The 70,144-nt window shown below is 52.9% G+C and overlaps 1 protein-coding gene across 1 annotated transcript; it reads left to right on the top strand.

Moving 5' to 3' along the window:
- Nucleotides 1-35,908: 35,908 nt before the first annotated feature.
- LOC106554809 (leucine-rich repeat and fibronectin type III domain-containing protein 1) lies at nt 35,909-69,203 on the top strand. Its single transcript, XM_087728368.1, has 2 exons — nt 35,909-36,017; nt 67,793-69,203. Exon 2 carries the CDS (start codon nt 67,824-67,826, stop codon nt 69,201-69,203), a length of 1,380 nt encoding a protein of 459 aa, XP_087584494.1. The 5' UTR covers nt 35,909-36,017; nt 67,793-67,823.
- Nucleotides 69,204-70,144: the final 941 nt, after the last annotated feature.

Raw genomic sequence — 70,144 nt, 5'->3', positions numbered from 1 at the left:
GTTACCTAGTTGGGTCACGAAACATCTGCAAGAAAACAACCTTTGCTTCAGATTTGCACTGGCTGAGGAGCAGAGACCCCTCCCCAAGCCCTCCTCCCCCTCCCTTCTATAAACAAAAGAATGCCCCAATTCTGAAGGTTTTATGCGGAACGCCTCCTCCCTTCTAGCACTGATGATGTTACCTAGTTGGGTCACGAAACATCTGCAAGAAAACAACCTTTGCTTCAGATTTGCACTGGCTGAGGAGCAGAGACCCCTCCCCAAGCCCTCCTCCCCCTCCCTTCTATAAACAAAAGAATGCCCAATTCTGAAGGTTTTATGCGGAACGCCTATGGACTCCCCTGTGCAAATAGATTTAATGAACACCTTTGGTTGCTGTCAGCATAAATACGTAACCCCCCTCCCTCCCCGCTTCCCCCCCACCAGTCATTTTCCCAGTAATGAATGGACCCCGGATGTCAGCCCTGCCCCCCCCCCACCGCTTGAGTGTTTAGGAAAGAAAGAGGCTCCAATTGTAGAGAAAAGGCATGCTTTTACTAAGGCCCAGTGGTTAGAGCGTAAGGAGAGCCAGATCTGAATGTTCCCGTGTAAATTAGGTGCATTTCCCTTCTCCCCCACACCCCCAACACCCATTGGTCATCTGGTCAGTGTCCAATCATATTCAGATTTGTTGTTTTGGTAACAGTTCTGGGTGCCTCTTCGGTAAACGTTTGCATTCCATTCTGACGGTTGTGTCCTTGCATCGCTCAAGCGTTACCTCCAATGGGCGCCTCTGGTCCCTGTCATTCCCTCCCCCCCCCCAGCATCCCCATGCCTGTTCCCCCTCCCCCTTTCATGGCAGGATGCCATCCATGCAAAGAGAAGCGGCAGGGATGGCAGATCTGACACCGTCGGCGTAGACCAGTGTTTCTCAACCTTGGCAACTTGAAGATGTCTGGACTTCAACTCCCAGAATTCCCCAGCCAGCGAATGCTGGCTGGGGAATTCTGGGAGTTGAAGTCCGGACATCTTCAAGTTGCCAAGGTTGAAAAAACACTGGCGTAGACAATATTGCAAAATCGGACAGCTGGTTCTCTTTTAGCACTTGTTAAGATCTTGGCCACCATTCGCCTCTAGGTGGGCGCATTCAGGAAAGGGGTTTGCTGTTTCCTCCCCCCCTCCCCCCCTTTTAAAATAAATAAACCACCCCGGCAAGTGAAATGCCTCGAAAATAGCCAAAACTGGGGCGAGGGTCCACGAACTCTGGGACAGACGACACAAACAGGGCAAATTGTGGGCTTGCGTAGCCCAGGTTGTGGGTTGTGTAAAAAAGGAGCGTGTGCGAGCTTGGTGTGGCGAGCAGCCGCGACCCTGCTCTTTAAACCCCTGCGCTCACAGCCCATTTCACCCGGCGGACTGCTGTCAAAATTACAGCTCAGCTTTCTCTTAACTGCCCAGAATGGAGGCAGACGGGAAATCAGAAGCCAGTTTGCGCCAATATATCAAGAACCTATCAGGTTAATGCAGGGAGAGGAAAATTGGTCTGGAGCCTTTACCATTTCTGGGGGTGATTATCCTGTTTTCCTTGGCAGCCTCTGCGGGCTCTGAGCCAGGGCTGGGGGTTTTCCTGATTCCCTCCTCTGATCCTGCCCTCCCAAATGCCCCCTGCCCCTTTTCTCTGGCTCTGAGAAAGGACAACGCCCCCCCTTGGAACGAACAGGCTCCCCCCTGCCCCCCCAAGAGAAAGGCCTGTCATGGAGACCAAGGAGGGGAGGATTCTCTGACCGAGCATCCGTCCAGGTCAGCCCCCAAACCTGTTGCAAATATCCCCAGCTCTCTGGAGAAGGGAGATGCACGGTTGCCTAGCAACTCCGAAAGCAGGAAGGCTGGACCGGGCTGAGGGCGAGCATCCCCGTCTTCCCTGGCCTGAGCCCCCAGGATGGGGTCATTGGCAGCGGCTGGGTGGGGGGAGAAGGCCTCGGTTGTTGCCTTCCCTGGTTGCACAAACCAGGATCGGATGGCACCAGGCATCGTGTGTGAACACAACGGCTCTGTTTTGTGCTGCTGGGAGAAACGTCCTTCTGGGTTCAGTCCCAAGTGGGGGGAAAGGACACTGGAAACAGAGGCTGCTTGGGAAGATGGTTTTAAGGTCCTGGGGGAAAAAGGTGATCACCCAGATGTTGGCTGAAGAAGAAAAGAGACAGAGATGCTAAGAATCCCTAGTTTTATGCCCTCTCTGGCCTTGGATCTTGATCTTGTATTCTGATTGGTTGTCAGACTCCCATGGGGTAATGCAGGGGCAACTCTCTAGGCCAGTGATTCCCAAAGTTGGCAACTTTTAAGACTTGTGGACTTCAACTCCCAGAATTCTCCAGCCAGCTCTGCTGGCTGGAGAATTCTGGGAGTTGAAGTCCACAAGTCTTAAAGTTGCCAAGTTTGGGAACCACTGCTCTAGGCTGTGAGTCCAAGTTTGGTTGATTCTTCCCAGGTGCCCTGTGGTGAGATGGGTAAAGGGCTAATACTATCATGCCTTAATCCCATCACCCTGGAGCTGAAGGGGGGAGACCTTTGTTATGTAGAACAGACTGGCTCAGGCCTTTTAATGGCCCAATTGACAAAGGTGGGGGGCTATGAAGAGCGAGTCTGCTTCCTGCCTAAAAACACGTCTCCCCATTTCCGATCCAGGGAAATATAATATTCTGCCTTTTCAATATTTCCCAGGATAGGAGAGGGGGTGGGTGGGTGCTCACTTCCTACAGTGCTGTCAGGGGTGGGCAGCTCTTTAGGGAAGCTGCCCCCCACCCCACCTGGGTCCCATACGACAGCCCATTCTTCCGTTCTCTCAGCAAGCCCTTTTGGAGAGATGGAGCCCTTTCACCAGGAACCGCAATTTCGCCAGTCCCAAAGAGGCCGGTTGCTGCATAACCCTCTGCCTTGCCTCTTGCTCCCCCAAAAGAGCCCCCCACCTCCCCACTTCGGCCCACGGAGACATCCTGAAGTGGTCGCCTTGGTGGCCAGCAGTAGATGTGGTGGAGAGCAGGCTGGAAGATGTCCCCAGCACCAAGTGCGACCTTGAGAGGGTCTCCGGGGTCAAGTCCAGATAGGAGACCCCTGAGGAGCAAATGGAGATGGGGAAGTAGCAAGAGTCGCTTGGCCCTGGAGATAGCAATAGCAATAGCAGTTAGACTTATATACCGCTTCATAGGCCTTTCAGCCCTCTCTAAGCGGTTTACAGAGTCAGCATATCGCCCCCAACAACAATCTGGGTCCTCATTTTACCCACCTCGGAAGGATGGAAGGCTGAGTCAACCCTGAGCCGGTGAGGTTTGAACAGCCGAACTGCAGTCAGCTGAAGTAGCCTGCAGTGCTGCATTTAACCACTGCGCCACCTCGGCTCTTATGGGAAATTGATGGGAAATTGCCTCTGGGGTCCTTGATGCCCGGTGAGCTTGGTGGTTTTCTTGCAGACGTTTCACGACCTGACTAGGTAACATCATCAGTGCTGGAAGGGCGGAGGGTTGCAGGGAAGAGGAGGAGGAGGAGGAGGAGGAGGAGGAGGAGGAGGAGGAGGAGGAGGAAGAGGAGGAGGAGGAAGAAGAAGAGGAGGACTGCTGGGTTCTTAGCATCCTCTAAGCTTCTTTTCTTGGAAACTTTTCATGAGCCGGCTAGGGAGGTCACTGCAAACCTTCTTTCTTCCAATACTGATGATGTTACCTAGTTGGGTCACGAAATGTCTGCAAGAAAACAGCCGAGCTCAGGGGGCACCAGGGAGCCCACAGTTCAACGCTGATTCTCTTCTACCAGATTTCTCTCCCTGCCCAGTTTTTGCCAGGATACAAACCGACCGCTTGTGGAAGGCCCCCCCCCCCCACAAATCCCACCTTCCCATTAGCCCAAGATCACTCCACATCCTCTTCTTCTCCCCCTCTTCTCCCCTTCTTCTTATTAAGACCAAAACCTCTTTAATTAGCTTTGAGATATTTAATCATTACAGGCAGCCAACGCAATATTTGTTTAGCTGCAGGCATTCTCTCCTCTACCCCCCCCCCCCCAACACCGGAAATGGAACTGAGCTACGGCTAAAACAATGACTCCAATCGGGGCTGGGGGTGGGGGGGCTGCCCAACACTGAACCCAGATTGTTTGCCAGGGAAGGAAGGGGAGGGGGAGGGGGGGTCCTGGTTGCAAATGGCTTTGGGTCCTGTTTGGGGGGGTCTCCTTTTTCTTTGCATTGTCCACGCCTCCTCTGTGCTTTTCCCTCAGCCCTTCGTTCCTGAAATGCAGGTAGTCCTCGACTTACGACCACAGCCGAGCCCAAAATTTCCGTTGCTAAGCAAAATGATCGTTGAGTTAGTTCTGCCCCATTGTTGAAGTTTCTAACTCGGTTGTTAAGTGAGTCCGCCTTGACTTGGGGGAAGGTTGCAAAAGGGGGTCACGGCAGAGGTGGGTTGCTACCGGCTCGCACTGGTTTGGGTGAACCGGGAGTGGAAATCGGGACTGGGAGGGAGGGCAGGCTGGCCATGCCCCCAAACCGCTTCCCCAGCCACCGCTGCCGTGGCCGGCTTGGTTTTTCATCATTTTTTTTTTTACACTCAACGGTATAAACGTGCGAAGCAAACCGGAAGCAACCCACCCCTGGATCACGGGTCCCCGGGGACACGGCAGCCGTCGTAAATCCGAACCACTTCTCAAGCATTTGAATTTGGACCCCGTGGCCGTGGGGATGCGGCAACCCCAAAAAAATGGCGTGAAAAAATGGTCCTGAGTTACTTTTTTCAGCGCTGTCGTAACTTTGAACTCATGGAAGGTTGTAAGCCGAGGTCTCTCTGTACGTGGAAGAGCTAAGAAGGACAAGGCCTCCAGACACCCCCAACCCCCCCAACCCCCTGGCAGAGGAATTATTTCCTCCCCATCGCAGGGATCCAGCACGTTCAGACCTGTGGATTTCAACTCCAGAATTCCCCAGCCAGCTTACGAAGGTTGTCCTTCACTTACAGCCGTTCGCTTAAGGACGGTTGTCCAATCTCCTCCCATCAGAGACAGAGGGGGTGGAGGGGGGCACTCGGGTTTTAGGGACGTTTTTTCTTTAAAAAATGAACAACACATCTTTATGGAAGCAGAGCGAGGGGCCCGTCGGGCGTCCATCCAGCTCTTAAGGTGGTCAGGAGAAGGAGGGCAGGTGTAGCCCCTGGACTGGGTGGGGTGGGTGTTCCTGGCACTGCCCTTGGCTTCCTCTCCTTCCCTCCCTCCCTCCCTCCCTGCCTGCCTGCATCCCCCTCCCCACTCTGTGGGCTGAGTCCCACCCGAGTCCATTTATCTCGCTTAGGTAGGAAGGGAGAAGGATTTCTCCGTCTCGCGAGGACTCCAGAGGCAGCCGAGTCGGAGGCAGATGGCTGAGCACGCACCATCGCTCTCCCCGCTAATGGGCCTTCCACCTCAAGCCCATCAGGTGACTATTATGGGATGGAGATGATGAGTCGGCTTGTCAGGTTGCCTGGCTTGGGAGGCTGCCTGGCTCTTACATCTGCTTCCCTGGCTCCTGGTGAGCAGCGTTGCCTCCCCTCCACCCGCCAAGCCACAAAGGGCCACCCTGGAATGTGGGACAGGAGCAGACCCGGAGGGACCCAACGGAGGAGCCCACCCTGGGCCTGGCTGTGAATAGGCTGTGCCCGGGTACCACAAGATCCAGAGGCTCTTAAACCACTGGTGAAATTCAGATTTTGTTTTTTTACTACCGGTTTACTACCGGTTTACTACCAGTTCTGTGGGCGTGGCAGGGGAAGGATACTGCAAAATCCCCATTCCTTCCCCACTCCTGGGGCCAGCCAGAGGTGGCATTTCCCGGTTCTCCGAACTACTCAAAATGTACGCGACCGGTTCTCCAGAACCTGTCAGAACCTACTGGATTCCACCCCAACTTAAACCTTGGCTTAAGGTCTGGAAAGGAGCCTCTGAGTCCAGGCTACCTGTTCACATGTTCCCAGACCCCAAATGTCTGCAATCCTCCCCAAAGAAGGGGTGCAACAGTCCAAGGCAAGCTGTGACCCCAGTTTGATGCCTCCGACATTCACCCTCCTGAACAGCCGGTCTCTGACCTTCAGCCTCCCTCCCTCCCTCCCTCTTTGGTCCCCCCCCCTCAGTTATTATTTCTTCTGCCCTCCCAGTGAGCTCCCAAGACTTTGTGCCGGAAAGGCCAAGAACGGCCCTTGAAATGTGATTTATGCCTACAAAAATATCATTCTCAGAGCTTGCCCAACACGGCTGCTTGGGCTGCAAGGAGGAATTGGCTGACTCCAGGAAGGGGGGGGGGGCAGCAGGATGCTGGCCACTAATTGTGGTGGTGGGGGGTGCCAAAAGAGAGAGGACTGAATGATGCCTCCCCTCCCCCTGGCAGCCCCTGGACTCCCTCCTCCCCTCCCCCAACCTTTGCCTCGAGAGAGGATGAACCGTGGAAAACTGACAGCCGAAAGAATGATGGAATGAGAAAAAGAGGTTTGCTCTACTAGATCATATAAGCCAAAAAAAAACCCTTGCATAATTGCAGAGGAATTTCCACAAGCATTTTTTGTAGAAGTGGGCGTGGTTTCACTGGGAGTTGCGTAACAGCCGATGCTCATTTTATAACGCAATTTCTCCCCCCTCCCCTTCTAAAGCCACGCCCTTCCCCGATTCCCATTGGCTCTCCGCGTAATCTAGCCAAATTTAATCAGCTTCCGCCTATTGTATTCTGCTTTAAAAATTGGGGAGGCATCGTTCCAGGCAGGCATCCTTACAACAAAGCAGGCTTAAGCTCATTAATCAATTAACTTCCCTGCCTTATGAAGAAGGGATCAGAGAGCCAAGATCTCACACCCGAAGTCGAGTTTTATAACATGATTTAAAATAAAAAAACCACCATTATTTCCCCCAGCTCTCGGACAGCTTAATGCTTTGGATGCCAGGAAAAGCAGAGAGTCTTGTTTTAAATGATAAATCTTGCTTCTCTGCAACTGGATCATGCAATTTTATCTCACTTTAGATTTAGACAACTTGGGGGGTGGGTGGGCTGGGAAGAGAAGGGGAATGCATCAAGCTCACCTATGACTCTAGATCGGCAAGAACAGCCAGCACTGCCCCCCTCCTTTCAGGAGACAAGCTGAGGATCCAGAAAGATCTTGACAGATTTGAAAAACGAGCCCTATCCAACCCCATGAAATTTCCTGTGGAGAACAGCAAGGTTTTTACGCCTAGGCAGGAAAAGCCAAAGACACGAGCACAGATTAGGTGGGAGCAGGCTCAGAAGCAGGAATCGAGAGAGGGATCCTGGAGTCCTAGCGGACGGTCATCTAAACAGGAGCCAGCCGTGTGCAGCAGGACAAGAAACAATGGATGGAAACTAATCCAGGAGAGAGAAGCAACGTGGAACTAAGGAGAAACTTCCTACCAGGGAGGAGAATTGAGCCGTGGAACAGCTTCCCTCCAGAAGTTGTGGGAGCTCCATCACGGGAGGGTTTCGAGAAGAGAGTGGACAGCCGCTTGTCTGGAATGGGAGAGAGACTCCTGCTGGAGCAGGGCTTGGACTATTATTAAATAATAATAATAATTATTATTATTATTATCCTCAGCTGCTGTAAAAAAATCTCGCAGACTGATTATAAATTGCGGCACAATTCAGTAGCACAAATGATCCACTGGAATTTGTGCAAAAATTATAATATTAAAACAGCCACAAACTGGTGGGAACATCAGCCTGAAAAAGTCACCGAAAATCAGATGGTCAAGATCTTGTGGGATTTCCGCATACAAACGGACAAAATACTGGCGCATAATACACCAGACATCACCCTGGTTGAGAAAAATAAGGTCACAATCATAGACATCGCAATACCAGGTGATAGCAGGGTCGCCGAGAAGGAACATGAAAAAATAGCAAAATACCAGGACTTAAAAATCGAAATTCAACGATTATGGGCACAAACCAGCAGTGGTAATTCCAGTGGTAATTGGCACACTGGGTGCTATTCCAAAAGCCCTGGGATTACATTTGAAACAGTTAAAAATTGACAAAATCACCATCAGTCAAATGCAAAAAGCCGCACTGCTTGGATCTGCACGCATATTACGAAAATACGTTACGACGTCCTAGGCCCCTGGGTGGGGCCCGACTAGTAACCAATGCCAAATCCGGCGAAACAACTGGCCGCTGTGATACAATTGCATAATAATAACAACAACAACAACAACAACAACAACAACAACAACAACAACAGGGATCCCCATCCTCCAGCTCAAAGCCCCATCGGTGGGAACTACGCCCCCTGCAGCCTGCGGAAAACCCCCTCCCCACGGAACTGGCCCCTGGTGCCCAAGGGTTTGGGGGCCACTGGACTAGAAGACCTCCAAGCCCCCTTCCAGCTCCCTTCTGGTTGATTGACAGAGGTGTTCCTCCAACACAAGGACACACTCAAGTACAGCCAGGGTGTGTTTGCACGCTCCCCTGATCTCTGATTAACTCGAACCACAGTTTCAAAGTTGGAATTAGCCGGATGAACCTTTGCAGAACTGTAAACTAACAATCCACTTTGGCAGCGTTTACACACAGCATCCCGAGTCATAAACCGAGCCCCCGATCGTTGCCTAACGCGTTGTGTGATCTCAGCCGTGGGAGCCATTGCGGAGGAGCCTTGGACGAGAGCTCAGGGCAGCCGTAGCTGGGTTATTGATGGGAGTGGACCTGGGGGCAGCCACCAATGCCTACAAAGTGATAACAGAGGCCACTTGGCAGCCACACGGCACAGCTTCCGAAATGGATGGCAGGCTGGCGCGCAGGAGGTGTGCGTGAGATGGAGGTGTGCCCAGGCCCATTAACCTGCCACAAAGATTGAGCAAAAGCAGCATTTGGCAAGAGAGGAGCATGGAAAGGAGGCTTGATCAGATCTATGGTCCACTTGGCGATGCAGTTTGGAGTGGAAGGCATGAAAAAGGGGGCTCTTTCTTGATCTGGGTTGGGGTCTTTCGTGGAACCAGGGCTCCTAGGAACCAAAATAACCCACCGTGCGTGGGGCAGGGAGGGGGGGCAGAGTTAGGGGAACCTCGCGATCAAGTTTTACATGATGGTGGGGTTTTGCAGCTGGCCTCTTCCTTTCTTCTTTCTCTCTTTATCCATCCCATTTCTTAAGCTGCCCATCTCGGTCAATGAGTCTGGGCAGCTTGCAATTCAAAAAACATATTGCAGTCAAAAACCTTTCAAAACAACTGGCACATCCAAAATAAATAGATGCGCGTGGCAGCTGAGAGATGTGGCCAGTTAGCAATGCAGCCGGAAAAACCTTCATCGCCCCAAGCTGGGGGGGGGAGGCAGAGCCAGGTTTTCTGGGCTGTGTGAAAGGCTAATTGAATTTGAATTTATTGCATTTATATGCCGCCCTTTTCCCCAAAGGGGACTCAGGGCGGCTCACAATCCAAGTCAGGGAAGGGGGTACAGATAATGGGGGGGTGGGTTTCTGCCAGCCTCCGAAGGGAGGGCGTTCCCTAAAGCAGGGGCTGCTGCAGAAAAGGCCCGTCTCCCCGCCCCTCCCAGCTGAAGGGATCTGCAGCCTTCCCACTCGGCTGGATCGGATTGGGAATGTGGAGACCCTCGGAAAAAGTCTCCCAGGGACCCCAGCCCCAAGCCACGTGGGGGGCTGGCCCAAAGTCACCCGGGCAGCTTTCATGCCTCAGGCAGGACTAGAACTCACCGTCTCCTGGTTAATTGGCCCAAAGTCCCCACTGGCACCTTGGACTGTGCCCGGAAACACACTGGCGACCTCTGCACTTATGGGGAGAACGAGGCTGGGCGTTCGCTCCCCTGCCTGAAAGAGCTCAGGGGTTTCATGGATGGAGTTGCTTCATTCCTCCTGACTCGGCTTCTCTACTGTTCAAGAGAGGTGTCAGAACCTCTTCATTGTGTAATTAGGAAAGAAGACCACGAGACTCCGTAGGTAGAAATCAAGTGTACTTTTACTAATTATAAATGATTAAAGGCATAGCGTAGCGAAGACTGATTATTTAGGCGCGAAAGCGATTGATATATAGAATAGCCCATTCCCCAACCCTTGCCATCCCATGTACAGTCCAATCATAATTCTCCCAAGTGTCAGGTGTGAGATAACTTCAAAAGGCATCACGAAGATGGAATGTCGGTGCCGTTAGTCCTGGCGGGAATCTCCTACGCATGCGTAGTCCGACAGGCAGCTGAGCTCCAGAACCTTCCTCCAGCACAATGAGTAACCCCTCCCAAATACCATGTCCTCCCTCCCCGTTTCATGGCAGCCGAAGCAGCAGCAAAGCAGAGGCTGACAAGAGGGTCCTCCAAGCGGTGCTAGAGGTGGTCTCGACTTACAACCACAAAGGAGCCCAGAATCTACATGGCTAAGCAAAGTTGTCGTTAAGCGAGTTGTCCCCCATTTTATGACCATTTCTGCCACAGTTGTTAAACTAATCACGGCAGTCGTTAAGCAAATTCCGCCCCTACCCCACCCCACCCCATTTCACTTTTCTTGTTGGAAGCCGGCTGGCATGGTCACAAGTGGTGATCACCTGACTCAGGGACAGGCACAAGTACATGCCAGTTGCCAAGCCTGCGGGTTTTGATCACGCGACCACGGGGATGCTGCAACGGGCCTCGAAAACAGCCGGGAGTCCCTTTTTGCAGTGCCACAACTTCGAATGGCCACTAAATGGGTGATTGTACATAACCGATAAGATCGCACAGGGAGGGCCTTCTCCGGGTGCCGTCGGCCAGACAAGGTCGGCTGGCAACTACCCGGGGGAGGGCCTTCTCTGTAGCCGCTCTGACCCTCTGGAATGAACTGCCCCCAGAGATCCCAGACCCTTCCCACTCTCATGGCCTTCCGTAAGGCTATTAAGACCTGGCTATTCCGGCAGGCACCAGGCTGTTGAACTCATGTTTGAGTTCCAGCCCCGATTAGACTGGGTGTATGTTGTGGTTTTTTTAACTAAGTTTTTTGTGTTTTTTAACTTCTATTTTAATTGTATTGTTGTAAGCCGCCCGGAGTCCTCTGCGATTGGGCGGCCTATAAATTTATTAAACATTCAAACATACATAAGAGCCATGAGTTTGTCCGCAGTGTATTTATGGGAGGGAGGGAGGGGAGGGGGAGCACCGCGGGTGACTCCCTTGTGCCTGCCAGGAGATTGGCCTGGGGGGGGCCTCCTGCACCCCACATTCCCCTCCTCTGGGGCGCTGGGAAGGCGGGAGGAGGACCTTGCTGGAGCTGCCTTCCTGGCCAGGCCCAGCCGAAGGACCGAGTGCCAGGTGCCATTTCAGGGGAGGGCAGAGCTCGTCCCGGCTCAGACCATCTGCGCCACTCGCTGCAGTGCCAGGCACAGGCTGCGCCGGACGGGGTGCCGCGCCTTTGTCTGCTCTTGGCACACACAGCCAACCGCACCTCGTGCGAGTGTGTCTGTGTGCAAGAAAAGAGGGGGCGGCAGGGGGCCAGGGCGGCAGATGGAGAAGGAGCAGCTGGCTTGAATTTTTTTCCCACCTGCTTCGCATCCTCCTCTCAGTGAGGCTGAAGCCCCCTCCCCAAGTCCTGGTGGATGGGGAGGAGGGCATCCCAGGGAAAGAGAGAGAGAGAGATACTGCTTGCATTGGAGGCCTGGGAGGGGGGAGCTCACGCATCACGGCTGGCAGTCAGCCCTGGCTTACAAACCAGCATTATTAAGCCACAAGGCAGCTAGTTTGGGTCCAGCCAAGCAACGATCATTGATTAAATCAACCGTGTTTCGGTAGCTTCGAGCCAGCAAAATTGCAACGGCTCCCGAACACGGTTTCTCCCCATCTTTGCACAGAGGGGCCGAGCAGGGTCAGTGCCGAGCAATGCAGCCACAGGAGGGCGCTCTCACGAGGGACACCCAGCAGCTGGAAAGGGCCCCCACCTCTCCCCCATGGCAGCAGCTGCCATCTTGATTTGGTTGGCCTTCTCCTTCTGGGTTCATCTCACGTTTATCTTTTTTTGGTAAATGACGCACAGCGGTGGCCTTACCCGGTTTTCCTTCCTCCTCCTATTTTCCCCACAACAACAACCCTGTGAGGTGGGCTGGGCTGAGAAAGGCTGGGTGGCCCAAAATAATTAAGCTGCTTTCATGCCTAAGGTGGGACTAGAACTCACCGATTCCTGGTGATTGGCCCAAAGTCACCCAGATGGCTTTCATACCTAAGTCAGAACTAGAACTCACCGATTCCTGGTGATTGGTTCAAAGTCACCCAGCCGCTTTTCATGCCTAAGGTGGGACTAGAACTCACCGTCCCCTGGTGATTGGCCAAAAGTCGCCCAGATGGCTTTCATACCTAAGTCAGAACTAGAACTCACCGATTCCTGGTTCAAAGTCACCCAGCCGCTTTTCATGCCTAAGGAGGGACTAGAACTCACCGTCCCCTGGTGATTGGCCAAAAGTCACCCTGATGGCTTTCATGCCTAAGTCAGAACTAGAACTCACCAATTCCTGGTGATTGGCCCAAAGTCACCCAGATGGCTTTCATGCCTATGGAGGGACTAGAACTCCTAGTCTCTCGCCGGGTGCCTTCACCCTGGTCCTGAGACTTTCTCTGTACCAAGGTAGAATACCCCAAGTGAGTGACCTCTTCCATGTGGGCTCCCCGTGGTCGCTTCTTCCTCCAGAACTGGACTCAAAAAGAAGAGACAGGCCGAGAGGCATCTCAGCATCCTTTCAAAAATCTTCTCCCTCCCTTGGGGGGCGGGGGGGGGATCCAGATGCAGTTCAGAGGTCAGGCCTTTTTGGAGCTCCTGGAATTCTGAGAACTTTGGATCCGTGATTTCAAACTTCTTGGCAAGAACCCGGGGCTCCTGGCCAGCCAGCCGTTCTCGCTTTTCAGCCCCCTGAAAAGGGGGTGGCCTTGAGATGGGGGTGCACCAAGGAAGGGGGGGGCTTGGTGGGGAAAGAGGCAGCTGTTGGTGTGCCTGGCAGCTGTTATTTTATGAATGGAGCCCCTTTCTGGAGATCTCCATAGCAACAGACCTGAGTTTTCTTCCACTATTTCTTAAGGACGAACAACCGACAAGAACTTGTAAAGTGTCCCCCCTCCCCCTTCCTCTTTTTTCTGGTCAGAGATGAATCCCCCTCCCCCACCCCAACTTCTCTTCCCCAGAGGTTTCTGCCGGGTTCTGTGCTTTTTGAATGTGGGAGATTTTAACAGGCGCTTCGTCAGCAGGTTTCCCATGGCAAAAAAAGCAGCTGTGCATTTTCAGATAATGATGAAGGCGTCTTCACACGAACACTGGATTCAGCAGAGAACTCCCGGGTTGGCAATCGGGGGTTTGCATAAGGATTTTCATTCTTATTCCTCCTTTTAGGGCCCCAATGATCTGAAGTCATTTTTAAAAGTTCTCATTGGCGTTTCTGCCTCTGGAATCTGTAGCCCCTTTTAGGTAGCCACGGATTCGTGCTTTGTGGTTCGGCTGTTGCATTAAACCAGGATTTTTTTAATCAGGGTTTGTTGAACACGCAGTTATGTCTTGGAGCTCCCAGGCAACCGATGTTGATGGCTCCAGCGGGTTATTCTTATCCCAGGATTCACCCAGCTTGTAACTGTTTTTTTTTTTTAAATAACGTTCACGTTTTAAAAGTGATTTTTACATCTTTCGTATTCTTTTCCTGCAGGTAATCCTCGACTTACGACCACGACGGAGCCAAAATTGTGCTGCCTCCTCTGGAGAGCCGGAGATCATGTGCTGAAGTTCGGAGGATCCGCGTGTGGGATGCGCTTCGCTTCTCTGTGAGAAACGGGGGAAAGGATCAATCCGGATTGGAAGCGCAAAAGAAGCGCAGCGCAGCGCAGCGCAGCGCAGCGCAGCGACCGCACCTGTCCGGAGCAAGACCTCCGCCCCGCCCCGCGTCCAATCGCCTTCCGCTCCGCCTGCCTCATTTGCATAGTCAAACCGACCTCATGAATATTACGCAGGCGAGCGGCTTGAGTCTCCCGCGGAACTTTACGCGGCACGTGGCGGGGCTGCTTGAAGCGCCGGCTGAAGAATTCGGGTCCTTAAGGCGGTGGGAGGAGAGGGCGGGGGGCGAGCGGGAGGAATCTTTGGGGGAAGGTCCCTGCATTTGGGGGGAAGAAGACGAGAAAGAGGGATTCGGTTGGGGGAAGCGGCCCGTGGATCCCCTGCGGTTAATTCTGGGACTCTTTCCCACCAAAACGGGACCGACGCGAAGCCACTTAAAGGCCAGGAGAGGGACGGAGAAGAAAGGGGAAAGGAGGAGGAGGAGGGAGATGGTAGGGCAGTGTTTCTCAACCTTGGCAACTTGAAGATGTCTGGACTTCAACTCCCAGAATTCCCCAGCCAGCGAATGCTGGCTGGGGAATTCTGGGAGTTGAAGTCCGGACATCTTCAAGTTGTCAAGGTTGAGAAACACTGTGGTAGGGAGTTTAACGAAAATTAATGGGATGCTTCTCCGGGCATTTCCCCAGGACTGCAACTCCCAGCATTCCTAGCCAACAGGACGCTACTAGATGGGGAATCCTGGGAGCAGAAAAGAAAGAGAAGAAAAGAATTCCTTTCTAGCTTTGGGGGCTCCGTTTGAAGCGGCTGAAAGAGGATTCCCCCAGAGTTTCACTCTTGCCCCTTGCACAAGATCGCAGGTCAAGGATTCTAGCCGGCTGCCCTTCCAAGCACTAACCGAGCTGGGGGAAACTCCGAGGGAAGAGGCTCACTCTCCCCCTAGCAAGGGGATGGAGGGAATGTTCTGTGGGAAGTTTATCACTCAGCCTTCTCCCAGAAAAATGAAATATCCTAGGAAATATTGAAAAGGCAGAATGTTTCTCTGGATGTGAAAAGGAAGAAACGTGTTTTAAAAGACAGAATAGTTGCCTGTAGCTTCCTGCCCCACTTTCTCAATGGGCCAAGTTAGTCCACTTTACATAATAAAGACTTCTCCACTGCAGCTGCAGGGGGAAGGGATATTGGAACTGACCGCATGGCATCTGAGAGCTCATCCATACCTGGATTCAAAACACAGCCTAGGGCAGTGTTTCTCAACTTTGTCAACTTGAAGATGTCTTCGGACTTCAACTCCCAGAATTCCCCAGCCAGCGGATGCTATGCTGGCTGGGGGATTCTGGGAGTTGAAGTCCACAGGACTTAAAGTCACCAAGGTTGAGAAACACTGGACTAATTGGTTCCACAGGCCTCAGCCCAGAGGAGTGATTGGGGACGGGCAGGAACTAACGCTGATTAAATCAGCAACACTGAAGCTGATCCACCTTTTAAAGCAGAATTTCTCAAAGTGGGTCACTTGAAGAGGGGTGGACTTCATCTCCCAGAATTCCCCAGCCACCCTGCTTTAAGACTGATGGTGTCGGTAAGGAAAGGACTAGGATGGGCTCATTTGTTGAGTTCAAGTATCTGGGGTTTACGATCACAGCCTGTACACAAGAATCTGGTCAGCTAGCCGTCAGAATTCAATTGGCTCTAGAAAAGGGTTGTTGGAGTTCAAGAGGGGTTGGGCTTTTGTGGAAATTTATTTTATTTTATTAATTAGACTTATATACCGCTTCATAGGGCTTTCAGCCCTCTCTAAGCAGTTTACAGAGTCAGCATATCACCCTCACAGTCTGGGTCCTCATTTCACCCACCTCGGAAGGATGGAAAGCTGAGTCAACCTTGAGCCTGGTGAGATTTGAACCGCTGAACTGCAGATCACAGTCAGCTGAAGTGGCCTGCAGTACTGCACCCTAACCACTGCGCCACCTCGGCTCTTGCAAGGATTCCAAACTGATAACTCATTTAACTTCACCCCTCTAGCTCTGCCTCCTCTTCTCCCACAGGAGGACTTCAATTCCCAGAATTCCCCAGCCAGCCTGCTATTCTCTTATATAAAATGTTTGCCATGCTGACAGTCTCACGGGTGTTACAAATACCCAGATTCTACCGTTTCAGTAGGGCATAAGTAACAAAATGATGTTCAAAATCCGCATCAACTTTCCTTTCTGGCAGCAGAAATATCCATGCCCTCCAAATGTCAAGTCACGTACTTCTAACCCCCCCCCAAAGTCTTTGGTTTCTCCGCGTCCTTCCTTTCCTCCGTACTAAACCACAAACTGCAAAGTATAATTTCAAATTGAGAAAATTCAATCCATTTTTTTTTCTCTTTCACATTTTGCAACACCATATATTTAACTCAGGCTTTTTCCCCCCCGCCACACAATTTCAATATATCTTTCTGCCATTGTTTAATTGGTACATGAGATGTCAAAACGGATATTGTCTGAAACGAAAAAAAAAATAACGTTCTAGGCAAAACATTTGTCTTAATCACGGAAATTCTCCCCAGCGATGACAATTGTGTTTGCTCCCATCTTAACGTATCTTTTTTTAATTTCATCCCAAGTCTTAACATAATTATTTTGAAATAAGAACAATTCATATTTGCATATTAATACCCAAGCATTGGATCTTCTTCTCAACTTTAAAACCCATTTTATTCATCAATTCTGTTTGATGTTGTATCTTTGAATTTTTTTTTGCCAACATCTTTGTCTTCTATTTGTTAAAACCTCTTAAAACCCGCTAATGCACCAAATTCTTTAAGTTTTCCCATTAATATTTAAATTCCGTTTAAAGAATCTTCTAAAACCAGCACCGAGTCATCTGCAAAAGCCTTTAGTTTACAAGTCTCTTTTTAAATCCTTATAGCCTTAGTCCTCTATTCTTATTATATCTCTATTTAATATTTCTAGAACAAAAATAAACAGAAGAATAGGCAATGGGCAACTTTCTCTTGTTCCTTTTTCTATCTCACATGGTTTAGTTAAATCTCTATTAACCCTAATCCAGTGTTTCTCAACCTTGGCAACTTGAAGATGTCCGGACTTCAACTCCCAGAATTCCCCAGCCAGCAGATGGGGAATTCTGGGAGTTGAAGTCCGGACATCTTCAAGTTGCCAAGGTTGAGAAACACTGCCCTAATCCTTCTGTGAAATGTATATTGATTTTATCCTTTTTATAACCTCTCCAAGTTTTATCTCTCCCAAATTTTTAAATAAAACAATCCAATTCAAATTCTCAAAAGCTTTTTCTGCATCTAAAAACTTAATACAACTTATTTTTATGTGGCTGTTTCCAATATTCTGGAATATCAGACACAATTTTAACATTATCTTTCAATCATATTTTAGTCAAAAACTTTCATGATCTTCTTAAATATATTTTTGTAAAATTCTTTTCCATCTATCAACTACCATCATTTTGAACAATTTATGATTGTTATTAAGAAGCGATGTTGGTTTATAACTTTTTCCTCTGTCCTTTTTTGAGCATTAATGCAAAATTTGTGTCTTTCAACGTCTCAGGCATCTTTCCTCCTTGTAAAATAAAGTTCTTCATGTTCTGCAAAGCTTATAAAAGTTCCTCTTTAAAGCGTAAAAGCCTGAAAATTGATTTGATCCAGGCACTTTCCCTCATCTCATCATTTTTATAGCTCCGGAAACCGTTCTTATTATTATAGATTTATTCATAATCTCATTTCTCTGTAATTTGTGGTAATTTTTGCTTTTTTTCAAATATGCATCTATTTTTTTCCATGTCCTTGATACAGATTGGAATAATAGTGATGAAATGCTTTTCGTGTTGCTGTATTGCCTGTTAATCCAGTCTCCCTCTTGTTCCCTATTGCGTTCCTCCCTTCTTCCTTTCTTCCTTTCTCTCTTTTGAGCCAAGGTGGCGCAGTGGTTAAATGCAGCACTGCAGGCTACTGCTAGATCAGCAGGTCAGTGGTTCAAATCTCACCGGCTCAGGGTTGACTCAGCCTTCCATCCTTCCGAGGTGGGTAAAATGAGGACCCAGATTGTTGGGGGCAATATGCTGACTCTCTGTAAACCGCTTAGAGAGGCCTGAAAGGCCTATGAAGCGGTATATAAGTCTACTGCTATTGCTATATTGCTTTCCTCTCTCCAACTCTGTCTCCCTCCTCCCTCTCTTTCTTTTTTCTCTTTCCTTCCTTTCCTCCTTCCCTCCATGTCTTTCTTTTCTTCCTTCCTTTCCTTCATCCCTCTCTCCTTCCTTCCTTCCTTCCTTCCTCCTCCCTCCCTCCCTCCCTCCCTCCCTGCCACTCTCTCTCCCCATGTCCGACTCCCTCGGGCCCCTGAGACCCTCTGCTGCTTGTGGCCCTGGGCAGATTTCCAAGGAAGGCCAGGCTTTGCTGCCCCTTCCTGCTTGGCCCACATTCTTAAAAGGACTGACAGTTCAGTTGCTGGAGGGGGGAAAACTCCCCCATGGTTCCTGCTAGTCAGCCCAGCCCCACCAGACCCCTTGGCCTCTGGATGCCAGGCCAGAAAGGGTCTGGGGGCTGCTTCCTGCCTTCCCTTCCACCCTGGTCTCTTTATCAGCAGGCAGCATCCATCCAGATGGAAGTAAACCCGTGGCTGCTCCTCCTCCCCCCTCTCCCAAACTCTCCTCCTGCCTTCTCTGGAGAGGCTGTGAAGAGCTGGGCGAGTCTATCACGGAATCTGGGTCAGGGACTGGCTCCATCTCTGCCGAGATGCTTCGGAAGAGCCGCACGTTGCTTGAGGGAGAATCGCTTGTGCTTGCTCAGCCTGGCATGAAAGGGAGAGCCACGGAGAGCAGGGGAAGAAAGGGGGCCTCTGAGCACAGGCAAAGGGCCTCTCTGGCAGCCGAGGAGAAGATGCCACTCTCAGACCTGCCCCAACGTAGAGATTTAGGAAGGAAAGAGCCTCGACTCCGTTCAGTTGAAGTGAAAGGTTCTTTTACTAAAGTTTACCGCAAAAGTAAAGCTTGATCTGAAGGTTCCCACGCAAAGGTTACACTCTGTTGTAATATAGTTCCTTGTGCAGGTGTGTGTCCCCCATGGCCTAGTTCATACCAGGGCATGCAGAGCCACGCTGAACCACACAGGAGAAAACAAACTCCTAGAACGCCATAACATCCTGATAGTGCATAACATAACATCCTGAGATGTGCCCTACCAATGACGCCCAGGATTTGACCATATATAGACAGAACTTCCCTGAGCTGTAGATTAGAAATTGTACTTTTACAGGCTGTTTTTAATCACATGCTGATTGCTCCTCCTGCCTTTGTCCTATCTCAATAAAAGGGGCTTCCAGACCCCCAATCTGGGTCGCTCCATCCCGAGAAAGATCGTGTCCTGTCTTTTCTCAACATTGGCCTCATGGACAAACCACGGGAACGTTACAACACTCCCCCCACCATTTACTGGCCCTCCCCGCGCTTGACCCTCGGTGTCCCATAGGATGCTGTTGTGACTTCTGTGAGTCTTTTCGGAATGCAAGATTAACGATGCAGCTGGGGCTCGTTAGTGGGGTTTTGGGGATAAAAGGACGGGTGGTGCCACGCCCTAGTTGCAGGAGTCAACGTTCCTTGGTTCGTACAACATTGCTTGATCGTGGTTCATGTAAGGTACACTTGGATAAGTGCTTTGTGTTTCCTGTAAGCCTGATTCAAGGCTACACTTGGAGAAGTGCATTACTTGTAAGAGTTTCTGCTTGGCATTTGGTTATCTCGTTAGAGACTTTATTTATGTTATTTTTGGGCTCGCAGCCAGTTTGAGCTGAGAACTGATAAAGAGAGTTCCTTTTAAGTTTGTCTGCTTGCCGTTTGTTAAGAGCTGTGAAGGGGGGACAGAACAGGATGCCTTAATGATGTTTTGGGCTCGGAACCTGCTGCCTTTCAATGCTGCATGTTACTTCCCCAAATTCCTTCCCCCTCCCTTGCGATTTATGGCAGGAGGGCAGCGAAGAGAAGGCGCTGGAGAGTGTAGCCACCTTCTGCCTCTGGCAGAGCTCCTGCGGGTAAAAATGGAAAGGAAAGGATACGTATCCACACCTGAACCTTGTCCGCATATCACACTAAGCCATCATTTGTTTAACTAAGGCAGTGTTTCTCAACCTTGGCAACTTGAAGATGTCCGGACTTCAACTCCCAGAATTCCCCAGCCAGCATTCGCTGGCTGGGGAATTCTGGGAGTTGAAGTCCGGACATCTTCAAGTTGCCAAGGTTGAGAAACACTGAACTAAGGTTTATGGAATACATTAAGATTTGCCTGGGCTCATCCCAGGTTCTCAAAATCGGACTGCACAGCAGCCTCAACCGAAGAGAAGGGACTCCGGGCTTCACAGCTACCAGTCAAACTGGAGGAGATGAGATTGACCGATTAGTTTTATAGATGGGGGGCGATGTGGGGCTCTGGTGCCCTCTCCCCTAGCCATCCAATCCAGATAGTTCAGCCTCCACTTCTGCTCGGCTCCCTGTAGACGGAGGGAGTTGCAAAGCACGGGGGCGGGGGGAGGCCAGATTGGCTGACCCTTTAACCTCTCTCCTACCCAACTGCCTTTTTTTTTTATGGCATCACAAACCATTGTGCGAATTCAGCTGCTCCCGCTGAGGACGGCACTGCGGTGATTTGATCCTCCAGCCCTTTCTTGCCTCTGCAAAAATACCCAAAAATTGCCACTTGGACGCTTTCAATCGCCAGAAGAGACAGGGTCTTTCTCTCCACCCCCCACCCGCTCTTCTTTCTGCCAGCCTAAAAGCAGAGGGCCCACCTGGAGGGGGGGAGAGTGGGGCTGTCTTTTCATGAATGGAAGTCTACCAGTGGCTCTATAAGAGGAGGGCTGGAATTCCTTCAGCCCCTCAAAAGCTCAGAGGGAGGGAGAGAGAGAGAGAGAGTTCTTTTTTCGTCAAAGATGTTCACATTTCCAGCTATTGATCAGTTTTATCGTCATGTTCCCAGCCCCAGAGCCAATCTTGGGGAGGGGGGGACGCATGCGAGTGAAAGAGGAGGGGGGGGGGACAAAATCCAGGCTGAGTGGAATAATTCTGCCGGAGCCGTTTCCAACCAAGAGCTTTAGAAATGCCGACGGGGATGTGATTAGTTTCCCACTTGAGCCTCAGTGGGGGAGGGACTGTCTGGCTTGAAGGCGGCTGTTTTGCATAAGTTGCCGGTAGTCCTTGACTTACAACGTTAGTGGCCAGAGTTACGACAGAACTGGAAAAAGTGACGAATGACTTCCATTCACACTTACGCCCGTTGCAGCATCCTCCGTGTGGTCAAAACTGGGGGGGGGGGGGCTTGATAACTGATTCATAATTATGACGGTCTCAGTGTCCCGGGGTCATGTGCCCCCCCGTCTCGAATGGTATGACTGTTGTGTGTTTTTAAATTATGTATTGTTATGTTTTGTCTTTTTATTTTCTGTCTGTATCCCCCTTCCCTGATTTGAATTGTGAGCCGCCCTGAGTCCCCTTTGGGGAAAAGTGCGGCATATAAATGAAATGAAATCAAATCAAATCAAATGTGGTCCCTTTTTGTGACCTTCAGACCAGCAAAGTCCACGGGGAAGCCAGATTCACTGAACAACCATGTTACTAGCTTAACAACCGCAGTGATTCACTTAACAACGGTGTCAAGAAAGATCCCTAAAATGGGAGGAAACTCACGTAGCAACCGTCTCGCTAAGTCAGGTAAATGGTGAGGTCAATTGTGGTTGTAAGTCGAGGAGTAAACGATTTGCCAGTCCAGCCTAGAGAGATGGTTTTCTGAGCCTGCTTTTTTCTTCAAAGCAGACAAAATGAGCCCAGTGCCAAAGCAGATCCCGCCTGCATCCTCTTAAGAAAACCGGAGTAATTGAGGGCAGGGAGCAAGGAAAACGTTTTCGAGGCGTTTAAACCCCCAGGAAGAGCTGTGCGCACAGGAGCGAGTGTGAAAGAGGAGGGAAATTTGCACCCTTGCAATCCTCTTTCCACGGTCAATTGAAATAAAGAGAGCTGATTGATCATCGCTTCCCCTTCTGTTTATCTCTGGATTATTTTGATTTGGTGTCAAACATGAAATCTCCTAAGTGGGCAAAACTGTCAGATGAAATTATTAGCTAACTAGAGTTGCATGCCAATTCTCCAATATTATTTGAGGCGTTGGAGACCAGGGGTGGGCTGGTTTCCCCCCCCCTTCCTTTGGTAAACATCCTGATTTTTGCCCTCCAGAAATCTACGTCAGCTCTCGAAGAGGCCTAACCAGCCAAGATAAATATTGACATCTAATACAGCTGGATGTTAGACACGCAGTGTCTGCCAAGGATTCCTATCTCTTGGACATCTGGCAAGACCTCCAGAGGAGAATTGGCAGGAGGAGAGGGGGCTTCATTTCAGCCTCCCCTTCAAGCCATTTTGAGGGCCAGTGCAGCCCCCAGACCCACGGAGGGGCATCCCTGGAGCTCTCAGAGTGACAGAGTGGGAAGGGGCCTTGGAGGCCTTCTAGACCAACCCCCTGCTCAGGCGGGATCTAAATTTTATTAAGCGGCACCCTTGCTATCCTATCCATCTGGAAAGGGTCGTGGTGGAAAATGGGAGGGGGTCCTCCACTCATTTGTACCTACCCAACCTGGAGCCTTCCCCACCCCCATCCCGTGTCCCCCCTCTTCCCACAAGAAGGATGAATCCATCCATTCTCCAGCCCTCCAGCAGGTGGCGCTGTCCTGCTTCCCTCCATCCCATGCTCTGCCCGAGGTTCCCTAATTCAGTGTTTCTCAACCTTGGCCACTTGAAGATGCCTGGACTTCAACTCCCAGAATTCCCCAGCCAGCATTCGCTGGCTGGGGAATTCTGGGAGTTGAAGTCCGGACATCTTCAAGTGGCCAAGGTTGAAAAACACTGCGCCTAATTAACCCATCTTGCAGGCGCAATGACTGGGGAAGTCTAGAACTGGGTGCAACCTGGTTTTTTGGGGAGTGGGGAGGAAGAGGCAAAAGAGGGCAAGAGGCAGCGGCTGGACTGGGGTTCTTCCTCTTTAAGGGAAGGAGTTGGCTTTACAACAACTGCCCAGGCTGCCCCCTCCCCTCAGTAGACCTGAGAGAGAGAGATGACCTTGATTGCTAATTGCAGCCCAGAGATTGGATGCTAATTGGCTCCACTGTCAGGGAAGCTGCAGGCAGCTACAGAGGCCCTCTGCTGTTCCTTCAAGGTCCCATCGGCGGATTCGCTCCCGTGCCTTTCCCACACCTTTCTCTGGCTTTGGGGAAGGGGCTCAGGTGGACCCTTTGGCTGCCTCCAGGGTAAAAAGGGTCATGTATTATGGTCCCCATTAAGGAGAATATTTCTCGCTCAGGGTTGAAATGAGGAGGGGGGCATCTTGGTGCTCTCTGAGCTTGGTGGTTTTCTTGCAGACATTTCATCACCCAACTAGGGAACACCATCAGTATTAGGAGGGAGTGGAGTAGGCAAGAAGAGAATTGTGAGGTTGTGGGTGCTGTCTGAACTTGGTGCTTTTCTTGCAAACGTTTCATCACACAACTAGGGAATGTCATCAGGGCTGGAAGGGAAAGGGTTCGTGGAGAGGAGGAGGATTGTGGGGTCCTCTGGATTTTGGTGGTTTTCTTGCAGACGTTTCATGACCCAACTAGGGAACACCATCAGTATTAGGAGGGAGTGGAGTAGGCAAGAAGAGAATTGTGAGGTTGTGGGTGCTGTCTGAACTTGGTGCTTTTCTTGCAAACGTTTCATCACACAACTAGGGAATGTCATCAGGGCTGGAAGGGAGAGGGTTCGTGGAGAGGAGGAGGATTGTGGGGTCCTCTGGATTTTGGTGGTTTTCTTGCAGACGTTTCATGACCCAACTAGGGAACGCCATCAGTGCTAGTGCGCTTTGTTCAGTGGGCAGCATCAAACTGGGCTTTCCAGGGATGAGGAAGAGACTCACGATGGCTCCCTCAACATTCTCCGCATTTGCCCACTGATGGGGAACCCAGAGGAAGGTGGCCATAGGAGGCTGGGGAGAAGCCCCCCCTTTCTCCCAGCTGAAGCGTGGCCAATTGTTGGGGAAATGAATGGCCAATCAAACCGGTTCACCTCCAGAGCCCCCATCTACGGAGGGGCCGCTCTGCGTAGCCGTGATTGCCGCCTGTCGGAACCGATACTGTCACATTTCCAAGCAGGCAGGGCAATGCGTCTTCCCAGGCCCCCAAGCTCCATTCGGGAGGGAGATAATGGTGGGAGCTTTAAGACTTTGATAAGGTTAGATAAGAAGCTTTATTGCGGCCAAGACAGAAGACTTCCGTGCTGCACTAGGCAGGAGCAGGGAGGGGGGAGAGGTGGGGGGGCGGAATGAGTGGATGTAGATGTGGGGCCATGTGCCATACTGTCATTCCCTCCTCCTGCTTTTCGATCCAGGGACTCTGGGGTCTCTTTGCTCCACCTCGGGAGGGAAAAGCCCCGCACCCTCTTTCTTTTTTTTATTTTTTTATTTTATTAAACAGGTTTTTTTAAACACAATTTTTATTATTTTTTTTGCAATTTCCTTCTGTACAACATTTCCACCTCGGTGTATATCCATTGTAAATACACTTCTCCCCCCCCCCCTTATTTCAGTTTCTCTTTGTCCATATACATAGGATACGGTTATATACATTCCTTAATTCAGTGTTTCTCAACCTTGGCAACTTGAAGATGTCTGGACTTCAACTCCCAGAATTCCCCAGCCAGCGGATGCTGGCTGGGGAATTCTGGGAGTTGAAGTCCAGACATCTTCAAGTTGCCAAGGTTGAGAAACACTGCCTTAATTTACAATCCTTCATGAAGTACCGTTTCTATTTATACATGTGTGTGTTCATCCCTACCTCTCCATTGCTAAGGCCTTTTCAATCTGGGGCGCAGGAGAGTGTGTGCACCCCAGATTCGGCCGTTGTTGAAAAAGTTTCAGGAAGGATGCAGCTCCGAATGGCAGCAGCAGAAAAATTGCTTTGCAGGGGGAGATGGAGGGGCACATAAATTTAATCAACAATTAAACTTACAATCACTCAAGGAAGCACACCGCCAACTGGAAAAGGTGCTTTAAAAAGCCCTCCCCCACCATCGCTTTTCCCTTCCCTGTGCATCAGAGACCCCGACTCAGAGCAGACCCCCCTGAGGGGTCCATTCCCCCCCCCCGCCACTCCAATCTGTTCTTCCCTTTGCAGGTTGTGTTAAGGGGGATTGTGTCAGTCTAACATTCGGGAGCTGGCAATCAAAACTGCCTGCCCAGATCTAAGTTTTGGGAGTTCCCCAAACTGGCCGTCAGGATTTTAGGTACATTGCTGGTTATCAAGAGACCCCTGAAAGGGAGAGTTGTGGGTCAGAAAGGAACCAATTCTCTGCTCCAGAGTTTTACACTCTAAGAGGCTGGGTCACTTGCTGTTTTTCTCTCCTTTATCTTTAGTCCTGCTTTCAGACAATACTCTAACACAGTGTTTCTCAACCTTGGCCACTTGAAGATGTCCGGACTTCAACTCCCAGAATTCCCCAGCCAGTGTTTCTCAACCTTGGCCACTTGAAGATGTCCGGACTTTAACTCCCAGAATTCCCCAGCCAGCGAATGCTGGCTGGGGAATTCTGGGAGTTGAAATCCGGACATCTTCAAGTGGCCAAGGTTGAGAAACACTGCTCTAACATCAAGGTCAGCTTTATTTGCAAAGATATTTTCAGTGCACCAGCAAAAGTTTTACATGGGCTTTTAAACCATGGTTTGTTTTTCCTGAATAAGCTCCAATGGACTGGATGGGGATTTTCTTTTTAAGCCAAGAATCATGGCCTAAAAGCTCAGGTTCACACATTTCACGGGCGACCCAGGCAACTGGCTTCCTAAAGAAAAGATTCCGGATGTCCTTTCCCGCTGATTGGAAAACATATTTTGCCTTTTTGCTTCTTAAGTTGTTTGGCAAAAAAGGACGAACATGAATATCTGTTTATGCGTGGGTGGGTTTGGTTACCTTTCAATTTGCTATTTTTAATAAAATATTTTCACTCGTCGGGTATTTATTAAGCACGAGGCATGTGTGCCTGCAAACTGTTTCTTTATGAGCTAATATTTTAAGTTAATAGCAAATCTGATTAACAATTATTACCAGTTGCTAGGCCTCCATAAATAGGCAGGGACCATACAGTGCAAAACAAATGTGTTTTTTTTCCTTTTATCCTTTCTTTCAAGTTTGGGAAATACGGTTTCTCATGAAAAATGTTTCTTCCACATGTCAAGAATAAAAGCTACTGAGGTGCCCCCCCTCCGGCATAGCTGACGCTGATGTTTTTCCTTTGTTTTTGCAACTTTTTTCTTTAAAAAATAACACTTTTCTTGCTAATATTTTTCCTTTATCCCAATAGCTGCAATTTCCCCCCCCCCCCCCCTCTTACATCATGTAAGTCCTACGCCTCACCTTCACATGTTTGATTTATGATGTCTACTCTCTTGGTTCAAGGCTCTTTGGGCTACCCTGTTTCTTGTCTGTGCTAATCCAGGCAGTCCTCGACTTACAACAATCCACTTAGTGACCATTCTAATAAACTTGAAACATTCAAAGTTAGAACAGTGTTGAAAAGTGACTTATGACCTTTTTTCACACCTACGACCGTTGCACCATCCCCGGGTCACATGTGTATATTTGGATGCTTGACAACTGATTCATATTTATGACAGCTGAAGGGTCCCGGGATATGTGTGTGTGTGTCTGTGTGTGTGTGACCTGATCCCCTTTTGTGACTTCTGAAAAGCAAAGTCAAGGGGGAAGCTGGATTCACTTAACAACCAGATTATTAACTTAACCCCTGCAGTGATTCACTTAACAAATCTGGCAGGAAAAAGTCATAAAATGGGGCAAAACTCACTTAACAGATTTCTCAGCAACGTAGGTTGTGGTCGTAGGCCGAGGGCTGCTGGGCTTGACAGCACTGAGGAGGGGGAAACAGGCGGGATAAATTTATTTATCTATTATTTATTAATTAGACTTATATACCGCTTCATAGGGCTTTCGGCCCTCTCTAAGCGGTTTACAAATTTTTTAGCAAATTGAGTCAGCAACTTGCCCCCAACAACAGTCTGGGTCCTCATTTCACCCACCTCGGAAGGATGGAAGGCTGAGTCGACCTTGAGCTGGTGAGATTTGAACCGCCGAACTTCAGATAGCAGTCAGCTGAAGTGGCCTGCAGTACTGCACTCCTAACCACTCACGCCACCTCGGCTCGGGAAACGGTCTGTTTCTCTTTTTTCCTGGTTTCCATTCCTGAAGACAGACCATAAATCTGCGAGTTTTTCATCCTCCGGAGCAAGACTGCCATTCCTCTGGGGGAGTTAATTGCGCAACCTTCTGCCGGTCGATACTTGATTGATCAGAGAAATTGCAGGGACGGCGTTGAAGAACAGAGGAATAAAATCGCAGTCCGGGTCTCGGGGGGAGGAGGAAGGGGGGAGTGTGTCCTATTAGCACAGTGGAAACCTCAGGAATTGCTGCGCCAATGAGGAGAGTCACAAGATGCCGTGGAGAGTTTGCAGAGTTAAGCAGGTTAGAATTGATGGGACGGAACAGCTGGATTCACACAACACGCCCGGCTGGGCCAAGGGGCGCTTGGGTTCTTTACTGCTCAGTGGGATGTGGGAACCCACCCAGGGATCGTCTGGGTATCACGGGTGAACCAGCTTCCAGGTGAAGCTAGCTAGACCGTGGATTCCTGGTTTAGAGGGAGCAAGTGATGGGGAGACAAGGATTCAGGGTTTTTTCCAAGCCAGGATGAGGGTTTCCTGAGTTGCGCGAACCCGATCTAGAAATATCAACCATTGCTTGTCTACTGTGTTCAATTAAGAATGGTGGTTTGCTGGCAACTTTTTGAAAAGTTGGGGAGAAATCAGTGGTAGCTTCTTTTTATTTCCTTTCAGGATGGCCAAATGGTTAAGTATTGCTGGCAACTTTAAGAGGGGTGGACTTTAACTCTCAGAATTAGCCCACCCTTCTTAAATTTACACAACGGCTGGGGAATTCTGGTAGTTGAAGGCCACCCATCTCAAATTTGCCAAGATTGGGAACCACTGGTTTAGGCAGAGGGATCAAGTTCAGGGATCTGCCATCCCCCCTGTTCCCCACCCCCAGTCCTATTGGATTTCCGTTGGCCAAGCTGGGTCCTATCCCAGGACTCTTGAGGCTCAAGACAGGGTAACCCCTTCCCCACTGCCTTAAGAGCCCCCAACCGGGCAATGCTTCACAGCTATCCCTTCCCCCCCCTGTTAGAAGTCTGTAAGAAGCCTGGGGTGCGTGTCTTTCCTTAGTCCATGGCCTCCAACCCAGAAATAAAGAGAAATTTCCTGACAGTGAGAGCAATTAATCAGTGGGACGGCTTCCCTCCAGAAGTTGTGGGTCCTTTAAAGAAGAGATTGGACAGCTGTTTGTCTGGAATAGTGGACTTGTGGACTTCAACTCCCAGAATTCCCCAGCCAACTGCGAATTCCGGGAATTGAAGTCCACAAGTCTTAAAGTTCCCAAGTTTGGACACCCCTGGTAGAGAGTCTCCTTCTTGAGCAGGGGGATGGACTAGAGCAGTGTTTTTCAACCTTGGCAACTTGAAGATGTCTGGACTTCAACTCCCAGAATTCCCCAGCCAGCATTCGCTGGCTGGGGAATTCTGGGAGTTGAAGTCCAGACATCTTCAAGTTGCCAAGGTTGAAAAACACTGGACTAGAGGACCTCCAAGGTCCCTTCCCACCGAGTGGAAGAGCACTCTTGTTATTCTGTTAATAGTTTGGGCTGAAAGGCAAGATGTGGGCTGCGAGGGCTCCAGCATCCCTGACCTACGGGGTATTCTTGCCTCCCATCTCTCCTCTCCACAGTTAGGAATCTCCCTTGCAGGTTCTGGGCCTGCTTTCAACCCCCCAGGGGGAAAAGAGTGGGTGGGAGATGGGGGTCTCCTTCCTGCCTGGGGGGGGGGTGTGTGTGATTCTACAGCTGCAGGGCTACAGAACGAGTTAGAAATGTTTGCATCCATCATTGGGCTTTAAGACAGCCTGTCTAGCCCCCTCTCCCACCAGAAATCTATGTAAATCGATGTTACTGCGAAATCAATATTATGGATAAGATGTAGGATGTTTTACAGAAGTGAAACAGCTTGCAAGCTGTTTGTGAAGGAGCCAGCAATATGGGCCCTTGACCACACCGTGTGTGTGTGTGTGTGTGTGTGTGTGTGCGTGTGTGTGTCAGAAAAGTCAAGGGGGTGGAATCCGAATGAAACCAAGGCTCTGCCTGTGTTTAGCTAACTCTGATGCAAGGAAGCATCGGAGCTCCCAGACCACCAAGGACCGGGAGACCCCATAACTCTGCTGGATGGGAGTTCAAGTCCACACGTCTTGGAGTTGCCAAGGCTGGGCCCTTGTGCCCTCTGTCATTCCGGACAAGCGGGCCGTCCATCCTCTCCTTCTTGAAAACTGCCAGGGACCGAGTTGTGGCGCTGAGATCTCGCTCTTGAGGAGCCGTAAAACCGATTTTCACGGGCACCTGAGGGGCTGCCGAAACAGCTTTTAAAACCAAAGTGCCAGCCACACAGCCTCACAAATCAGGCACTAATGGCTGGGCGAGGGAGGGGAGGGGAGAGTGGGGGGGGGAGAGAAACACTGCTTCCGACTGGCCTGTGTTGCAAACGCTGTTGCATCATTCATAAATCCTCCCGTATTTAATGAGTCCTCGGCTGGAGCTGCGTTTGCCTTTTTCAGCAGAAGCAGCAGCCTCAGAAATCGGGGTTGTGGGAGTGCATGTGGGTCTGGCAATCCAGCCACACACACCCCAGGGGCACCCACCAGACAGATTAAGAACCCCGCAGTCACGGCAGGAATGGTGCTGATGCAAGAGATTTTTGCCAGCAGGCTGGGCTGCCCAGGCATTGCGGGCATCTTTGAGGGGGGTAGGGGGACAGGCACCATCCTACTAGGAAGAATGTGGGGGAGAGGGCAGAGAGAGACAGAGGGGAGGGGCCTTGCAGGAGATGGGCAGCTTTCTGGGCTCAAGAGGTAGCTGGGCTGGGCCTGGGGGCCTGCTTTGCACACTGAAAAGATTCCAAAGTGACAGAACGACAGAGTTGGAAGGGACCTTGGAGGTCTTCTAGCTCAGCCCCCTATGCAAACTGGAGACCCCATCCCATTTCAGACGAATTCTTAAAAGCCTCTTCTTAAAAGCCTCCAGTGGTGGAGCACTCACAACCTCTGGAGGGGAACGGTCCCGCTGATTAATTAACAGAATAACAGAGTTGGAAAGGGACCTTGGAGGTCTTCTAGTCCAACCCCTCCTCAGGCAGGAGACTCTGCTGCACTAACAGAGTCACTCGATGGAGAGGCTTATAAATTTAATAAATAAATGAAATAATTAGAAAATAAAATAGCCGTCCCGTGAGTTCACGCTACAGGAAAGCAGGAGGGGATTCCCCCGTTCTCCTCTGCTGCCTTCTCGCTATTCACCATCTCTCTGTTCTGCCCTTCTCCACTGGGACCCCCAAGTTGCCATCCTAAGGAAGTTCAGGATCTCAGCCGGGTCTCTTCTATCCTCTCCTAATTTGGCCTGGGCTGGCCTGGTAATGCTGCACCAATAGAGGCCAGATGAGGGTGTGGGATTCCTCTCGCAGCTTTCCAGATGTGCTGGATGCCAGCTGCCAAAATTGCCTGGCCGGCCTGCAAGACCAAAACCCAGGCTGAGAAGACCCCACCGTGCCAGCAGCTGGGAAAAGCAGCAACGAAGCTGAAGGAGCAAAAGCTTTTATCAGGATCAGATCGTTTTATTTATTTGTAAAATTTATAGGCCGTCCCCCTTGCCTCAAGGGAACTCTCAGCAGCTTAAACTCACCAAAGGTAAAAACTTTCTTACAAAATTCAAAAACCACTGAAGGATCGAAGGGCTGGCTGTGAAATCTTTGGCAGGCAACTGCGAACAGATGCCTGGCCTCTAGCTTGAGCCCCTCCAGCCAAGGGGAGCGTGCCCACCACCCCAAAAAACCTGCCTGTGTTGGGGGAGGTCTGTATAAGATGCCCCCTCAACCCTTTCGAGTCCGGTCCGAAGGCCCAGACCGGCTTTGCTGCAGGAGAATTGGAGTCCCGAGGAGCTCGGAGGCAGAAGGAGGGAGGGGACTTCTCAGGCGACAGGAGCCCTCGCCCACCGTGGGAAATATTGCCGGCCATTATTCCAGGCCGCTGAGCACCATTACCAGATTTTAAGACAAAACGTTTGTGGAACGGTTCATTCTCGGGAGTCCGTCGCCAGAAACTAACAGCTTCCAGGAGAGGCAGGAGAGCTGCTGACTGCGGTTGAGACGGTTTTATCTCCTCAACTTGTCTGGAGAGGATCTTCTGTCCCCCCCCCCCCCGCACATCTTGGCCTCATTGGCCCAGCCCCTGTCATTCCGAGGTAGGCTGTGCTTGCCCCTGGAGGCTCCATTCCACGATTCTAAGTGGAGATCTATGAACCGTTGCGTTCAGCGGCATTTTGAGAGCCAGCAGCTTGAATGGAGGAGAGAGAGGGAGGGAGGGAGGGAGGGAAGGAGGGAAGGAGGGAAGGAGGGAAGGAGGGAAGGAGGGAAGGAGGGAAGGAGGGAAGGAGGGAAGGAGGGAGGGAGGGAGGGAGAGAGAGAGAGAGAGGTGTTGCCTTGATCCTTGTCTTCTCCTCTTCTTGCATTCAGCACAGCTGCCTCTCTCTCTCCCCACCGTGGCTTCCCTCTTAGATCCCCATCCCTCTTTCCCTCAAATTTCCACAGGAGCTCAGGAGGTGCTCAGTGCTAAAGCCGCGTCCTTCAAGGAGGCATCAAGGAGGGATAGGACCACATTACACCCTGCTTCTGAGAGCACATTTGGAACACGGCATCCAGTTCCAGCCACCACAATGCAAAAAGGATGTTGAGAGGCGGGAATGTTTGCAGAAAAGAACAATAAGGATGATGAGGGAGCTGGAGGCTAAAACGTACGGAGAACGGTCTGCCCAGCTTATCAAAGAGAAGAGCTAGGGGGTTGACATAGTAGCAGCGTTCAGTATTTGAGGGGCTGCCCCAAAGAAGAGGGGGGGCAACCTATTCTCCAAGGCACCTGAAGGCAGCAGAAGCAGCAAGAACTGCTTGGAAACCCACCTGGGAGAGACGCAACCTGGAATTAAGGAGGGATTTCCTGACAGTGAGGACAATTGAGTGCCTTGTCTTTGTGGTGGGGGCTCCATCGCTTGAGATTTTCAAGGGAAGATTGGACCAGCCATTTGACCAGAATGGTGTAGGGCAGTGTTTCTCAACCTTGGCCACTTGAAGATGTCCGGACTTCAACTCCCAGAATTCCCCAGCCAGCAAATGCTGGCTGGGGAATTCTGGGAGTTGAAGTCCGGACATCTTCAAGTGGCCAAGGTTGAGAAACACTGCTGTAGGGTCTCCTGTCTTGAGCAAGGGGGCTGGACTAGAAGACCTCCAAGGCCCCTTCCATCCCTATAATTCTACAAAGGGCCTCTCTTCTGGAGCGCCAGGTGCCCCTCACGCACATGGATGTCCACTGCCCACCATTGGGGCTTGGGTGATGACTCTCTCCCTTTGTCTCCTTTGAGTAGGGGGTCTCAGCACACCTGCAAGCCCCTCTTGCTCGTTTGCCTGAGGGCCGGCCTGGGGGGTGGCCAGGTGAGGCCTTCTGTCTTTGCCCCCATCCCCTGGGATGGGGATTTTCTGGGTGGGGTCCCCGGAGGACAGAGTGATTTCTAAGCATCGGCTTCCCCGTTGCTTCAGGACCAGGGACAGCTCAAGGTCGGCCCTTCCTGGCTCTCCCTCCATGCTTTGCTGGTTTCACTCTTGCCTTCCTCGTCTGGTCCAATCGAAAGAGGCTTCTCGGCCTCTTGGATGAGACCCTCCCCCCCACGACCCCTCCCCAGGCTTCTCTGCCCAGGTCTTTCGGACTCCAGATCCCAGCATTAACAGTCCAGAGAGCCTGGAACCTGTCCTGCCCCTCCTGTTCCCAACAGGACTCCAATCACATGACCAGCTGCTCTCGTGATTTCCCTTACTCCCCCCCCATGGACACCCCTATTAATGCCAGCCTTCTCTATCCCTACTAAGAGAGTTGTGAAGCTCAGTCATCTGGCACATCTCCAGATGTTGCAACCATGCCTCCTGGAGGATGCATCCAGAGGTGCAACAGGCAGACCACCACCCCCTTTCTGGCCACTCCGTGTTTCCTTCTCCTGGCTGGCCCAGGCAGCTTTCAGACGGGTCTTTGTGCCTTGAGACCCCCCCTCCATCAGTTTACAGTGACGCTCTGATTATAAACCTCACAGGCTCTTAACTGAAAGCTTTTGGAGTGAAACTGGCTGGAAACGGGCCTGCTTTTGATAAACGGCTCCCCGGGACCTCGAAATGCAAAGAATTGGATTAAAGTTAAGAATTGGATTTTTAAAAATGGATAAATAAAATCAATGAAGTAAACAAAGGCATTGTGGGAGATTTGCAAGCCTGACATCACGTAGGCCAGGGGTCTCCAACCTCGGCATCTTTAGGAATGTGTGGACTTCAACTCCCAGAATTCCCCAGCCGGCATGTTAAAATATAGTTTGAAAAAATGTCAAGATGCCTTCACTTTTTTTGTTTTTGTTTTAACCACGCAGAAGCTTTGAAGCTGCCCTCACGGCTACCATCTTGACTCTGAGCATCAGTTAAGGAAAAGGGTCCCTTCAGCAGTCGGAACTGGCCGTCTGAAGGTCTCCATGTGAGGTGCATGTTTGTTTAGGAGAATAAAAGAGTGAGGCCCAAGAATAAATGCAACCAAATCAATGGAAAAAGTTGCCACCCTTTGTGCTTCCTTGTGCAACAGGGAGGGAAATTCCCAGAGGTGGGGTTGCAATTTGCCACCCTGTGTAAAGCTACCCTCTCTGCCCCCCCCCTTAGACCCCCGGGCTGCTCTCCAGCTATTCAGAAGCTTCTTCTGGGAGACAGCAAGGACTGAGCACAGCGCCCCCTGGCGGCACACAGGAGAGGGCCCTGTGCCTTCACCTGTGCCCCTGTCCAAGCTGGCATGGCTCGGCGCTTTGACTGTGGCCAGAAACCTAAAGAGAGGCTGGGTGGCTGGTCAGAAGTGGAGCCGGGAGGAGGTCCGGGCTCTGGAGAGGAAGCTTCCCCCATGATGGAACCCCCCACCACCCCCGCCTGGGGAAGGTAGCCACCCCCAAATGCCAGCCAGGGAGCAGTGCTGATGGCCTAATTGCTTGCAACCACTTCCCCACCGCATCCCATTCTTCATTCCAATTATTTCTTCCAGTTTTATTTATTATGAAATTTATTTGCCGCCCATCTCTCATCCAACGACTCTGGGCGGCTTAAAACATTAAAAAAGAAAAAAGAAAATCCTCAATTATAAATCACCCCAGCGAATAAAATCATTTACACAAGAGGGCAGAGAAGTGGGGGGGGGGAGGAGGAAAGGTGGGATTAGATATTCCAACCACCTTCAGTGTGGAAACTCCCCCACTGGGTCCAAATGATTCCCTCGCTGTCCCGGTGGGTTTCTCCATGGGGCCGCCTGGCCTTTCTCTCTGGGGCTGGGGGGGGGGTCAAGAGGCCCAGGAGGCCTCAGCTGCTTTTCCAGGGGGTGCTACTGCCCCCCCTCCCCAACTCCCTGGGCAGATCAGAGGGGGAGAGGTTGCGTTCTGAAGGAGGGCCTCTCCTCGGGCGGAGCAGCTGCCCTGGGTGGGATTCCTCTTAATGTCGACTTCGAGTCCCTGTCTCCCCCCCTCCCCCTCCCCCCCCAACCGAGTCAGCAAGAGGGACTTCCACCAGCGGAGCCCCTCTGGGCCTGTCTTGGATTATGGCCCGTCCAGAATGGAAGCATTGATCTTTGTCAGCTGCGACACATCATTTGTAGCCTGCGTCCATATTTCTACCCAGTCAATACTTCCACCTCAGACATGTTGCAATCCCCCCCCCCCCCGGCTGGGCTACTCTGGGTGACTCTGGATCCTTTGGGGGGGGGGCTCCTGGCCTGGTCCTGGCTCCTGTCTTAACCTCCCCCATTGATCCGGAGAAGCGGGTCAGTCCTGCAGCCGGACACTCGAAGGGCTGCTCCACTCTTTGAAGCGGGTTTTGGGGCTGCAGGTTTGAAGGGGGGAGTTTGTGGGTGACTCTGGCAGAGGGAGCCTCTGGAGGGCCCTATTGGGCCCACAAGGAAGGGAGTCAGGCCTGCAGTGCTGAGCATCCTCCTGCCCCCCCCCCGAAGGTGGAGGGACACCCCCCCCCAGCCTGTGGCGCATCAAAGGCTCCCTGGGGACGGCGCCCCCCAGAGCAGCTGCTTGCCAGAGAAGCCCCAAGGCTTTGGGAAAAGAGACCCCTGCCTGGTCCAGCTGAAATGCTGGGGATGGGGTCTCCAGGGTAGCTGGGCTGCTGGAGCCCAGAGGGAAGCAAGCCAGGTTGAGGGTCTCCAGCCTCCCCTCCTCTTTTCACCTCCCCCCCCTTTGCCAGGCCTGGAAATGCTTCCTGGGGGGGTGGGTGTCTGCTCTCCCAACTTCCCTCCCTATTGGTTGCGGGATGGTTCCCAGGAACTGGGCTGGAGGGAGCCCCCCCCCCGGAATTTCAGCACCTGCCGCCCCCTCCGCCCTTCCCCCGGTTCCCTCGGCCCGTTCCCCGCTCGCTCCCCAGCCCGGTGCAGCAGAAGCATCGCCAAAGCTTTTCCAGGGTGAGCGACCCCTCGCCGCCCTCCCCCCGCCATCTGCAGAAAAGGGGCCAGGCCTCCCCCTCCCTCCGCCCATCGGCTGCCCCCCGCCCCCCTCCGAAAAGGAAGGGCTGGAGGCGAGGCGGGCGCGGCGATTCTGCAACCAGGCGCCCTCGCCGCTGCGCCCCTGCCCCGGCTCTGCATCCCACCCCTGGGCGGCGCTTCCGCCGCGCTCCGCCTCTACTCCCGCCGGCCCGGCCCGGCCCAGCCCAGCCCGGGTTCTGCAGGGCTGCGAGAAGGAGGCGAGGCGGAGCGGGCAGTGGCCCTTCCCGGAGCCTGAGCGACCCGAGGCGGCGGCGGCCCCGTTGCGCCCGCGGATGGCCGAGCCCAGCTGAGCGCTTCTTCGCCGCCGCCGGCTTCGCCTTTGTGTCCGTCCCCCCGCTCCATGGAGCCCGCGGGGGGCCGGGCCGGAGGGGAGCCCTGAGCCGCCCAGGGACCCGCCCGGACACCAGCCCGGGCCCCGCAGGATGCCGCCGCCGCCGCCGCCCCTCGGCTGAGAGGAGCCGCTCCAGGTGGGTCGCCGTCCGGCGTGGGAGGGAGACTGCGGGGGTGGCGGGGAGGGGGCGAGGGGGGGCGAGGGGCTCTGCGGAAACGGGGCGGGGGGGGGCGCTGGGCTGGCCAGGAGGGGGATGCGCAAAGGCGGCGGGGCTGGCCGGGCTCCCAGCATTGACCCGGCGCCGTCATCCCGCTTCTCCGCCGGCCCGGGGGGACGCCGCCGCCCCGCGCCCCGGCTTCGTGCGGCTGGGCAGGTGGAGAAGCGGCGCCGGCGCCCGGCTCCCTTCGGCCGCCCCCACCCAGATGCTGCTGGCACGGCTGAAGCGCTGGCAAAGGCTCCCCTCCTTCTGAAGGGGCCGAGGGAGGCAGCCCCCCCCCAGATGTTGCACGACCCCCGCCGCAGCCGACGGCGCCGGAAGACACTCGCCTCCCCCCTCCCCCCCCCGCCGCTGGGTGGGAGCAGCCCCGGGCTCGGCGTTGGGCGGGAGGGCGCGGTTTGCCTGGGCAAGGAGACCCCCGCTGGGGAAATGGCTGGCCAAAGGAGGGGTTGCCTCCCCCCATTGCGGCCCCCCCCCCGCGTTTAATCTCCCCCCCCCATGTCTGGCTCTGCAGCTTCTCGCGTCCCTGCGGCTCCCAAGCAGAATTGCAGCGGGAGGGGAGATGCTGGTCTTGCTCCCCCCCCTCCCCCGCCTGCGCTCGCTCCTTTTCTCCCTCTTTCTCCCTCTCTCTCTCTCTCTCTGCCCTCCGGGTGGATGCCCGGGGCTTTCGGAGAAGGGGGAGTCCTCTCCTCTGCCGAAGACCTGACCCCCCCCCTCCGGAAAGCCCCCTCCCCCGCGCCCTACTGACATTGGCACTGGCAAACGCCGGGCGGGCACAGCGCACAAGGAGGCACGTCTGCAGCGCCGCGTTTGCTTCCCCCCCAAACACACACACACACACACACACACACACAAACACGCAGCGGGGGTGGGGGGTGAGACACACACTCAGCCACACAACAAAATAGGCTGGTTCGGGAAGAGACCCGCAGGCGGTTAGGATGGTTCCGGAGAAACCTGGAATCGGATTTATGCTTGTGGGCTGTGCTGGAATGGGAAGGAAGGGGAAAGGAGGGGTCTCGCCAGCCCCCAGCCCAGATCACTGGAAGAGGGGAAAGGCCAGGGACACCCAGAGCCCCCCCCCTCTTGGTATGGCCAGACCCATCTCCCAGAATTCCCTGGGGTAGTCAAAGGAATTCTACCACATCTGGAAAGGCCAGGGCATCATAACTGCTGGTTGGTTTGGAGGTGGGGCGTTCTGTGCAGGCCCTGGCTCACCCAGATGCTGGCACCGTTACCCCTGGCTTCTCTCAGCTGAGGCACAACAGCCAGCTGTCCAGGGTGGTTCCCGCCTGAGGGGCTGCTGTTACCTGTCCCTTTGACCTGGCCCAAGCCCCCTGATGCTGCATGAGCCTTTCCCATCCCTCTCTGAATGAAGGGGTGATGGCTTCTCTCCCACCGACCCCGGCTGCAATCTTTTTCCACACAGGGACTCACAAGTAAACCCCACTAGAGGCCGATGGTTCGCTCTTCTTAAGCGTAGCTCTCCAGACCAGATGGTTTCGACCTCAGCAACTTTAAGATGGGTGGACTTCAACTCCCAGAATTCCCCAGCGGGCGCTCTTAAAGGTTAAAAGGAAAAGCTCGGATCCAGAGCAATTTTTCATCTGGAAGATTTGTGGGGAGGAATGGAATCCCACTCTCCTTTTGGAGGGGGGCCAAGCTACTGTAGCTATAATTCAGAGGTAATAATAATAATAATAAACCAGGATTTTAAACCATCCTCTATAGCAGTGTTCTCAACCTTGGCCACTTGAAGATGTCCGGACTGCAACTCCAGAATTCCCCAGCCAGCGAATGCTGGCTGGGGAATTCTGGGAGTTGCAGTCCGGACATCTTCAAGTGGCCAAGGTTGAGAAACACTGTCCTAACCACTGCTGGGGAATTCTGGGAGTTGAAATCCGGACATCTTCAAGTGGCCAAGGTTGAGAAACACTGTCCTAACCACTGCTGGGGAATTCTGGGAGTTGAAATCCGGACATCTTCAAGTGGCCAAGGTTGAGAAACACTGTCCTAACCACTGCTGGGGAATTCTGGGAGTTGAAATCCGGACATCTTCAAGTGGCCAAGGTTGAGAAACACTGTCCTAACCACTGCTGGGGAATTCTGGGAGTTGAAGTCCGGACATCTTCAAGTGGCCAAGGTTGAGAAACACTGCTCTATAGACAAAGCACAAGGGCCTACAAAACTCCATTCCCAAACAAGTTGCGATATGCATTTCACAGAAAAGACTTTTTCCTTTCTGTTTTCTTCTGGTTCCGCTTGTTATGCTCTTCACGGTGGCGAGTGACAATGGAAGCCACTAGAAAGCTCATATAATAATTGGAAGGAAAGTGTTTTCGTACCCCTGAGATAAAAAGAAAGTCGCCTCTTTTGCAAACACGGATGTAATGAAAGAAAGCAGCTATACTGCATTCATGGAATTTACATAAGGGGCCTCCCTAAAGGGCTCCAGGGGAGATGGGCAGCAGAGAAGGGGGGGAGGGAAGGGAGGGAGGAGGAGGAGGAGGAGGAGGAAGGAGAAGGGAAGGGAGGGAGCGGGGGAGGGAAGAAGAAAGGAAAGAGGAAGGAAAAGGGGAGAAGGAAGGAAAGGGCAGGAAGGAGGAAGGAAAAGGGAATGGAGGAGAAGAGGAAGGAAAAGGGGAGGGAGGAGAGGGGGAGGGAAGAAGGAAGGAAAGAGGAAGAAAAGGAAGGAAGGAGGAAGGAAAAGGGAATGGAGGAGGAAGAGGAAGGAAAAGGGGGGAGGGAGAGGGGGAGGGAAGAAAGGAAAGAGGAAGGAAAAGGGAAGGAAGGAGGAAGGAAAAGGAATGGAGGAGGAAGAGGAAGGAAAAGGGGGAGGGAGAGGGGAGGGAAGAAGAAAGGAAAGAGGAAGAAAAGGGAGGAAGGAAGGAAAAGGGCAGGAAGGAGGAAGGAAAAGGGAATGGAGGAGGAAGAGGAAGGAAAAGGGGGGAGGGAGAGGGGAGGGAAGAAAGGAAAGAGGAAGGAAAAGGGAAGGAAGGAGGAAGGAAAGGGGAGAAGGAAAAGGGCAGGAAGGAGGAAAGAAAAGGGAATGGAGGAGGAGGAGGAAGGAAAAGGGGAAGGAGGGAGAGGGGAAGGAAAGAGGAAGGAAAAGGGAAGGAAGGAGGAAAGAAAAGGGAGAGGAGGAGGAAGAGGAAGGAAAAGGGGAAGGAGGGAGGGGAAGGAAAGAAAGAAAGGAGAAGGAAGGAGAAGAAAAGGGACTGGAAGAGGAGGGAAAGGGGAGGGAGGGAGGAATGAGAGGGGAGGGAAAGGCGGAAGGAAGGAAAGAGGATTTTCCTTCTGGTAGCAAAAGACATCAGTCTGATTCCTGAGGCAGAGAGATCCATAGGCACTTCCAAGGCCTTTGCTTGTCTTGCCCCCCTGCCAGGCCAGCTAGTAAGACAAGGGCCGCTTCCTTGACCCCTGGCCTGGAGGTCCTCTTGAGTCCAGGGTCCGGTCCTGGGGAGAGGAAGGCGTGCCTCGTTTTCTTCACTGCTGTTCCTCCACACTCCGCAGATTGTGTTGCACACTTGAGCAACAAAACGGCGTGTGTGTTCAGTCTAGGCAGGGGCTGTTGTGCCCCCTTGTGGGTGCTGCCTGGTGCGAGGTGTGGTGAGTGTCCTCCACCAGCATCAGGTCAGGAACAGAAAACACAGACAGTCCCCAACTTACAACCGTTTATGTCCTGGCCATTCGAAGCTCCAACCTCACAGGAAAGCGACATGACCGGTTTTCACCTTTCCACCCAATGCAGCGTCCCCCCCCCCTCGGTCCCAGGGTCAGAATTGGGAGGCTCGGCATGGACTTCCGGGGGTCGCACAGTGTCCACTTAACAACGATATCAATCGTTCAACAGCTGTGGTGATTCTCTTAACAACTGTGCAAAAAGGTTGTAAAATGGGACAGAACTCACTTAAGAATGACCTTGTTGTTGTTTTTTGCACAGCCGTAGAAATTTTGGGCACAATTGTGGGCGATAAGTTGAGGACTTACAACTTGAGGGATGCCTGTTGCATTTCTTCCTGGGCTCCAATAAAAAGGAGGCAGCTCCTCATGGTCCATGGAGTCCTTGGTGCAATTTGGGTTGTTTCTTTGCAGATGTTTCATGACCCAACTAGGGAACGTCATCAGTGCTGGAAGGAAGGGGGTTTCCAGAGAGGAGGGAGGAGGAAGGCGACTGTGGGGTCCTTACTGCGCTCTGAGTGGCTCATTTTCTTGCAGATGTCCCATGACCCAACTAGGGATGTGGCTTCTGCTAGTGGCCTCACAGGTGGACTCTTTGCTTTCTCCAACCCTCCAGATGGGTCACGCGTGGGGTCTGTGTGGATCTCTGAGCCCTGGGGAGCAGGGGGAGGGCCCCGGGCTGCTTCTGAGCCTGTTTGGGAGTGCCGCCGTCCGTCTGGTCTGAAAAGGGATCCCCTGCAGCAAATACCTCCGTCCCCAATCAGCTTGGTCAGGAGCAACTGCTCTTCAAACCCAGGAGGAAGGGAGGCTGCCCCACAGAGAGCCGGCTGGTCTTCCTGCAGAGAGAGGGGGCAGAGGAGAGGGAGGGAGGTCAGGGGAAGGGGGGCTGCAACCCAGCTCCTTCCCACATCTGCTGGTCAAGGAGCAGCTGTTTGTGGCAGAAATGGGGCAGCCAGGCAGCTGCAGGAAGGCTCCTCCGTCCATTATCTCCTCCCCGTGCTTATGCTCTCCCCCTCTCTCCGCTGCTCCAGATGGCTCCGTAGGGAATTCTCTGCCAGCATTTGGACAGGCGGACCCGTCTTCCTTCCCACTTGAGCCCCCAATTCCCTGCCCTGTCGAGTACCGGGGAGCAACGGCAGCCAGGTGTGTCCAGGGCTGGAGCCCTGCGGGGTTTCCTCTTCCAACCTCTTGTCGGAGATGCTTTGTGGGGGGGGAGGAGGAAATGTGGGCGAGGACTGCGCTGGGCATGAGGGCAGGCAGGGCTCGCTTGGACTGGCGCTTCCTCTGGGGAGACCTAGAGAGCCCTGGGGTCAAACCAAGCCTCTAGGGACATTCCTCTCCAGCTTGGCTTCTTCCGTTGATTGACATGTTTCTCCGTATTTGATCTTTTTGGCTGGTTTTGGGGATCACCTCGGCTTACGGCCCCTGGGAGGCATGAGATCAAAACCGCAACGATGCCCTTTAGGATCGCCAGCCGCACAGCTTGGGCTCTGGAGATGCCCATCTGCCTTCGGCCTTCCGATCTGCAGGGAAATCCCTGCGTTGGGGGGTCGACCTCTCCCCCCCACAACCCACTTTCCCAGAATGGCCCCACAGCTGTGGGCTCTCCCCCCAAAATGCAACCAGCCTTCTCTCCTGGGACCAGAGGCAGAAGGCTCTGCGTGAACCCGGATTCTGGCAACCCTAAAACCTGGATTAATGCCCAGCCCTCAACTTACGGCCTTCACCTGAACCAACAAAATGCAGGCAGCCCTCGAACTTACGACCGCAATGAAACTGAATTAAAAGTGACTTACGGCCGTTTTCCACACTTACAACCTTTCAACATCTCCACAGTCTGGACACGCGGCCGCCGGCTCCTATTTTGAGAAGCGTTGCCCCGCACTGTGGTTGTAAGTTGAGGACTACCGCGTGTAGCTGCAGGGCCTGTGAGGGACGGGGGGGGGGGGGTTGCTGTCTTATGTGGCCGAGGTGTGCAATCTGCCAAGCCCTCCTTTCTCCGGATAAGACGGATCTCCTCGGCTGCAAAATCTGGAGCAGGCGGTTCCGAATCACGTGGCATTTTTTGGTGGTTTTTAATCAGGATTCTTTCCCTTTTTGAATTAACCTCCTGCAACGGCTGCCCAGAGTTTCTCTGAAATGAAACGGGTGGCAAAGAAATTTAATTAATAAAGATAATAACAATAACAACAACAACAACAACAACAATAATAATGTGGGAGATTCCAGAGGTCCAGGAAAGGGACTCCATTGTTCTTTCCAACCCACAGGGTGATTTCGGTCACAAACCTGAGATCCGTGGATGAGAATCGGGTCTTCGTCTTAACCATGAGAATAACGGAAGGGACCTTGGAGGTCTTCTAGTCCAGCCTCCTGCTCAAACAGGAGACCCTACGTCATTTGAGATAGTTGGCTGTCCAGGCTCTTCTAAAAAGCCTCCAGGGATGAACATATCCACAACTTGGTCCAGAATGCAGCCGCGCGAGCAATTGTGGGTGTACCTAGATACACCCATGTTACACCTATCCTCCTGCACTGGCTCCCTATTGGTCTCTGGACGCGCTTCAAGGTGTTAGTCGTTACTTTTAAAGCCCTACATGGTTTAGGACCTGGCTACCTGAGAGACCGTCTCCTGCCATTTACCTCCCATAAGATCTCACAGGTTGGGCCTCCTCCGGGTGCCGTCGACCGGATAATGCCGGCTGGCGGCCCCCCGAGGGAGGGCCTTCTCTGTAGCTGCACCGGCCCTGTGGAACGATCTCCCCGTAGAGATCCGGACCCTTCCCACTATCCCGGCCTTCCGTAAAGCCACCAAGACCTGGCTGTTCTGGCAGGCCTGGGGCTGTTGATCAATATCCAGCCCCACTTGGACAGAATGGATGGTGCATTATTTTAAAAATTGTATCTTTTCTTAAAATTTTTTAAGTACTTTTATCTTGCTTGTGAGCCGCCCAGAGTCCCAATGGGAGTGGGCGGCATACAAATTTTATTAAACTGAAACTGAAACAGTTTCTGGTGGCAAGCAGTTCCACTGGTTAATTGTCCTCCCTGTTAGGCAGCTGTCTCCTTCATTCCAGGTTGCTCCTCTCCTTGACTACTTTAGACTTATTTATTAATATAATTTATTAATATAATTTATAGGCCGCCCAATCCCGAAGGACTCCGGGACTTCAAGGACTGTCCGTCTGGGTGGAAAGCAGAGCCTGTAATAGCAATAGCAATAGCAGTAGACTTATATACCGCTTCATAGGCCTTTCAGCCCTCTCTAAGTGGTTTACAGAGTCAGCATATTGCCCCCAACAATCTGGGTCCTCATTTTACCCACCTCGGAAGGATGGAAGGCTGAGTCAACCCTGAGCCGGTGAGATTTGAACCGCTGACCTGCTGATCTAGCAGTAGCCTGCAGTGCTGCATTTAACCACTGCGCCACCTTGGCTCTAACTGGGGTGGCCGACCTCCCCCTGGACAGGTGGGGGCCGCCTCCTGTAACAATTCCGGCCAGAAGCAGGAAGGGCAGGTCGGGGGGGTGGAAGGGGGGGGGGCTGAGTGCATTTTGCTACCCCGCGTGTGGCTGTTTGGTGCATGTGTAAACTCTGTGCTTCCCTTCGGGGGAGGAAAACGCGTGGAGGAGATTAAAATAGAGAAGAGTTGCTATTCCTGATACCCCGATGGGGATTCTGACCCACACAATGCGGGGGGCATCTCTGGCGGTGCCAAAGGCAGCCACGCTCGGCATTTGGCTCATCTGGGCGGGAGGGTTGGTGCTGGCCCTGGGGAAGCCAGGCCTTTGCCAAGGGGCCAGGGGGGGAGCAGGGAGGAGGGCTGGACGCAAGGCCCCTTCCAGGATTGGCTGCTGCCCCCCCCTTCCTCTCCCCCTTCCCAAATTGGAGAGCAGGTGGGAAATCCACTTCCGAGGGGGAGTTTCTGCCAGGCTGTTTTGCATTCTGCCTCAGCAGCCATTACAGCCAGTCCTTGACTTACGACATGCTGGTTGTCATGCGCTCATTATCATGCCCAATTTCACAAGCTTCCCTGCTGTGGTCATTAATGGGAGCCATCTGTTGATGCAAAGGGGGGGGGCAAAAGTCAAGCTGGCCCCAATGGGGAGGGAGGGGTTGAAAGAACCTGGACTTCGAGGGCACCATCACAACGGGCATCTTCGTTGGACCACACCCCGGTCACAGGGCCTGCTTCCAGGGCGGAGGGTCCTGCCAGCCCAGGACGGTGGGGCTGGGAAGCATGGTCCAGGCAGTCCATCAGAGAAGCTGCAGGGTGTGGAGTGCCAGAGTGGGCAGGAGTGGGAGTGGGCTCCCCACAGCCCTCCCGCTGCCCTTTCTGGCCACTCTCCCCCACCCCCATCTGCAGAGTGGGGCTTCTGGGTGTGGACGGAGGATTGGAGGTGGACTTACCTGGCCCCTCCCCCCCCCCCGCTGCTTGTGTGGTTCTGCCCCGGAGGTGGGGAAAGCCCAGAAGCCGCGGTGAGGCCTCCAGGAGGGGCACCATCCAAGGGGGCACCCGGATGTCCAGGTTTGCCACTCTGGAGCTGGCAGAGGGGCTGCCCCTCTTTGGAGGGTGGGATTCTGCTTGGAGCTCTTGGGCTTCCCACACGTCCGGCCTTGGGGTCTCCCATCTCTTGGCCCCAAATGTCTCCTCTGGGCTTGAAGAGTAAAAAGTAGGTCACCCTCACTTCCCCCCCAGCTGCTAGGAAGAGGATCAGCTTCCTTTCTTTAGAGAACGAAATCTCTTCAGTGGCCACACAGAGGGCACATTTTCTGCTCTTAAAGGGATTTGATATCCCCTGGGCATGACGGAGCCCCAGTCCAGCCAGACTGACCTCCTGGGCAGAGGAATTCCTCCCTTCTTCCCTCCCTCCCTCCCCATCTTCCTTTCATTCTCTCCTTCCTTCCTTCCTTCCTTCCTTCCTTCCTTCCTTCCTTCCTTCCTTCCTTCCTTCCTTCCCTCCCTCATTATTCTCCTGCCTATTCCCTCCTTCCCTCCCTTCTTTTTCTATCTCCTTCCCTCCCTTCCTCTCCCCCTTCCTTTTCCCTCTGTTCTCCCTTCCGTCCCCTCCCTCCCTCCGTGAGCAGAGGCTTTGAAAAGTAGCTCTCTCCCTCCCTCCCCCACCTTCCTTTCATTCTCTTTTTCCTTCCTTCCTTCCTTCCTTCCTTCCTTCCTTCCTTCTTTCCTTCCTTCCCTCCCTCCCTCCCTCCCTCATTATTCTCCTGCCTATTCCCTCCTTCCCTCCCTTCCTCTCCCCCTTCCTTTTCCCTCTGTTCTCCCTTCCGTCCCCTCCCTCCCTCCCTCCCTGCCACCCTGGACCAACTGCCCGTCCTGCCATTGGCCTATGGTCCACGCTTGTTCTTGACCAGGCCGGAGCGAAGAGCAGCCAGCCTGGCACAGCTTTGCAGCCCCTCACCCAAGGAGGCCTTGCGAGGAACGCCATAAATACCAAGCGGAGCGGAGCCAACCCAAGCCCCCCCCCCACCCCCAGGCCTTTGCCTTGCAGGGGGGGGGTCTCTGCTCCCCTCCCGCCCCTTCCCATCTGGAGGCTTCTGGCTTTTAAGTAAGGGGAAGAAACGTGCCTCTGCCCCCTCCCTGCTCTCCCCCACCCTGTGGCTGAGTGGGGGGGGGGAGGCTTCTGTCTGGGATGCAGCCCTGATGAGGGAGGGGCTTCTTCTCAGACCCCTCCTCCAAAGACAGGGGTTCTGCAGCAGCTGTCCTTGGGTCTTGCCTTCCGGAGCCCTTCCTGTTTTTTTCATGCGCTGCGGTTGTGCCCGGTGTGACCCAGAGGCTCCACTTGCCAGAAGCCTTGGAGTTGCCAATTCTCCCTCCTGGGTCTTCCTGGTGGAGCCCTGGGAAGCCCCAGCTGCTTGGTTGGGGGGCTGCAGAGGCTGAGATGGTGTGGTGGTGGTGGCCTCCATCTCCCTCCCCCACGTGTGCACCCACAGCCCCCCCCCCACACCTCCAGCCACCCAGAGCAAAGGCCGGGGGGCTGCCAGAGGCTTCTAGGGAGCACAGCCAGGCCTTGGATTGGCAGCTGAGCCAGCCAGGCAGCCAGAAATCAGGGCTGGAGGCAAACTCCACGCAAAGAGTCATCCTCGCTCTCCTCGGAGCCCCCTTTAACACTGCAAGGCCCTTGGTGGTGGGAGGGGGGGAGGCTCCGGGCATGCAGATGTGAGGATAAATACAGATGTTTCACCAAGGCCAGGAGGAGAGTCTGGCTTGCTCAGTAGCCCCAGGGTCGGGACAAGGAGGAGCCCGAGAAAACTCGGGGGGCGGGGGGGGAAACCGGATTTTCTTTCTTTCTCCTTGAAGAGTTTTCGCTCTTCATCCAAAAAGCTTCTTCAGTTCTGACTGAATGGTGGAGGATGGAAGGAGTTATATTCCTTGCAGAAATCTGGTTGTTAGGACTCTCTCTGAGAGTCACTGAGGCCGCTTGGAGGTTTATCTGGGCCCTCGGGCTCACCTGAATGCTGCCATAGACATGGGGGGGGGGAGACCTGGGCCACTTAGACTGTGGGAATCTGTATTTCTGAATCCTGCATTCTTGCATTACGTGACGTGAGGCGAAAAGGAGAGGGAGCCATGCAGCCAGAGCTGGATTCCTACCAGTTCGGACGAAGCCTGGGTGGCTGCAACCGGCATTGGTACCCAGGCCTGCCACACCCCTGAACCGCTTCTCTCGGCCATCTTGTTTTGGCCTTCTGCGCATGCGCAGAGCAATTTTTCATGCACTCTGCATGCGTCACGTCTTTGAGCAACAGTAGCGGCACCCGGCACCCACTCCTGCACTCAACCTATGCAACCCGTTTCTCTTTGGCGTAACGTTTCCGAAGTGACTGTCGGCGGAGACTGACAGGAAGAATGGTCCAACCGAAGAGAATATTTGGAGGGGTCCTTGGTGCTCGCTGAGCTGGATGTTCTTCTTGCAGACGTCTCATGACCCAACTAGGTAGCCTCATCAGTGCTAGAAGGGAGCGGGGTTTGCAAAGGAGGAGCCATGCTGGCTGGGGAATTCTGGGAGTTGAAGTCCACAGATCTTAGAGTTGCCAAGGTTGGGCCACCAATCCTTCTCTCCTGCCCCAGATGTGGGTTACCCCTGACCTACAGGGCTCCCTAAATGCAAATTGTTTGGGTTTTTCTTTTTTTAATCCACCCAGCTTGTTCTCTTGCCTGGCCGTTTCCAGATGTGCTTAGGAGTCTAACCCAATCTTTCCAGGCTGGGCACCTGGCCAGCTGCAACCCTCCCCTCTCCCTAAATATCCGGAGGGCCCCAGGTTGTCAAACATCTGTTTGTTTAAGCAGGAAAGGCATGAAAGGAAGAAGCCGAGTCGGGGCCTTGGCTTGAAAGCAGGTTTCTGTTCTGCCTCTGCTCTTCCCGATCGCTTCCTCAAGGATTCCATTTGATTCCCTCCTCAGGAGGTTTTAAAACAGGTATGTTGGCAAAGGAATCCTTTGATATTTGGCATTCCTGCTTATTCCCAGCTCGGTTCGCTGCGTTTTAGCTGGATTTCGAACGTCTCTTTCTAGGGTGAGGAAGGGGCGCATTAACAGATGAAGCAGGTTGATCCGTGTATCCCTAAATATATTTTAAATGCCAGGCAGCTACCTCTTTGTGTTTTTAAAGAGCAGACACACACACACACACTTTCATCATTGTGGAGTTGTGAATGCCCCAACACTGGAAGTCTTTAAGAAGATGCTGGATGGCCATTTGTCTGGAACGGAATAGGGTTTCCTGCCTAGGCAGAGGGTTGGACTAGAAGACCTCCAGGGTCCCTTCCAACTCTGCTATTGTATTGTGTTGTATTAGCTGTAATGCACAAAAATTGGTTTTGTTAGTGTTGTCATCAATCAGGATACAATTTTCTTAGTTTCCACCCTTTTGTTTTCCTTTCTGGTTCTGTAAATTAGCAGTAATTTTGGACGTTTCTTCTGCTGCTTTACGCTCTGTGCAGCTGCTAATTTTTAGGGTTCGTGTGTATTTATTTATTTCTATTTATCCAATTTATTTGCTGTCCGTCTCGCCACAAGACTAAATTTGTCTAAGTGAAAGATCACAAGAAGCTTTTGCTAAAATCGGGTTTTACGTTTTATAAGAGGGATTCTGGACCTCAAGGAGTGCTGAGTTCCAGCCTTCCTCCCGTCCGGGACTGACGATACCAGCCTACCTCGCAGGGTTTTCCTGAAGATAGGTTGATAGGGGCCACCTATTCCCCAAAGCCCCTGAAGGTAGAGCAAGAAGCAGCAGAGGGAAACGAATCAAGCAGAGACTCAACCTGGAACTCAGGACAGTGAGGACAATGGGCCGGTGGAAGCTGTGGGTATCCCAAGGACTGCTTTTGAGAAGAGATTGGAGAACCATTTGTCTGAAATGGGAGGGTCTCCTGCCCAGGGGTGGGTTTCAGCCGGCATTAAGGCCACTTCGCTTGTGCACGCGGCTTGCATGCTGTGCTCGCTTACGAAGTTCAATGGGAATTGTTCTGCGCCTGTGCAGAATTCCCCCCCAGAAAAGGTGGCAACCAGGGAAGTGACTGGGGAAAGAGGCTTGTGGGCGTGGCCAGCCTGGCCGACATACAACTCCCGATTTGTCCGAACTGGTAGGAACCCCCCTGAGCTGCTGCTGCTGCCCGAGCTGGGAGTTGGACTAGAACAATGATGGCTAACCTTTTTCTCCTCGAGTGCCGAAATTGCGCACACCCATAATGCCGTGTGCCCCCCAGGCACATGTGCGCATGACCCCCGTCCTTACCCCGTTCCCCCACGTATGCGTGTGCAATGCCCCCCCCTCCCGCATTCACCTACATCTCCTGCATGCGCGCCAGAGACCAGGAAATCAGCCGGCCAGCGGGAGGAGGCGTGCGCGCGCATACACGGTGAAGCTGAGCTGGCGGACGGCTCGCGTGCCTAGAAAGAGGGCTCCATGGGTTGGCCATCACGGGCCTAGAAGACCTCCGAGGTCCCTGCCAGCCCCGTCATTCGGTGAAGAGCCCAAGCCCTTGGTTGCTCCGTGAAGTCGATGTGCTGCTCTTGCGCCTCTCCCCTCCTCTCCACTGTTGCTCTTTCCACTCCTTCTCCTATGGCGTCTCCTACGGATAAAGCCCAGCTGACTCTCTTCTTCTTTCCGCTGGGCCCCCAGTTCTAAATCCTTCTTAAAATTGGATTTCTGCCTGTTTCTGAGCATTAATCTACTCTCCGCCCCCTGCAAAAAGAGGCAGGAATAAATAGGGGATGATGAGAATAGAAGGATTGCCTTGAGGGTGATGGGAGGAGGAGGAGGAGGAGGAGGAGGAGGGGGCTGAGTAATGTTTTGAGTAACCAGGGGGGCCTCTGAGGAAGGCTCCGGGTTCTTCGAAGCCACAGGGCAAGTCCTCCCGGAGGAATGGGCACTCTGAGAGGAACGGCCTCCAACTTGCTATAAAGACTAAAAAAGGCTGTACCAAGATTTGAACTTGTAACTTCCAAACTCACCACAGGCAGTCCTCAGACTAATGACCACAGTTGAGCCCAGCATTTCTGTTGCTCAATGAGACGAGGGAGTTTTGCCTCGTGTCGCGACCCTTCTGACCACCGTTAAGTGAATCACTGCAGTGGTTAAATCAGTGTTTCTCAACCTTGGCAACTTGAAGATGTCCGGACTTCAACTCCCAGAATTCCCCAGCAGTGGTTAGGACAGTGTTTCTCAACCTTGGCAACTTGAAGATGTCCGGACTTCAACTCCCAGAATTCCCCAGCCAGAGAATGCATTCGCTGGCTGGGGAATTCTGGGAGTTGAAGTCCGGACATCTTCAAGTTGCCAAGGTTGAGAAACACTGGGTTAAATGACTGACAACGTTGTTAAGTGAATCTGGATTCCCCCGGGGACTTTGCTTGTCCGAAGGTCGCAAAAGGGGAATCACGTGACCCCTGGGACACTCGCAACCGTCATAAGTGCGAGTCGGTTGGCAAGCATCTGAATTTTGCTCATGTGACCATGGGGAGGCTGCAACGGACGTAAGTGTGAAAACCAGTCATAAGTCACTATTTTCATTGTAACTTTGAAAGGTCACTAAACAGAACAGTTATAAGTCGAGGACTACCTGTATAGTCCCTCATTATAATGTTAAATAAAAAAACAGGCCTCCTAGAGTTGCTAAGATTGAAGAAACACTGATTTTATGAGAGAAAAATTTAGGAAGGTAGAAAATCACTTTTCAATTCAATTTGAACGGATGAGGTTGGTTGATTTGCACAACTGCCCATCTGATCTTGTTCATGCACCGTCCGGAGAATATTATGGGATGTTACGAAGTGTAACCTGTTATGTGGATTAGCAGTTAGCAGTTAGACTTATATAGCGCTTCCTAGGGCTTTCCGCCCTCTCTAAGCGGTTTACAGAGTCAGCATATCGCCCCCAACAACAATCCGGGTCCTCATTTTACCCACCTCGGAAGGATGGAAGGCTGAGTCAACCTTGAGCCGGTGAGATTTGAACCGCCGAACTGCAGAACTGCAGTCAGCTGAAGTAGCCTGCAGTACTGCTTTTAACCACTGCACCACCTCGACTCTTGTGTTGGCAGTTGGTCAAACCACATCAACCAGTACCCCAATAATTCCAAGCTGGCTGGGGAATTCTGGGAGTTGAAGTCCAGACCTCTTAACAGTTGCTAAAAGTGAAAAATACTGCTCTAAATATTAATCTCTTGTCCCTCTGGGGGCGACCCCCCCTGCCCCCCATGACTTCAGCAGGACACTGACCACCTGCTTTTTTTCCAGCAAGGCCCCCCATGCCCCCCCCCAGAGTTCTCCCTGCTTTGCAGTCCAGCAATATGGGCTCAGGAACACCTGGCTGGAGGGAATCCTTACACTTGGGTGGGTGGTAAAACTTCCCTTCACCCCCCCCCTCCTTCGCCATTCCCCAGGCCGAGGGAGGGGGGGGGACAGAGAAGGGAAGAGGGCTGCCAGTCTCCTATCTCTCTCCGCTTGCCCCGTGGTTGGGGGCTGCCAGCTCAAACCGGATTAGCATAGCCTTCGATCAATGGATTCATTCGTCGGAGGTCAAAGGACGCGGCTTTAAAAGGGTGACTGAAAAAGAAGAGCCCCCTCCCCCCCCGGGCAGTACGGAGGGTGCCGTATTCGGGGTGTGTGGGGCTGAGAAGTATGAGGGGCAGGTTGCAGAGAGCGTGGAATAATCACAAAATGATTATTAAAGGCAACCAGCCAGTGGCAGAGCATGGGGGGGGCACTAATTAGGAGGATTCAGCGGCCTCCTCTTCTTCTTCTATTTCTGTCCTCCCGCATAGACGCACATCTGTCTGAGGACCCTGAATGCAGCCCCCAAGGAGGGACCCCCTTCTGCAAGGCCCATGATCCTGTGGGGGGGGGGACAAGGTTGCTCAGCATCTCTTTGCTGCATCATGGATTTGACTCAGGCGCGTGACAAAACAGCCAGCCAGCCGGCTCCTTCCCACCTCCTCCTCCTCCTCCTCGGAGAACGTGCCCTCTGCCTGCGTGGTCTCTTCCCCAGGCTGCCCCGGTTGGGTGGGTGACATCCAGAGGCAAAGGAAGGGAGGGGGTGGCTCTCTTGCAGGGCTCTGGGGCCTTCGCAGCAGCCCGTGTGATCTTGAGGAGGTAGAAGGGGCACAGCTGGCATTTGCAAGCCTTCAGAGGAAAGGCTGCCCTTGGCCTTCCCTCTCTTCTTCCCTCTCCCACTCTCTCCTTCTCTCTCTCCCTCCTCCTCCCTCTTTCCCTCTCTCTTCATCCCTCTCCTCCTCCTTCTCTCCCTTTTCCTCTCTCTTTCTCTCCTTCTCTCTCTCCCTCCTTCTCCCTCTTTCCCTCTCTCTTCTTCCCTCTCCCTCTCCTCCTCCTTCTCTCCCTTTTCCTCTCTCTTTCTCTCCTTCTCTCTCTCCCTCCTTCCTTCTCTCTCTCTCTCTCCCCCTCCTCCCACAGAAAGAGACAGGGACCGGGAAGCGGATTTGCTGAAGATGACGCCCTGCAGAGGTTAGAGATTTTGACCACACACACACACACACACACACACACACACACACAGTGGCAATTTCCACTTCTCCCCCCCCCCCCGCCCTCCTTGTTCTTCTGTCTGTTGTTGTGCAAAGAGGTTAGAAGCTGGAAGGCGGTGCTGTAATTACCTCTAACAAGAAAATAGCCGGTCTCGGTGCTAATGTCAGCTCTCTGCCGGTGGTTCTCGGAGAGGGATCGTCCGCAGGGGCAGCGCAGGGCCAAGAGGGGGGCTGGGTCTTCCATGCCCCTTGGTCCAGTCGGTGGCAGTCCCCCAGGAGCCCCCCCCCTCTCTCTTTCTGACCAGGCCCGGAGGTGAAAACCTCTTGGCCCTTCTGAGTTTTCCAGGGGCTCCTTGGGGGTCATTTTTAATTCTCTGTTTCCCCCCAGTGGGTGGTCTGGGGCAGGAGACCTCGTGGCAGGACAAAGCCAAGGGGTACCGTCGGTCCTCGGCTACGGCTCAGCTCTGGTCCCCCCCCCGTAGGTTCTTCCCCGTTGATGGAATGAGAATGATGGGATGGTCCTTCATCAGTTGGAGTGGCCCCCTCCTCTCCCCAGCCCGAGTCCCATCAGAGCCCCCAACTCAAATTCCCAGCTGGGAGTGTTTTAGAAATTGCCAATCCTGGATCCTCAAGGCGCCTGCCTTCAGGGGGCTTCCAAACCGGGCCAGATCGACCTTACAGGGTCGTTGTTCAGCTTTTGAGCTGTCCTCTTTTTTTTTTTTTTATCTCGCTCACCTTTATTATTATTATTGTTTTGTAAATAATTCAGGCCGACAAATAGACACAATGCTGCGGCCGGCTGTGAGAGATGGACTGGCCCAAAGTCACCCAGCTGGCTTCCATGCCTAAGGCGGGACTAGAACTCCCGGTCTCCTGGAGATTGGTCCAGAGCAGTCTTTCTCAAGCTTGGAGACTTGAAATCCTGTGGACTTCAACTCTCAGAATCCCCCAGCCAGCTTTGCTGGCTGGGGGATTCTGGGAGTTGAAGTCCACAGGATTTCAAGTCTCCAAGCTTGAGAAACACTGGTCCAGAGTCACCCAGCTGGCTTCCATGCCTGAGGCAGGACTAGAACTCCCAGCCTCCGGGCTTCTAATCTGGTGCCTTTCACTGCTCGCTCAGCCCGGCCTCCTCCTTCCTTCCTTCCTTAAGGGACGGATGCTGTTATTAATATAGCTGCAGAGTGGGATCCTGTCCCCAGCCAGGCTTTATGAGCTGGTCGTAATTGTTACTTTTGACTCAACTATTGATTAGCAACCTTTGATTTGGCAATTATTGGCTGTTGCGTCTGTTTCACAATATGAGCTGGGAAAGGCTTCCTTCGTCTCCGAAGGGCAAAGAGAGATGCAGAGACCTTCCCCCCTGGGGGGGGGGAAGCAAAGCCCCCCCCAGGCTGCCTCCAGGCCAGCGGTCACTGACTGGTGATTTATAGACCACTGGGGGTCCGCCAGAAAATATATTTGCATTTTTTATATTGCACTAAATCAGGGGTTTCTCAAGCGTTGGGATGGATGCGGGCAATATGAACGCTTGTGTTCCTGCAGAGAGTCTCCCCCTTCGGAGTCTTTTGGGGCAGGTCGGAAGGGGGCAGAAATTCTGGCTTGGGGTCTGCTTCGGCCTCCTGGTGGGGGGCTTTGGGCGAGGGCTGGAAGGAAGTACTGATGGTGGCAGAGAGACGGAGGGCCTCAATCCAGTGGGGCTGCCTCATGGCCTGGAACTGGCTGACCATCTCAGCCCGCTGAGCCTCCAGGCGCTGGTACCTGGCCTACGCAGGTCTTCCCTCCGCTTGGAAAGCCCACGCTCCTAGTCCTCAGTGAGGTGCTTCTGCTGAGCCTCCTCCTCAGTCAGATCCCATTTGAACTGACAGCTCTTTCTCATGGTGGCTGCTCAGCTCCAGCAACGGCTTCCTGTTGGGGCCCTAAGGAGCCCCGGTGGGCAGACGAGGAGGGGCTGGGAGGGGAGAGTAGAGGCCGGTGAGGCGCCCCTCGGGAGTGACATTCAGTTGGCCACGCCCACCCACATGACCACCTGGCCACACCCACCCAGCCGGTCATTATAGGCAGATCCTATTAGTGGTCCGCGGGATTTAAAATGATGGATTTGGTGGTCCCTGGGGTCCGAAAGGTTGGGGGGGGGGGCTTTGCTCCAGACAACCAACACCAGGCTTGGTCTCCCTCCAAGGGCCACACCGGGGTGTCGATTGGGCAATAAGTCACCCGCATTGGAAGGGATTGGGGGGCTTCTGGCCTCCAGCTGTGGATCCATCTCCCCTGGAGCATGAGACCCCGGGGTGGCGCAGTGGTTAAATGCAGCACTGCAGGCTACTTCAGCTGACTGCAGTTCTGCAGTTCGGCTGTTCAAATCTCACCGGCTCAGGGTTGACTCAGCCTTCCATCCTTCCAAGGTGGGTGAAATGAGGACCCGGATTGTTGTTGGGGGCGATATGCTGACTCTGTAAACCGCTTAGAGAGGGCTGAAAGCCCTATGAAGCGGTATATAAGTCTAACTGCTATTGCTACTGCTATCTGAGTCTGGCTGATAAGGCAGCACAGAGAGCGTCTCTCCTGCCAACGTCTGAAGGCTGGCATGGAAGTGGCCGTCGCCGGCCAGACAGGCAGGCAGCGAGATAGCCTCCCCCCCCCCCCCCCGTGGCTGAAGGGCAGGAGAAGACGGGGCTTGGAGCAGGCCATAAATCTGAGCAGCCGGTGGTCAAGATAAGGCCAGCAGAGGAAGCCCCTCCCCTTGGCCCCCCCTGCTCCCCCCCCCCGCCAGAGGCCGTGGCTTGCAAGCAAAGGAGGGGGGGGCTTGAGGGGGAGGCCGTCCTGCAGAGGGGAGGCTGGCACTGTTGAGCCACGAATTTCATCCCTAAGAGCCGTGTATTTTTAAAAGTGTCCCATTTTAACGACCTTTCCGGCCACAGTTGCTGTGAATCCCTGCAGTTGTTAGATTGGTAAAATGGTTGTTAAGTGAGGCTGGCTTCTCTGTTGACTTTGCTCCTCAGGAGGTCAAAAGGGGATCAGTGACCGTCATAAATGTGAGTCAGATCCCAATTTTGACCTTGGGGGGGGGGGGCTCCGAAGGTCACAAGTGTGGAAAACAATCACAAATCCATTTTTTTTCAGTCCTGTTGTAATTTTGAACGGTCGTTAAATGAAACGTTGTAAGTCGAGGATTACCTGTCCAGGAGCTGAGTCACCCTTGACAAATGAACAGAACGAAGGCCTAAACTCTCCTTGCTAAGCAAACAATCCTCAATTTACAACATTTCACTTAGTGACCATCCGAAGTCACCACAGCACTGGAAAAAGCCTGCGACTGTTTTCCACACTTATGACGGCTGCAGCATCCCCAGGGTCACGGGATCAAAATCCAGACAACTTTGGCAACCGACTCGTACTTGTGACGGTTCCGACGTCCCAGGGTCATGTGACCCCCCCCCCCGATGAGCCAAGTCATTGGTGAAAACAGATTCACTTAACGACCGTGTGACTAATTTAATAACTGCCACGATTCACTTTTACACGTGGCAAGAAAGGTCGTAAAATGGCGCAAACCTCGCTTAACAACCGTTTCACTTATTTTTGGGCTCAGTTGTGGTCGTAGGTTGAGGACTTCCTATATGTCTTGCCAAGCTGCAGTGAAACCATCCCGGCTGTTTGCAAGCCAATCACCAAACTCGGAGACCCCCGAAGACTCCGCCGTTCAACCGGAGTTGCATCGATTCTCTCCTGTTGGCCCCCTTTCCAGTCTCCAAACTGGATGCCAAGCACCTGCCACTCTCCGAGGCTGGCGGTTCTCTTGGCATTACCACCAGAGGTGGGGATCCTCCAATTGTGCCCAGGAATCCGTTGGCATCTTTCGTGGCGCAGGAGGCCTTGGGGGGGGGGGAAGATGGGCGGCTGGACTCGGCTGCTTCGCACCTGCGCCCCCATCCTGGGCGGCATTTGTGGGTTTGAGACGCTCCGTCTCACAGCGGCTTCTCTGCCGTTGGCCTGGTCTCTCTTCCGTTGGCCTGGGCAGCCGAGTGCCAGGGCCTCCTCCGCTTGGGACCGGCCTTCCCCCAGCCTCTCCCTCCGCAGCTGCTGCGGCCAGGCGGCTCGCGATGTGCCGGATGGGCCTGCCAGACACCCGCATCATCACGGCATGTTCCCTGGCTGCACGCCTGCAGGAGCAGCAGCTGCAGCAGCCGCCACCACAGTCTTGCAGCCGTGAGTGGAGCTGCGGATCGATAATTGCACCCGTTGTTGGCCGAGCTGCCATTGAGACAGGCGGGGGGGGGCAGCAAAAGGGGAGAGTGGGCTGGGGAGGGGGGGTCTTTTCCTGCACAGGTACAGGCACCCACCGTTTCATTTAGCGACCGTCCAGAGTTGCAACGGCACTGGGAAAAGCCCCCTCCTCGGACCCCCTTCTTCCTTGTTGCCAACAGATAAAAATTTAAAAGTACTAGATCAGTGTTTCTCAACCTTGGCAGCTTGAAGATGTCTGGACTTCAACTCCCAGAATTCCCCAGCCAGCGAACGCTGGCTGGGGAATTCTGGGAGTTGAGGTCCAGACATCTTCAAGTTGCCAAGGTTGAGAAACACTGCTATAGATTGTGCAGAAATGGATAGGTTGAGATTAAAGATAAAAGATACAGAACATTTTGAGATGTGGCACTTGTCTTCTCAATGGTTGGACCATAGAAGCAGAAATTAGAAACTGGAAAAATATTATTATGTATGTCCGAGGTGGCGCAGTGGTTAGGGTGCAGCACTGCAGGCTACTTCAGCTGACTGTTATCTGCAGTTCGGCGGTTCTAATCTCACCGGCTCAAGGTTGACTCAGCCTTCCATCCTTCCGAGGTGGGTAAAATGAGGACCCGGATTGTTGTTGGGGGCAACAAGGTTCGCCTGGTGCACCAGTTGCGCCCCTACCTGAACAGAGCTGGCTGGAGGATTCTGGGAGTTGAAGTCCACAAGTCTTAAAGTTGCCAAGTTTGAAGTCCTCTGCTGTAGCCAATGACTAGATTCCCTGTGGCCATTCGAGTCCATTTCTGCGAGTCCAGAGGTTTGAAAAGCCCGACAGTTGAGGTGCCCCCAAACATCTGGAGGCCGCTTGGCAAAGGAGACCTTTGCTTGGGCTCCCAACATCTGGGCTCCTGCCTGCAGGCCTCCCCGCCTCTGGTGCTGTGTTCCGATTCATCCTTTCACAGGCCGCTTATGCTTTCGGCTCGTTCGGGTATCTGTGGATAATCTGCTTTGTTGACACAACTTCTTAAAAAGGCCCGGCTCGTGCGGACGAAATGTAGTTTTGCAATCTAGACCAGGAAGCAAATAAGAGATGAAATGAACAATACAGGCCAGGATCTGAAAGGAGCATCTGGCCACTCGGGATGAGAGCCGCCCCGGAGATCAGTGGCTGGGCTGCTGAAGGGGGGAGATTTGGGAAGGGGGAGGGAGACCCTAGGTCTTCTTTTTGTCTGGGGATTAGCTCTGCAAAATGTGGGCTGATATTTCTGGATTAACTAGCATTTTCTTTTCCCTTCCCTTCCCTTCCTCATCCTTTCATTTTTTTCTTCTGCTTTCTCTTCCCTTCCTTTCATTCTTCCTCCCTCTCTCCGTGTGCTCCTCCCTCCCTCCCTCTTTCCTTCCTCAAAGACAAATCCCTTGTGTGTCCAATCACACTTGGTCCATAAAGAATTTCTATTCTATTCCTATTCCATTCCATTCTATTCTATTCTATTCTTATTCCATTCCACCCCACTCCTTTCTATTTTCTATTCTATTTTCTATTCTATTTTCTATTCTATTTTCTATTCTATTTTCTATTCTATTTTCTATTCTATTTTCTATTCTATTTTCTATTCTATTTTCTATTCTATTTTCTATTCTATTTTCTATTCTATTTTCTATTCCACTCCACTTCTTTCTATTTTCTATTCTATTTTCTATTCTATTTCCTATTCTATTTTCTATTCTATTTCCTATTCTATTTTCTATTCTATTTTCTATTCTATTTTCTATTCTATTTTCTATTCTATTTTCTATTCTATTTTCTATTCTATTTTCTATTCTATTTTCTATTCTATTTTCTATTCTATTTTCTATTCTATTTTCTATTCTATTTTCTATTTTCTATTCCACTCCACTCCTTTCTATTTTCTATTCTATTCTATACATGTTATTTTATTATTTTATTATTTATTTTATTTATTAATACGATTTATAGGCCGCCCAATCCCGAAGGACTCCGGGCGGCTTACAAGCAAAAGAAAAAAAGGAAATAGTAGAAATAAAAAGACAGGTTTAAAACCACCACATATTTATTTATGATTGTATGTTGGACTAAGGAGAAATTTCCTTAAGGGTGAGACCAATCAGGTTGGCCGTGCCCACCCAGTCACATCTATTCTATTCCCCCTTCCCTTTTGCTACCACAAATCCCATCCATGGGTTCCGAATCTCGCAGGCGATCCCTAAAACTGCAGATACTTCTAGTGCAGCCAAGAAAAGGAAAAGGGATGGTTTAGGACGGCCCTTCCAGGTCAGGCGGCTGGAAAGCCTTGTCCAGCTCGGTTGGCCCTTCGGCCTTGCCACACAAAAGCCTTCAAACCTGCAGGGAGAGCCCCCCCCCTCCTCCCTCCCTGGCCGTTGGGCTGCAGGGACAGAGGCTTGGAAAACGCCAAGGAGGTCAGCGAGGATCCTCTCCGTTCCAGATAGTGGCCAGTCAGAGAATGAGCGCCTGACAATTTATGGGGACTGCAGCACAAAGGATGTTTGGAGAGGCCGCGCCAAGCCAGCCAAGCAGCCGTAATTATCTATGATAATGGAGGACATTATTCAGTTCCGTGAGAGAGGAAGTTCAAGCGATTGGCAGAGGACACACCGGAGAACTTTTCAAGAAGCCCTTTCTCACCCCATTGTTCAGCCCCAAGGCGGGGGGGTGGGGGGAGACGACAGCAGTGGCTCTTCCTGCAGAAAACCAGAATAGAGAGGGGAAGGAGTGTAGCATTCACACAGAGACACAAACACACATGTTAGGGGCACGAAATGGGAGGACGAATGCAGAAAGGTTTCTGGCTTGCAAGGACCCCTTTTTCTGTGGGGCTCCTGCACAGAACTCTGACCCTCAGTCGGGTGGCTTCGGAGACCCCCCAGGAGGCTCAGGCCTAGCAGGGCAGTAACTGGGGTGAAAGGGGGGGTGCACTTTAGATCTGATTTAGTGGACACCCCAAAAGGACATGGCTGCCCTCAACAGCCCTCTAGGGTAGGAAAAGCCAACAGCTGGAAAGGGGAGGGGGGGGAAACCAGGGCTGGGCTGGCTCTGAATCATAGGAGCCTAGGACCTCAGAGGTCTTTTAGTCCAGCCTCCTGGCCAAGATCATAGAAACATAAGGCTGGATGGGACCTCAGAGGTCTTCTAGTCCAGCCCCGTGTGCAAGGCAGGAGGTCTTACACCATCCCGGACAAATGGTGGTCCAATCTTTTCTTGAAACTGGCCAGCAGGGATGATGGGCATTGGAACTTGGCAGCTTTGTGGCCGCTAGGGTACTGCTCTGAACCTCAGCCCCCCCCCCTCGTCCCAAGGGCAGGGCAGGGAAGTTTCTGGGCAGGTGGGCAATTCTGAGAAGCGCTTGGGGGTCCCATTTTCAAAGGGCTGCCATGACAGATGCAGCCAGTCCAAAGGCCTCCTCGAATGGATGGTAAGCTGGCAGACCAACAAGATCTGCCCCTCCCCAGCCATCTTCCTAGCCCCCTACTCTTCTGGACGGGCAGCCTTCCAGACAGGGCCAAGCGTAACAGCTGCCCCCTGACCCCCCTCACCAAGCCTTTTAATCCTCCAGGGGGCCTGGGAGATGTTTCATTTCCTCTCTTGGTTTTTTGGGCAAGGGAGTGGGCTCGGGGGGGGGGGGCAGCCCTGGAGCTTGCAGGCCCATGGTGGGCGATGCCCCCCTTTGTCTTCCTCCACCAGATGTTGGCCTCTTGGAAGCCTCCAGTCTCCTTTCCCAACCAGCAACTATTTCTCCCTTCAAGTCTCCGAGGAGAAAAGTTATTTTTAGAGATTTTTAACAGCCCGTTTTTGGTGTGTTATTTATTTATTTGCTCAAGGGGGGGGGTGAGAAACCCTGCTGCATTCCTTGGGGGAGGGGGCGTTGCTGCTGCTGCTGCTGCTGCCTGGCATTTCTTGGGGGGGTGGGGGCACACAGGAACATCCCATCCCTTCCAAGTCTGCATCCTTTCCCTGTGGGGTGAGGGGGCACCCGAGTGCCAAGCAATCTGGCTTGGATGTTGGTAAACACAGTTCCCGTCCCTGGGGTGTGTGTGTGTGGGGGGGGCAGCCTGCCGGTTGTGGCGAGTCAACTGTGTTTGGAAAACCAGGGCTTAAGCATGGTGTGTGAACCCCGGTCCCTCCGCTAGGTGCAGCATGGCGCCTGGTGGCTCTACGTCTCCCAACTCTTGGGAAGTAGAGAGAAGGTAGATCAGGGCTTCTGGAGGGGCACCCTGCTGTGGCTTTTGGGTTTTGTAGTGTGGAGGGGACTGGCCAGCTGACGTCCAGGGTTTCTGGCGGCCTCTGAGAAACGGGGGGGAGCCCAACGGAACCAGGCACCTCTGGTCACATTCAGAAAAGGTGCCAGCTTCTGCCAGACGTTGGCAAGGCTGGCCTGCCGGTTTCTTCGGAGGAGAGGCGGCCTTTTGGCTGCCTGGCTTAGAATACAGGAAGTCCTCCACTTACAAAAATTCATTTAGTGACCGTTCAAAGTTACAACGGCACTGAAAAATGTGACTTGTGTCAGTTTTTCCCACTTAACCATTGCATCATCCCTACGGTCATGTGATCAAAATTCAGGTGCTTGGCAAGTGACTCATATTTATGACAGTCGCAGCCTCCCGGGGGGGGGGGGTGTCACGTAACCCCCTTTTGCGACCTCCTGACAAGCCAGGTCCACGAGGAAGCCGGATTCACTTAACCACCGTGGGACTTAACTCAACTGCAGGGATTCACTTAGCGACCAAGGCAAGGTTGTAAAAATGGGGTCAATGTCTCATTTACCAATGGAAATTCTGCCCTCAACTGCAGTCGTAAGCCGAGGACCCGCTGTAGTTGTGCGAATGTGGGTTGTGGCCTCTGGCCTTTTCCCTCCCGACTGATTGGCCACCAGATGAAGCTGGTTTTTAAGAGGGGGGGGAGAAGTGCAGCTTCCTAGGGGTGTTTTCTGTTTGTTTGATCTCTGCCTCTGTCTCTGGGGCTGCTTTAATCTCCTTTAATGGATATATTTTTAACTTGTTCTGCTTCTTGTGCTGTAAATTACTCGGAGAACCTGGAGGCGTAAAAATACTTCAGCTAGATAAATAATATAAAATGAAAAATGATGAGTGGCGAAGGGCTGGCGTCTGACGGATCCAGGTGGGGACGAAGTTGGTTTTTTTCCTGGGTGAGGTTAACCCCGCCTGGCTGAAGGCTGCCGGACCCTCTCAATGTGGGGGGGGCATGTTTGGCCCCTGCCTTAGAGCTGTCGGGGCCCCAGAGGGTCCCCGTGAAAGCAGCATCAGCCCATCTCCTCTGAGGCTGCAGCTGGAAACAGCGGCAGGAAAAGGGATGGGAGGGGCCCCCAAAAGAGGCTGCACCCCAAGAAGAGTCCAGGCCAGGAACTGAGAAGGGACCCCCAAAAAGAATCGGGAAGAAAGGTGATTGATTGGAGCGTTCTGTGTTTTTCCACCTTGGCCACATTCAGATGGGTGGACTTCAACTCCCAGAATTCCCCAGCCAGCAAAGCTTGAAATCCACACATCTGAATGTGGCCACGGCTGAGAAATGCTGGTTCAACCCCCAACGTCTGTCTGCGCCTGGTATGTTTCTCTGTCTATGCAAAGTGTCTCCTTATACCCAGGAGGAAATGCACAAAATCCCCCTGCACAACAACCCATTCTGATTTAACAGACCTTTGGCTTCAACAGGCACCCTTCCCCCACTATTGGTCCATTAAATCAGAAGGTTACAGGAACTCAGGAGAAGCTGATTTCTCTCCTTTGCAGAGGCAATGGACTTTGCTGCCCCCACCTCTTTCCTCCCAATGAACCCTCATTGGAGGAACCATATTTTTCCTCCCCCCCCCCCCCCCCGGCCAGCCCCCAGTGGCTCCTTTTCGCGGAATCCAGCACAAGCCAATTAAATCTGTTATCTCCCTCGCGCTCCTGCATCACCACCTCTTATTGCTGATGCCAGGTATCTGGGCAGCCCCCCCAGCCTCTCCTTTGCCTGTTACATCCCCCCCCCCAGTCTAACCCTAATTTCTGACTTACACACACACACACACACATACACACTGCGCTGCCTCTCCTTTTCCCAGTTGTTGGGCAGACTTAAAACTGGGAAAGCATTTTTGCATCTCATTCTGCAAAGAGTCGGTGCCCCCGCCTTCTCTCCCCCCCCCACCCCATCCCCCACCTCCCCTTTAAGAGAAGACAGAGATTGTCGGGAGACAAGGAGAGGGAAATTGTGCTCCGTTGCAAGACATGGAAATGACGCCCAGAGACACTCAGAGAGGCGCGCTTGAAAGGAGAGGATGGAGACGCAGCTGCTGCTGCTGAGAACATCTTCCCCTTCGCTCTTCCAGCAACATCTGCCGAGCGTCTCCAGAGCCCAATCGGGGCACAAGTACATTGGGGGAGAAGGCATGACCCCCCCAGGAGGAGCCGGACTGGGTTTGGGGAGCCCAGGAGAGGAGTGAATCCACGCAAGAGGGATCGTGACTGACTTCCTTCTCAGGAATAAGCAAAGCCTGGTCCAAGGGTGCTCAACCTTGGGCTTCCGCTCCCAGAATTCTTTGCTTCGCTGGCTGGGGAATTCTGGGAGTTGCAGTCCATACCTCTGGAAGCTGCCAAGGTTGAGAAGGACTGTTTTATCTATGGATGGATGGAGGAATAAAGGCAATTGGGAGACCTGGGCCCAGATGAGCCGGTTGATATGCTGCCTTTTTTTCCTCTCCTGCAGCCAGTCCCCTCCCCTTGGACCCCTGGCCACAGGTGGGAAGAGCCCCCTTGGATGACCCAGGGTCCCCCCATGGGGAGACTTACATTCTCTTAGAACAGAATTAAGGTTTCATTAGAACAATCCAGGCTGGGTGGGGGTGATGGGAGTTGGGACTCTGCACATCTGGCAGGCTGAAGGCTGCAGGGGTTTCTTCTTCGCCTCCCCCCCCCCCCCAGCAACAGCCTCATTTTAGTTCAAAATGTCAGCATGGAGGATTTCAAACCTGATTTCCAAGGCACGTTTCCAGTAGTCCTTGACTTACAGCCATTCCCTTAGTGACGAAGTCACAGCAGCATTGAAAAGAGTGACTTATGATGGGTTTTCATGCTGCATTCCCTCCGTGATCAAAATTCAGAGGCATAAATGCAACTTACGCGCACTTATGACGGCTGCTGTGTCCCCGGGGGTCATGTGATCACCATGTCTAACCTTCCCAGTGGACTTCCAACAAGCAAAGTCAAATAGACAAAACCAGTTTCGCTTAACAACAGCACAATTCAGTCCTTGACTTATGACCAGAATTGAGCCCCTGCATTTCCATTGCTAAGTAAGCCAGTTGTTAAGGAAGCCTCCCTTAACAACTGCCTGGCTTAGCAATGTAAATGCAGGGGCTCAATCGTGGTCGCAAGTCGAGGATTGAATCCTGTGGTCGTTAAGCGAATCTGTTTAAGTGACCGCAGGATCCATTCCTCGACTTACGACCACAGTATGAGCCCCAAATGTCCATTGCTAAGCGAAGCAGTTGTGTTACGTGAGTTGCATCTCATTTTACGTGACATGAGATGCAACTCGCTTAACAACTGCCTCTCTTAGCAACGGAAATGGATGCTGATGGATTCCCTTTAGCCTCTGATGGATTCCCTTCCAGATGTTCTGGATCAGGGGTCTCTAACCTTGAAAACTTTTAAGGCTTATGGACTTCAACTCCCAGAATTCCTCAGCCGGCATTCTTGGGGAATTCTGGGAGTTGAAGTCCACAAGTCTTAAAAGTCGGATGATGCAGGAGCGAAGGAAGCTCTCCAAACATCTGGATCGGCCAAATCAAATGGAAGCTTGCTCTCCAAGGCAAACTTGCGACTTGTGAGTCACTCTGTCGCACCAAGCCATGGTTTGATCCGGCTTGTTAAGGCTGCCTTCGAGGAGGCTGAGAAGAGGTTCTGGAACCTCCGGGAATATTCAGTCTAAATAAAGCTGGAAGTGCTAATTATTCCCCATCGGGAGGCGCGGAGGGGGCACCAGGCCTCCTGCCCCGTCTGGCACCCACTTGGCATGGTTCGCGCCACTGGTGCTCATGACTCCTTCCTTCCTTGGGCGTCTGGGCCCATCTGGGGACCCGCAGCTGTGCACCGGTTTGAAAGATTTGAGGCCTGTGGTGCCCGTCAGCCTCTGGGCACAGGGACAGCCTGGGCTTTTGGCCTCCAGTTGGCACAGGCGGCTGCCACTTGGGGCCCCAGAATCGGAGCTGTGTTTTGATGCTTTAATTTTGCAGGGAACAGACTCGCCTGGGGGGGGGGAGGCACAAGGTTGACAAAGGCCCAGCCTTGAGAAGTCCCTGGGGCTGGAAAGTGCCTGACCCACTGGCCACCAGGACACCCCAGAGAAGCCCCCTCCCCAAGAAGATGCTTCCCCCCTCCCTCTCCGTGCCCACTTGCTTCCTTTTCCCCATTGCTTCCTGCGGGGGGGGGGCTGCTATTTCCTCCCCGGCTTCTGCCCAATGATTGCCATCCCTCCGTCCGCCCACGCGGGAGAAAACCCTGCAAGGCTCCTTCAGCAGCCGCTGAGCCGGGTCGGCGCGATCGGAGGGCTGCCCGGGAGGAGCTCTCCCGTGCTGAAAGGAGGGCGGGGGGCTTGGAGTCATGGCTAGCCCCCTCCCAAGGACCCCCCCCTCCCCTCCATGCACTGCCACCCCCTCACCCGCTTTGCCGGAGCCCCTCCCGGCGGCTTTTCCCGCAGGCTGCGGGGGCGGGAAGGCGGGGCGCGGCTCGGGCTATAATCCGGGGCGCAGCGAATGCGGCTCCTGTTTATCTGGGCGCCGCGCTCCCCCATTACACGGGCTGATCCCCGCTTTAAGCCCGGCGCTTCCCCGCTCCCTTCACGCGAGGAGCGTAGCGTGGCTCAGCCGCTCCGCGTCTCTCTGGACTGCAGCAGCCTGGAAAACGTGCCAATCAATCCGGCGGGTCTTGAATGGGCTTCCTCGGGGAGGGGGGCTTGCATTCGCCCCCCACCCCCCATTCTCAGCCAGGGGCCGGCAGGTGTGGAGGGGCAGCCCAGCCAGTGGTTGGCAGAGTGCAAAGTTTTCCCTGCTGCTTTATTAATTCTGCAATTCACCCATCACTTCAAATCTTCCGGGGTTGGGCCATTCCTCCCGCTTCAAGGAAAGGGAGCACCCACACCAGGGCAGAAAAGTCAAGATGGATGCAGTCAAGGACCCCCTGCTGTGCATTCTGGGGCTTGGATTGAGCAGTTGTGGTTACGTCTGCCATCTGAACTACTTGGCTCATGAAACGCCTGCAAGAAAACCGCCAGAGAGCCCCAAGGACCCCACAATCCTTTAGGGAGGCTTTGCTGCTGACCCCCTGTCCAAATTGCACCAATCTCAGGAGAATCAAGAGGTTTTTAGAATTAATGAGGAAAATTGCCTGGTCCTGGCAACGCTTGATCTCCTTGGAAGGGTGCTTGACTCAGCTGTGACCCCAGGGGCACATGGGCGCATGCCTGAAAATACCAAATTGGTGCCAGCAGCTGCACAGCACTCATTCCCCTGGTATGCAGTGTGTGTGTGTTAAAAGGGGCAGAGTTCCATTTGCGTACTTTAAAAAAAATGAGGTTCTGCTTCTCTTTGCAACCTTTCAAAATAATTTTGAGAAGCTGTTTATTCTCAGCAGCCCCCTCCTCAAGATTTTATGGTGCCCCTTAGTGAAAACCACATATTTTTTTTACTTAAAAGTTTAGGTTGGTTTAAGTGTAATTTGTCTTTTATTAGTTATTAAGTTGTTAATAGCCCTGTCTGTCGCTGGATTATTGATATATTAGGAAGACAATCAGCTGTCTTGAGGGGGCTTTTCTCTTCTCTAAGCATGGTTAAGTAAACATAATTGTTCCCCTCACTTTTTGCTCCCTTCCACCCTCCGCTTTGAAAACGCCTCTCTTAATAGCCCTGGGATCTGTGCTTCTAAATTTCTTCATTAGCCATACCTGGAGAACGTCAAAAAAAATAAAAATCACCTCCCCAGAATGGAGAAAAAGCAAATCCTTGTTAAAGCCCAATAAAAAATCCTGCTGCGCAAAAATCCTGCTAAAATACCTGATATTTAGAGCCTTTGCCCACTGCTGCTGGAAAGGAAATGATTTTTGAAAATATCACTTGATTGGGTTGGATTTTTCTCTTCCTAAAAAAAAAAGAAGCTCTTGGTTGATTTGGCGGTGATAATCAACAGGAGGACATGAAGAAGCTGTCTTAAAATTAATTCCAGATGTGGATCCCAATCAGATGGCTTTTGACAACGCCGTGTTGGTACCCTCTGTAACTGTGTCTGTTAGTTGTCTGTCTGTCTGTCTGTCGTCGGTTTGACAACGGCTTCCTAGCTGTCAGCCAGGGATGGACGTCTGGATGGCGCCTGTGTCAAGGAGCTGGCACCGGGACCCGCTGTGCGACCTCAGGGACCTGTCCCCCAGATGAATGGTGCTTTTATGAGCCGAAGTGGCGCAGTGGTTAAATGCAGCACTGCAGGCTACTTCAGCTGTCTGCAGTTCTGCAGTTCGGCTGTTCAAATCTCACCGGCTCAGGGTTGACTCAGCCTTCCATCCTTCCGAGGTGGGTGAAATGAGGACCCAGATTGTTGTTGGGGGCGATATGCTGACTCTGTAAACCGCTTAGAGAGGGCTGAGAGCCCTATGAAGCGGTATATAAGTCTAACTGCTATTGCTATTTCCATCCCATAATGCCCACCCATCTAGCATAGTGCTTTGCTTGTGGTCAAAAACACCCACAGGAGTTTGCAGGAAAGGAAATGGCCACCTACCACTTTTGCTCTCCAGCAACTACAGAAAGTCCTTCACTTAGGACGGCAGTTGAGCCCCAAATTTCTGTTGCTAAGTGAGACAGCTGTTAAGTGAGTTTCACCCTATTTTACAACCTCTCTTGCCACCGTTGTTGAGTAAATCACTGCAGTTGTTAAGCTGGTAACACGGTTGTTAAGAGACTCCGGTTTCCCCATCGACTTTACTGGTCAGAAGGTGGCAAAACGTAACTACGGGACACTGCGACCGTCGTAAACACGGACCCGTTACCAAAGCATCCAAATTGTGATCACATGACCAAGGGGATGCGATCGTAATTGTGAAAAACAATCATTTTTTTCCAGTCGTGTTGTAACTTTGAACGGTTACTAATGGTCGTAAGTGTTCAGAGAGAGGCTGCCCTTTTCATACAACAACAGGTGTGTCTGTATCGGGCGTGAAAGGCCAGGCCCACGAGGGAAGGTCCAGTTCAGCTACTCTATTGCTAGAAGGCTTTGCGCAGGAATCTTCTCAGTTAATGGTCAGCACCTGGTTAGAATTAAGGGCCAACAGCATTGAATGGAGGTTGGACTTAGTCCCCCTGTGGGTACGTGGGGGTTCTAGGCTGATCCCCCTTTTGGCTCCGTCACACCTTCTCCTACAGCAGTGTTTCTCAACCTTGGCCACTTGAAGATGTCCGGACTTCAACTCCCAGAATTCCCCAGCCAGCATTCGCTGGCTGGGGAATTCTGGGAGTTGAAGTCCAGACATCTTCAAGTGGCCAAGGTTGAGAAACACTGTCCTATAGTCTAATCCCCTTTTAAAGCTTTCCGGCGCTCTTGCGTTCCTACGGGTAGCCGTGAATTATCAAAAATTAGGGCTAAGGACAGCTGGCTCTCATTGTATCCCAAATCCTTTGAAGTCCGCGCAGCCCTGGCAAGCTCTGAGACACATGAGACGCATTCGAGCCACGTTTCTAATCTTTTGCCGCTTCGTTTTGTCCCCAGGGCCTCCCCAGGTACGGAGCGCGCCACTATCATGGAAAAGCTTTTCTTGCCTCTTCTGATGCTTGGCACCATGGCGAAAGCTCAGCACTGCCCCGGCCGTTGCATCTGCCAGAACATCTCCCCGACGCTGACCATGCTGTGCGCCAAGACGGGCCTCCTGTTTGTGCCGGCCACCATCGACCGGCGCACGGTGGAGCTGCGCCTGACGGACAACTTCATCACCGTCATCCGCCGGAAGGACTTCTCCAACATGACCAACTTGGTGCACCTCACCCTCTCGCGCAACACCATCAGCCAGATCCTGCCCTACGCCTTTGCCGACCTGCGTGCCTTACGGGCCCTCCACATGAACAGCAACCGGCTGGCCGTCCTGAAACACGAGCACTTCCGGGGACTGACCAACCTCCGGCACCTCATCCTGGGGAACAACCAGATCAGCTACATCGAGGCCTCCTGCTTCGACGAGTTCCTCTCCACCGTGGAGGACCTGGACCTCTCCTACAACAACCTGGAGGCCTTGCCCTGGGAGGCCATCGGCCAGATGGTCAGCCTCAACACCCTCACGCTGGACCACAACCTCATCGACCACATTGCGGAGGGCACTTTCTCCCAGCTGCAGAAGCTGGTCAGGCTGGACATGACCTCCAACCGGCTGCAGAAGCTGCCTCCGGACAACCTCTTCCTGAGGGCCGAAGTGCTGGCCAACGTCCGTGGGACTCACCCGTCCACCTTGACCATCAGCTTTGGAGGCAACCCGCTGCACTGCAACTGCGAGCTCCTCTGGCTGCGGAGGCTGACGCGGGAGGACGATCTGGAGACTTGCGCCTCCCCGGAACACCTGATGGACAAGTATTTTTGGTCGATCCCCGAGGAGGAGTTCATCTGCGAACCGCCCCTCATCACCCGCCAGTATTCCAGCAAGGCCTTCATCATGGAAGGCCAGGGGGTCAGCCTGAAGTGCAAGGCCGTGGGGGACCCGGAACCTTCCATCCACTGGATCGCGCCCGACGGCAAACTAATCCACAACACCACCCGGGCCACCGTCTACGAGAACGGCACGCTGGACATCTTCATCACCACCTTGAAGGACAACGGGCTCTTCACCTGCATCGCCTCCAACGCGGCCGGGGAGGCCACAGCCCCCGTGGAAGTCTGCATTGTTCCTCTGCCCCTGCTGGTCAACAACACCGGCCACATGAAAGAGCCGGACCCCGGATCCTCCGACATCACCACCTCTGCCAAATCGGGCTCCAACGAAAGCAAGAATCACCAGGACAGGAAGATCCTCGCGGCGGAACTGACCTCGACTTCCGTGGTCATCCACTGGCCGTCCGAACGGCACATCCCGGGTATCCGCATGTACCAGATCCAGTACAACAGCTCCTTGGATGACTCCTTGGTCTACAGGTGAGTAAGAAGGGGCAGCCTTACGGTAAAGCCAGGCGGTCCTCGACTTACGACCACAACTGAGCCCAAAGTGTTTGTTGCTCAGCAAGTTGTTAAGTGAATCCGGCTTCCCCCTTGACTTGGGTTGTTAGAAGGTCACAAAAGGGGATCATATGACCCCCCGGGACACTGCGACCGTCATAAACACGAGTCAGTTGCCAAGCCTCTGAGTTTTAATCACCTGACTCTGGGGATGCTGCAATGGTCGTAAGTGTGAAAAACCAATGATACATCCCTTTTTCCACTGCCAGGGTAACTTTGGTCACTAAAGGAATGGTTGTAAGTCCAGGACGGCCTCTGGCTCTTTGGGTCCCGGGTGCAGGCTTCCTATCTCACCCCTCCCCAGCTGGACGGGGGTGGGGGAGAAGCCAGGGGGAGATGCCATGTTGCCACCTGTGGGATGCCCAGTTCTGCACGTCCTCCAGGTAAATCTCAGCCCTGCCAGGCGGAGGCAGGGGAGGGGGAGAGCTTCCGCTTGGGGTCTCAAGTGGGAGATAAAGGGAAGGAGGGGAAGAAGGGTGGCTGCACCTGGAGAACTCAGGAGGGGGGATTCGTGCCGGGGCCTGTAAGGGAGAAGGTAGAGCGAAGAAGAGGAGGAAGGAGGTGGGCAGAGAAACAACAGCAGTTTCCAGGTTGGGGGAATCCTCCATGAGGGTCCCTCTCTCAGCCCCAGATGTGGGGAGAGAATCCCAGCTGCCAAGGGCTTTGGGGAGGGTGCTGGGCCAAGCAGCTGTTTCGGGAGCAGCCCAGCAGCCCTGTAACCCCTCAGAGGCGGCATCCACCCTCCCTCCTTCTCTCCCTCCTTCCCTCCCTTCTTTCTGCTTGGTCTCTGCGCTCAAGAGTGTCTCAAACTGGGGGGGGGAGGAAACGTTGCCCACCCTGAGAGCAATTGCTGATGTGGAAGCG

This window comes from Thamnophis sirtalis, unplaced genomic scaffold, assembly GCF_051295495.1.
Source record: "Thamnophis sirtalis isolate CommonGarterSnake01/CBP01778 unplaced genomic scaffold, rThaSir2_p1.2 scaffold_13, whole genome shotgun sequence".
NCBI classification, from domain to species: domain Eukaryota; kingdom Metazoa; phylum Chordata; class Lepidosauria; order Squamata; family Natricidae; genus Thamnophis; species Thamnophis sirtalis.
The sequence above is the reverse complement of the archived record's forward strand: the minus strand, read 5'-3'. Positions and strand labels throughout refer to the sequence as shown.

Bases quoted from the DNA above. Each gene is read 5' to 3' on its own strand.
- LOC106554809 (XM_087728368.1), top strand. From the start codon at position 67,824: ATGGAAAAGCTTTTCTTGCCTCTTCTGATGCTTGGCACCATGGCGAAA.